The sequence below is a fragment of the Myotis nattereri genome (assembly GCF_964212035.1).
Source record: "Myotis nattereri genome assembly, chromosome: 3".
Lineage (NCBI taxonomy): Eukaryota > Metazoa > Chordata > Mammalia > Chiroptera > Vespertilionidae > Myotis > Myotis nattereri.
The window spans coordinates 185,447,748-185,518,016 of record NC_138077.1 but is presented as its reverse complement, the minus strand read 5'-3'; the positions used below and the strand labels follow the sequence as shown (position 1 = coordinate 185,518,016).

Sequence of the window (70,269 nt, the reverse complement as noted above, 5' to 3'; positions counted from 1 at the left end):
CTCCTGGTGAGAGGTTTCCCAATATTTCCTTTGGGGAACCACCTCTCCCTCATTTAATTTGGGTAACTTTGCCTGTTCCCCTATATGCGATTCAAAATAAAATAATAGTAAACTATAAAATTAATGTAAGAAATCCCCCAAAATCTTCAGTTTTCCATGTGTATTTTGAAATAGCCATGCTTTACTTCTTCCTCCTCTTCCTCTTCTTCTTCACCTCAAATTTTTCAAATTTTCAGCTAGTGTCCTAATTACCTGAGCTGCCTGCTAGGTAGGTTATTCAGGACTGACTTATAGTATCTTGCCTAATACTCTCAATGATCTGACTTAATATATTATTATTTCACATTATGTAGAGGCAAGGAAACCAAGGCTCACAGAAGTAAAGTGACTTGCCTACTACCACAGAGCTAGTAATTCACTGAGTTAAAATATTTAATGTACTTAGGATAGCACACATAGCAAGAGATATTTAAGTATTTGCTCAGCTGCTGTAACAAAGGGAACCAGAAAATGTAAAAAGTGGCTTAAAGAGCAAAAAGTATTTTTTTCTAGTCTCACCCAGACCCAGACTCCTTCCTTCTTGTTGCTCTGCCATTCATGACCCTGACCTCATGAGCCAACATCATGCTCAAAGTCTAAGTTGGCTTTTTAAACCGGCTTTCTATGGACTGAAAGTTGGGTCATGGACACCTACACATCCAGCTCTTAGGGAGAGGGGAATGAGGAAGTGAGCACACCCAGTATTTTTAGGACCAGATATGCACATTACTTCCATTCAGATTCTCTTGACAAGAATTTAATCACATGACCACACTTAGCTGCAAAGAGAGGCTGGGAAATATGGTTTCTACCTGGCAACCATGAATTCATCAACAACTCAGATACCATGGAAGATGGGAAGGCTGTGTTTGGTGGACAACCAGCAGTCTCTACCACAGTGAGTGGTCGTAATAAGTGGCTCACTTGAGATTAGAACTCAAGTCCCCTCTGCCTCTGGGCATTTGGTAGGGGTGGGGAAGATGTCAGAGGTCTGAGTCCTATATAGAGAACGGTTGTGACTTAGAAGAACTGGTATGAGTCATTCATCACTGTGAATGCGCACCTTGAGTAATTCACTTCCCTTTGAGTGTCAGTTTCTTTTTCTGTAAAATGGGGATAACAGTGGGACTTACCCATGGGCTGCTGCTGTGAAAGCATGCACCAAAGTTTGTGACACATACTAGGTACTCATATGATGGAATGGAGGGGGTAGAATTTGGACTTGAGCACACGAAAGAAGGAAATTACAGGGGAGGTGACAATGTGTGCAATGGCCAAGTGGCATGAATGAATAAGGCTTGACTGGGAAAGGCAACAAGTCCAGTGTGGTTAGCATGTAGGGTGGATGTTCAGAGGGGCAAAGGATATATTTGAATTAGGCAAGGATCAAAGATGATGACCCTTGAGTGGCAGGTTGAGGAGCTTGAACTTGATCCTGTTGGTAATGGAGAGCCATGGAGTAATGAGCAGGATGGGAAAAGAATTAGGTTTGTGTTTAGGAAAAATCACTCTGATTGCTGTGAGTAGAATGGATTTGAGACATTGGAGAAATGGAGAAGACTGTCACATTGATTCAGGTAGCAATGAGGGGCCTAGGATAAGTGGCGACAAGGTGAGGCAGATGGGAGAGATTATAAAAACAGAAGTAATATGTTGGTCATCTGGGGTTGATGTTCAGGTGGAGGCAAGCCAGGTAAATGGGCCAAGCACTCAATAGTGAGGTCTGGACTGAGAATAAACATGTTGTGGAGTTATTAGCATATCTATGGTTGCCATGGGAATGATGAAAGGGGGCAAGGACAGCACCTTGGGGGAGCAGACATTGAAGAGAAGGAGCATCTGGGAAGGCGGGAGGAGAACGGGCAAAGAAGATGCCGTGAAAGCCCCGGGAGGTGTTTCCTGAAGGAGGTGTGGTCAGCAGTGTGTAATGCTGCTGAAAAGTCAAATAAAATGAGGGCTGAAAAGAGGCTGTTCAATTTGGCCACCATGCAATGCAGAGCAGTTCTGGGGAGAACAGGGTGTGGGTCCAACTGCAGGGATCAGCAGGAGGTGGGAAAAGAGGAAGAAGGGCCATCAAATGTAAGTGGCTTGTTTAAGCCATCTTTGGGATCTCCATGTTTTTGTGGGTGGAGTGACCCATGTCTGGGACTTCTTTGAGCGGGATGTTACCCCTGGGTTTGGCCCAATTAGTGCCAGCCAGAGATGGGGTGCAACACCTCCCTTTGCTCAGGAGGTGGCAGCACCACACCAAGTGACACCTCCTGGACCAAGCTAATGCACATATATATATTTTCAGGGAAATGAAGCTTAGTTTCCCCAACATAAAAACTTCTTGTGGCCCTAGCTGGTTTGGCTCAATGGAGAGAGCATCGGTCTGCGGAGTGAAGGGTCCCAGGTTCGATTCTGGCCAAGGGCACATGCTGGGTTGCAGGCTCGATCCCCCAGTAGGGGGCGTGCAGGAGGCAGCCAATCAATGTTTCTCTCTCATCATTGATATTTCTATCTCTCTCTCCCTCTCCCTTCCTCTCTAAAATCAATAAATTTTTTTTTTAAAAAAAAGAGCTAATGCGCTATTTTGTGATCAGCCCTTCATTTGACACTTTGTTGGCTCTTAAAAAAAAAACTTTTTGTGGGGGAGTCACAATCTTGCATGAGAGCCTTGGGCAGAGGAAACGGAATGTAACTTTTGATTCAGATCTTGGCTCTGCTGCTACTGGCTGAGTGACCTTGAGCAAGTCCTGCTTCCTGGTTGGCAAACCGAGGATAACAAGCCCTAACCTACCTCTCAGGTCACTGGGATTCTCTAATCGAGTGTGGTTGTGTCTGGTGGTCTTGTGGGCATATTTAGGGCAGAGGTGAGTGGCAGGGACAGGCTTGGAAGCAGAGGGAGGGGGTCCAGACCCGAGGAGCCCAGGGGGCTGCCTGTGGTCTCACAAGGACTAGACAAAGCAGTGCTTGCTTTTCTTTTCCTTTTTTCTTTTTTCTTTTTATGGAGCAGTATTTTTTTTAATTTCTTTTTTTTCCCTGGGGGGAGGGAGGTGTTGGATGGAGCAGTGGTTTTGGAGTCAGGAAAGCTGGGTTCAGATTTTGCAGCTGAGGGAACTGAGGCCCACAGAGAGGGGACATGACTTTCCCAGGATCACACCCCTCAAACAGGCAAAGGCATCAAAACCAAAATTTTGAAAAGAATTTGATGCTTCATTTTGTGTGTGTGTGTGAAGTATTGAGATTGCATCATGGGAAAATCAGAACTCTGTGGGACTTCTTTGCCACTACAGTGTGGCTTTGTGTTGTCTGCACTTAGGACTTCTGAAGGTGTCCCTCTCCTCTGGCCCCTATTTCGCCCACACATTCTGAGAGTGCCCCCAAATTTTCTCCTTTCCCCCGGAGATCACAGAGGCAGGTTAAGGAGCTGAGAGGAGGAAGGTCACCCAAGGATAAGTCTAACGATCAAGAGACGTGGGCTCAGCTCTGGGCTCAGCCTGGCTTACTGGGCCTCAGTTTCCCCATCTGCAAAATGTGGCTGTTGGAGCAGCCAGACCCTGGGAGCCCAGCAGCTCAGACCATTATAGGAGCTTTTGCTTTTCCTTGAGCTTCCCTGATCCCACCCTCCAGTAAAGTTGCCTCCCAATGCTGTCACTATCCCACTTCCATTCTGTTTTCTTCACAGCACGTATCACTCTCTGAAATTATCTTGTTTTTTGTTTATTTTCTGTCTAGACAGTAATGCACTGTCTACTCCTTGTGAACAGGGACTTTGTGAGTTTGAGAGGCGGCTAGCCTGGCTCCAGGCTGGCCCACAACACCAAGCCAAGGTCTTTACTGACGCCTGGTGGCTGTGGGCTCACATAACAGGTGCCGGGAGGATTCCCAGGTGGGAGGTGAGATCCCAGGTGGCCCCGCTTTCCTCTGGTCCTGCCAACCAGCAGTTGTTAGTCACCTTTGTGCCCAGCCATGTGCAGAGGGTGGTGCTTCGTGCCCCCCAGGAGCTGAAGCGACACCTGGGTAGGGGACGTGGCAAGCCATTAAGGTCCAGGACAGGAACTGAGGAGGAGTCTGGTGAGAGTAAGGGTAAATGGAAAGGGCAGAGCCACCCAGGTTCTGAGCAGGCAGGGCAGCCTGGGGCTCAGGCCGCAGGGTCCTCCCCAAAGTAATTTTTGCTCCCTCCTAGTAATCGTTCACATCTCCCACCAACTTTAGAGGCTGTTAGGAAGTCGAAGGGGCTGGGGGAGGAGAAGAGTAGGTGTCTGGTGCCAGAGAAGCCATTTGGGACAAAAACAAAGATGTTTCAGGAAGGTATAAAGAATGTTCTGCTTTGTAATGTACAACCTCACTGCTTCCAGTAAAATCCACCTGACTAGCCGTGTGAGTCAGGTCTTGCTGTGACAATACTATGAAACAAGCAGGCCCCAAGTCTCAGTGGCCAAGAAAATGAAATACGATTGCACGCTGCTCAGTTTGTAAGTCAACTGCAGTCCAGCTGATGCTGGCTGGGCCCGGCTGGCCTCCTGACCTCCCGTCTGGCTCAGGTCTGCTGCACATGACGACACCCTGGACCCAGGATGAAGGAACGACAGCCAAGTCTTCTCATGTTGGAGGACGGAAGCACCGAGGGGTCTGGCAGAACCTGCCGTGCTCCTTGTGACCTTACCTTGGAATCAACACACTGCTTTTCTCCACACATTCCGCGGGCGAGGGCAAATCCCATGGCCAACCCCACAGTCAGTGGGGAATAGATGCTGTGGTTCTGAGAGGCCCCCTTCAGGGCCAGTGCACCCATTCCCCTCCCCACACGCAGGGAATCTCAGCTGCTGACTCACCAGTCTGGGAACGGAGCTTGGCCATAGGGAACCGCCAAAGTCAGGGTCATCCCGTGCCCAGTGATTAGCTGATGCATAGAAACAAAGACCCGCCTCCTTCCCTCACTTTGGTACAACTCTGCAGGGCTATCTGAGCTCCCGAGCTCCTGAAGACCAGCAGATACCTCAGTTGAAATCACATCACAGATCCCCCTCTCCCTCTGCCGGGCCTGCCTTCTGACAGCCTTACAGCATCCTGAGAGCACTCCCCAATGCACCTGCACGTGACGCTCTGTCTCAGAGTCTGTCTGTAGGAAGCCCATTGTGAGACAGGTAGGAAATTACACTCTGCCCAAAGGTAGCCATGGTAACGATGAGGAAGGAAGGCTTTCAGACAAATAATACAATCCAATACCATCATTAAAGAATGTATCGTGGAGACAGATCTGACTTATTTTGGCTGCAACGAAGTGCTAGGCACATGCTCAACATGGGTGCGGTGAGAGTGTAGTCCACCATTTTTTGGTTGGGATGATTTTTCTTATGTTGTAGCAAAGGTTGTGGGACTAGAAACAGGTTTCTAAACCACCTGGTTCCTTTATATCTAGACAGGTGTGTAGGTCTGTCCAGCTGAGATTGAGCAAGCCCCAGAAAGGCTTCTCAGCCCTGCGTGTTTACAGCAGAACAGTGGCCAGGATGGTGGGTCAAACTCCACTCCAGGTGTTACGGGCTGAACTGTGACTCCCAAAATTCATCTATTGAAGCCCTAACCCCCAGTACTTCAAAATGTGACAATTTAGAGAAATGGCCTTTAAAGAAGTGATTAAGTTAAAATGGGGTTCTTTTTTTTTTTTTTTTTTTGCTTAAAGTATTACAAAGGGTATTACATATGTGTCCATTTTATCCCCCAAAATGGGGTTCTTAGGGCTGTTACCTGACAGGCAGGGACTGGCCGGAGCGGGTCTACCTCAGGCCGGCCAGTGGTGTGTGGGTTCTTGACTTCAGGCAGGAAAGATTTCACAACAGGAGTCCAGGTGGTTTTGAGAGGATGTTTATTAAAGCTGGGGACAGCGAAACAAGGAAGGGCCTAGGATAGAAGAAGCAACAGGAGAGACCTGGGCAGGTGGCTTTGGCTCTTCATAAACATTATAGGAAAGACGTGAGCCAAGTGAGGGGAGGTGCCTACTGTCAGCTCCCTGGAGAGTCAGAGGAAAGAGGCAGGCTCAGGAGTTTTGCTGCCCACTGTTCCCCTGGTTGCAAGTCCCATGGGGGTTCCTAGAGATGATCCAGAATCCTTTGTTTGGGGGGAGGAGGGGTAACTTGTCTTCTGCAGGAGGGAATCCTGGGGAGGTCTCAGGAGAATATTCATCAGTTTTTTAGGTGAGTTTTTAAATATGCTGATGTACCAAAATGAGCTCATAGAGGGACTGGGTCATTTCCTGGTCAGTTTCACCTTCAAACAATGTCACCGAAGAGGGTCCGGGACCAGGCAGGTCTGTCTCAACACAGTCTAGAATGTATACACTATTTACTCCTAAGCGTCCTTGTTTAGGGAAGGTAAGTCCTTGGGTTTGTCACCTGGCTATAAATTGTTCACAGTTTGTTCATCTATCTGTCTTAGTTGCCCCATTCCACTTGCCAAGGAATTTTCCTAGCTTCTCTCTAACCTGCCTCAGGGCAAGCCCTGATCCAATAGGAGTGGTGTCCTTATGAGGAGAGATGATTAGGAGAGAGAACAGGCATGTTTACACGCAGAGAATCCATCGTGTCAAAACCTGGGAAGACGATGACCATCTATGAGCTAAGAAGAAAGGCCTCAGAACGAAACCAGCCCTGCTGACACCTTGGCCTTGGACTTCCAGCCTCCGGACTGTGAGGAAATCACGTGCTGCGGTTCCAGGCACCCGGCATGCAGCATTGGCTGTGAGGGCCCCAGCCAACGTATACACAGGGTGGCAGCCTTCACGATCCTGTTCACACAAGAAGTGGGGACGGTGTGCCACTCAGCCTCTCAGAGCGGAAACAAAGAAGTTGTCTGAGCAACGGCAACGTTCCAAAGTACATGAAACAAGTTAACCAAATTGGGAAATATGCGACATGGTTTTCTTTGATCTGTAAGAGTGTAAACATTGAAAGATTCAGAGCACCCCACCCCAAGGCAAGCTGAGCCCCTACAGCACTGAGCCGGGGCCTCCAGAGGCCATGCAGCTTCTGCTTTGCCCTCTTGTTGTGAGAAGCCGCCCAGTCTTTGGAGCATGAGAAGGCACATAGAGCAGGGATGAGCCATCCCACATGTGGACCAACCCGGGTGCTGACAGCCAGCACCAAACACCAGACGTGTGAGTGAGGCGATCTTAGACCATCCAACCCCAGTCAAGATGCCAGATGATTGCAACCTCATTAGTGGTCCCAGGTGAGACCGGCAGAAACTGCTCAGCTGAGTCCAGCCCAAACTGCTGACCTACAAAATCAAGAGTAAATAAAATGGTTGTTTTAAGCTATTAATTTTAGGGTGATTTGTTATATAGCAACAGATAAATGGTACACTAAGCTAAAATCATATCTGCTCTTGAGACCACTTTTGATGACAGTTTGGGGACTCCCATAGCCACCTGCAAACCCTCCTTGCTGAGCCAGACAAAATTGGAAGATATAGAGTGGTATGTGCATTGGTTAATTGTGCATCTGTTTTCCCCAGGGGCTGGATGACCTCAGGGCCGTACCTGGGTCTCCTGCCTTTGTTCCCATGTATCATGCTGAGTCAGTGTCTGATTTACAGCAGGTGCTCAGACATTTCCTCAATTAGTGAAATGCCATGGGACTTGGTTACCAACATCTCCTGCTTCCTAACTGGTCTCCCTGCACCCAGACTTGCTCCTTCAAATCCATCTTCTGTCGTAGGAAGAGAACTTTCTAAAATACAGATCTATCCTGGTTTGATCCCTGATCAAAATCTTTCACTGGTTTCCTACTACCCTCACAGTTAAGTCCTTTCTCTTTGGAGTGACTTACGACATCCAGCCAACCTTGACCCCTATTTGTCAAGTCCCATTTTGCACCACCCTCTTCCTTGCCATCTAGGCCCAGTCCCAGGGATTTCTTCCTGTTCCTTTCTTGTACCACACCCTCTGGTGCCTCTGGACCTTTCCACATGCTATGCCCTCTAGCTAGAACATCTACCCCCACCCCCACCCCAAACCCCAATCTCCACGTGTGGTTAAATCCTACTCATGCTTCAGTTGTCCATTTTGCCTAGATTGAGCAATGACAAGAAGTATGGATCTACCCTGGTTCCTGGGCAGTGGCTAATGGTTTGTTTGGACGGTCAGGGACTCAGAAAGCACAGAATTGGAGGATTTGCGATAAGGAAGACTTAGGGAGAGTTACTTAAATGGACTTTCAGAAATGGGCACAGAGAGTGAAGATATTTCTGACCCAAGTGAAGTCTCATCAAAGGGCATCATGGTAGGGGAGGCTCTGGATAATCAGGTAGCCAGATGGCACATCCCAGGGGCATCAGCCAGCCTCATCTGCAGTCCCTCCAGCGCTTGCTCAACACTCTTATTTTTTTTAAATATATTTGTATTGATTTCAGAGAGGAAAGGAGAGAGAAAGATAGAAACATCAGTGATGAGAGAGAGTTATTGATCAGCTGCCTCCTGCACACCCCCCACTGGAAATCAAGCCTGCAACCCAGGCATGTGCCCTTGACCGGAATCGAACCTGGGACCCTTCAGTCTACAGGCTGCCACTCTATCTTCTCAGCCAAACTGGCTAGGGCTCAACATACTCTTGAGCAACGTGGTGATGGTGGGAAGAATGGGCACTACTTATGGGTTCAACAATATGACTTGCCTCACCAAGGCCGATCTAGCTAATGCCATGACTGTATCCCCAACTTACCATCAACAGAGACAATGTTGAATACCCAAAATATCGCCATTCAGAAGGGTTCCTCTGACTACCTGGTGCCAGGTTGATTCCACTGGATCCTTTCCAACATGGGGAGAGCAGTGATTTGTCTTTATGAACACAGCCAGAATATAAGTTTCCAGGCATCAATGGGAGGGAGTGAGAGTGGTTTTCTCACTATTATTACACACGAAGCCCCACAGTATTAGTTTCCTGTGGGTACCGGGACAGATTACTATAAACTTGGTGACTTAACGCAACAGAATTTATCCTCTCACAGTTCTGGAGGCCAGAACTGCATCCGTTTCTCTGGGCCTGAATCAAGGTGTCAGCAGGGCTGCCCTCCCTAGACTCTGGGGGAGAATCTCTGCACCCTGACTCTCCCAGCTTCTGGTGGCTGCTGGCATCCCCTTGCTGTGGTCACATGGCTCCTGCCTCTGCTTCTGTCTTCATATTTCCTCCTCATCATCTGTGTATGAAATCTCCCTCTGTCTCTCCCTTAAGAGGACACTTGCAATTGGATTTCGGATTTACTGGTTAATCCAGGGTAATCTCCTCATGTCAGATCATTAACTTAATTGCATTCGCACAGATCTTTTTTCCTTATAAGGTAACATTTTACAAATTCCAGAGACTGGGCCCTGACATCTTTGGTGGCTACTATTCGGGCTACTGCACCCACTCACAAAACTTTTGCTTCTTGTCCCCACAATGTTGGGCTCTGCTAGTTTGGAGGTCTTAGTTCTCAAGGGAAGGGAAGCAGCACAGTTTTCATTGAATTGGAAGTTGAAACTTCTAACTGGCCATTTTGGGCTCCTCATGCCACTAAGCCAGCAGGTAAAGAATGAATTAAGATCTTCATTACCAAGAGGAAACTTGCTGCAGGAGGATAAGGGTGAGGAGGACGGGGTCTACAACCAGGGGGATCTCTACAGTCCCTCTTAGTGCTTCCATGTACAGTAATAGAAGTTAATGAGCCCTGGCCGGTTTGGCTCAGTGGATAGAGCGCCGGCCTGCAGACTGAAGGGTGCCGGGTTCGATTCCAGTCAAGGGCATGTATCTTGGTTGCAGGCACATCCCCAGTAGGGTGTGTGCAGGAGGCAGCTGATCGATGTGTCTCTCTCATCAATGTTTTTAACCCTCTATCCCTCTCCCTCCCTCTCTGTAAAAAATCAATTATATATATATATATATATATATATATATATATATATATATATATATATATTTAAAGAACCTAATGAAAGCTATGGCACCCCAAACCATGCAGGGCCATTGAGGATTCAGAACCTTCAAGAATGACTATTTGGGTCACTCTACCATGTAAAGAACCCTAAGCAGCTGAGGTCCTGTCTGAGGGCAAAGGGAACATTGAAAGGCAATAGAAGAAAAAAAGATATATATATATCAACAGTTATACGGTATAGATCAACTATGGCATTGTGATGAGTTACCAGAAGGCCTGCATGCATATTTTTCTTCCTTGCTTGGTGTGTGTGTGTGTATACGCGTGCATTATATATTAATTTATTTTCCCTCCCTTCTTCTTTTCCCCTATTTTATATAGATTGTGATGACTACCTTAACAGCTTATTGTTTAGTTGCAGGAGGGGAGAAATTAACATTACCCAAATGTGGATTCAACAACTAACTCCTAGAGATGGATGCATCTATTGGATGGTGGGACTTCCTGTTTTTCCATTTTTCGGGGAGAGAGAGTGTCTTCATTTGTATGTAAGATAGTTTCATCTTTTTAGGTGGAAGTTAGTGTTGCTATATGCAGATTCAAATATGTGTGGATTGATGTGTTTGGATACTGAATGTCCAAAGGGGTGGACTGTAGCAGTTATTAAGCTATTGTGTTTGAGTGCCAAATGCAGGATCTGTCATACATACTAGTCTGTCACACTAGGGCTGGGACCCTTCAAACCACTTTACTCCTTTTAGCTCCCTTTGACAATAAGGGACACTAGGGAAACACTGGAAGGCAGGAGTGGAGACCTCCTTCTTCCTTTGCTTACCAACCTTATCAGCAACAGCCTGGTAGCAATAGCTGATTGCAGCCTTCGGCATTTTTCTGCACTCCCAATCTTCAGTGCACCCTCTAAAAGGACTATCACCAACCAGATAGCAACCAACCCCTCTTCAGACCTCTGAGCCCAGCAGCACTTTAGGGCGCATCCCCTATCAAGCTCGTGGGTTCTGCTAACCCCAACCTCTTCCCTTGTGTAGCTGCTTTAGGAGCCGTAGCTGCTTTCTGCAGTGATTTTTCTCCAGGTTGTCTCAGGGTTCGCTTGTGTTGAAGAGTAATACAAGTGTAACCCATTCCTTATGGAACATTCTCTTTGTTGAAAAACCTAGTATAGTTTCTGTTTCCCTGACTGGGCCCTGGCTGATGTACACCATTAGGAAAGTGGCACCACTCTTCACTGAGGTACTGAGCCAAAAGGAAGTTAATCTGGAGGTGCGGGGGGTCATCCTGAGAGGTCAGCGTGCCGAGAGGAAGGCTGAGACCGAAGGCAGATTGCTGACGTGTTTTATTACCTGGATCCAACTATGCCTGGAGCCAAAGCCAGCCCTGGGACTTTTCATTATCTGGGCCATTAAGTTTCATTTTGCTTAAGCTAGAATGGATTGAGTTTTTGTTGTTACAATCCGGAGTCCTGACTAATCCAAAGCACCTCCTCCCACCCCCAGGCCAGGTGCCCCACCCCACAGCCACCAAACAGCCAAGGCCAACCACATCCTACAGAAAACTTTAATGAAACCAATAAGTTAATAAGTTAACAAAGTGAGGTACTTGCATATCTGAGAACCGGTTTGATGGGGAACCTTCATTGCGGAAGGAGCGAGGGCTTCTTCCCCAGTCTCCTTTAGTCAGAGGATAATCCCATTCTCCTGCCCCTCTCCGCAGCTCTGTCTCTGAGGGGCCCAGGGGTGGCTCTCTGGGGACAGTGCAGTGCAGGTGAGGTTAGCCGGCATAGGCGCCATCCAGGGCATGATGGTGACATGCAGAGGGCATGTTGGGCAGAGGCTGGGCACCATGGGGCTGAGCAAGATCCAACCCCAGCCCCGGCGCTGGCGCATGCAGGTCCCCAGTCATGAGATGCAGGTGGCTGGGCCTGAGCCCCTTGTTCACTGGTACCCCACAGAGGGTCCCCCTACACATCACTCTCCTGCCACCTGCAATAGCTTTGCAGAAGAGGGACAAAGAGTAGGGATACCAAAGAGGTGCTGGGGGCCAGGAGTGGGTGGGGGTTTATGCCAGTAGAGGGGCTGCCAATTAGAGTGAACAGTGGGGTATGGGAGAAGGGGAAACAGTGCATGTGAGTGCTGGATGCACAATTGTTGCCTGAGCAATGGTGGTTGCTAGGTGCATTATTTTTCTCTCTGGGAGTTACAGTGACCAGGAAGGCAGCAAGCCTAGATAGAAGCGGGCCTGATAACCATCTGGGGAGGGGCCTGGGGTCTTTCCAGTGCTGTCCAGGCCCCAGAGGCCTAGGCCTGAGTTGTGCTGTGGGGACGTCGAGGAGGGCCCTTGGGGGCAGGCAGAGGCAGCAGTTAGGGCTCCTGGACCAGTGAGGAGTAGATCTTCTTGAGAAAGGAGAGCTGGTAAAGCTCTGGGGTGGGGCCTGGAGAGACCTGGGGTCCCTGCAGTGCTCCCTCTCCTACCTGGATGGAGTGGGGGGCACCACTGAGTGGACATCATCCTGCAAGGACAGTCCACGGGCATCAGCTGCAGAGGCCCCGGGAAGGCTGTGGCTCTGTGCTAGTGTCTCCATGTGTGTAACGGTGTCAGTGTGAGTGTGAGGCTTTCTGCATGTCTGGGGAAACTAAAGAGGCATGTTCGTGTGACGTGGGAGCATTGTCTGTGGGAGATTTCGGGGAGAACACAGAAACGTGTGCTGTCGAATGTGAGTGGGGGGCCAGAGAGAGGAGTGGACACCTGGCAGGAAGAGGGTGCTCCTGGGAGGGACGCTGAAAAGGGAAGAGAGGCCCAGATGCTGCTCTTGGAGGAGGTAAGGGAGAAACAGGCCCCATGCTGGGTGGGGAGGGGTGATAAGCCAAAGAGTGGAAATGGAGACCATGGCCAAGCAGCCTGAGACCAGCTACTGCTGGGGGCCCATCTCCCAATGAGGGATGGGCAGAGGGACCCCATGGGGGTCCCCAAAGTTGCATATTTAACATAGTTTGCATATATGGTGCCCACCTGCTTAATGGCAGGATCCTGTGCTTGTGCGTACCTGTGAGGGCACCTTGGGCCCGCCCCCAAGGGGGCGGGGACTTGGCGGGAGGGCTTCCCTGCTCCGTCCGAAGGGCGGGCCGAGAGACCTCACCTTGCATAGCTGGAAGCTGGTTCAAGACCCACAGCGACCCGCTCCCACTCTCCGGGCAGTGCCCCCGCTGCGGGCGGGTTGGGCCTTGATGGGACGGGCAGGGCACGGGGGCGCCCAGGGGTCGCGGGGCAGCGCTGCTGCTGCCCCCTGTGCGGCCTGGCATCGCACGCTCCTGAGGTGGGGCCCGCAGCCCGCATCTCGCCTACCCAGGCAGCTCCATACCGCGCACGGCCTCTCTCCCCGCGAGGGGCGAGTTCAAGTAAGAGCAGAGTCCCCAGGCCTCCGGGGGCGGGTCCGAGCGCCAGGCCGAGGGGCTGGCCGAGTGCGTCCCGACGCTGAGAAGCCCCTCAGTCCATGTTGGTGCTGACCGAGCGGGAGATGCTGAGCGTCTGGGCGGAGACGGAGATGTCCTCGTGGTCCACGGGGCTGTGGTAGTCCGAGGTGATGTCGGGGTCTAGCAGCGGCGCTTGCACGGTGCCCAGGCTGGCAGAGGTGCCCGAGCGCAGGCACCTCGAGTAGAAGCCCAAAAGCAGGTCCAGCTTGTGCTCGATGGACTGCACCTGGGGGCGGGGCGGGGCGCGGGTGGAGGCGGGTCTGGGCCGGGCCGGGAGGCGGCACTTGGGGCCGGGACGCGGGAGGTGGGGCTTGGGCGGAGCGGAGCGCGGCTACGCGGAGGGCCGGGCCGGGACCCGAGGCCGGACACGCCGTGGAGGAGGGGCTTGTCCGGGGAGGGGCGCGCCTGGCAGGGCGGAGCTCCGAGGGCGGGACGAAGGTAGGAACGTGGGGCTTATTCCTCCGAACAAAATTAAATTGGAATAATCCGGGCGATCGAGAGACACGCAGGCGGGGTTAAATTAAGGAGGTGGGACTTGGGCGGGTTTGGCTGAGACTATAGCAACCCGGGGCGGGGCGGGGCTCGGCAGGGGGGCGGGGTTCTCGTGGGCGGGCTTACTGGGAGGCGGGGCTTATCTGTGGGCGGGGCTCTGCTGGGCCCCAGTCGCGAGAGTCCGGCCTGCGCCTCCCCGGCTGGTGAGTGGTCAGGGTGGCGGCTCTGAGAAGCGCAGCCTCCCCTCGCGCGTGACCCCGCGACTTTCCAGAGCGTCCGGGTGGATGACTAGGTCGGCCACACCAATGAGACGCCCTCTGCGCACTCACCTGCTTCTCCACCTTGACCACGCGGCCCATCATACTAATTTCATCCGCCGCCTCCGTGTCCGAGGGCCCCTTGTCGCCCTTCTCCCGGGCCTTTCGGTCCCCGGGGCACCTGCCCACAATCTGGTCCACCCTGTGGGGAAAGGGAGCCGTCAAAGGGCCCAGACACACGCCACCCCGCCTTCCCACAAAATCTCAAGGTTGCCTGCTGAAAAGGGAGACACAGCCTGCACTGGTGGGAGGGAGGCTCCCCGAGGGAGGGGGCCTGGCCAAACGGAGGGACTGCCCACTGCTTGGAGGGTGTTCCACTGAGCTGAGCAAAGGCATCACGCAGAAGCACGGCAAATAAAACATCACCTAGTGGGGGGACAGGTGTGAAATGGACGGGGAAAAGAGGAAGAGACACAGCGAGGCTGTGAGTTGTAAGGCAGACCAGGCTGGAGCTGGCCCCACCTTATTTTTCTGCTCTTCTTTACAGCAAAATTCCTGAAAGTGTTGTCTCTTCCCTCTATCTCCAATCTCTCTCCTTCCGTTCTAAAGCCTACTCCAGTCAGGCTTTCACTTCCACCACTTCATCAAATCTACTGTTGTCAAAACCCCAAATGACCTCCATGTTGCCAGATTCAATGATCATCTCCCAGTCCTCATTATACTTGCCCTATTAGCAGCGCTGGGCACATCTGAGCACCCCTTCTTCCAGTGCTTTCTTCATTTGGATTCCCAAACACCACCCTCTCCCAGTTCTCCTGCCTCACTGAGTCTCCTTCACTGGCTCCTTTACAACCTCTAAATATTGCAGGATCCAAGGTTCGCTCCTGGAACCTCTTCTATGCATTTACCCTCATTTGCCGTGATGTCTTCAGTTCCAGATGTTCATTCCACTATACACTGTCGACACCAAATCTATATCTCCTGCACCATACCTCTCCTCTGAACCCCACACCACACCCTTCTAACTGCCAGATCATCACTCCATTTAGATGTCTGATCGGCATCACAAACCCAACATGTCCCAATTTTACCAATCAAAACTTGCTCCCCTCATTGCCTTCCCCATGTCAACAGACAGAAACTTTTCCCTCTTGTTTAAGCCAAAAACCCTGGCTTCATCTTGGACACCTTTTCTCCCCCTCTTATACCCCATCAGAAAACCCTGTCAGCTCTATCTTCAAGATAGAAGCTGAACAGCGTTCCTGCCCTCATGGGGCCTTCCTTCTAGTGGAAGGAGAACAGATGGAATATGTCAGACATATTCTAAATCTAACCATGTCTACCCTTGGTCCAAGTTCCCATCATCACTTGCCTGGATGTCTGAAGTAGCATCCTCAATGGTCTCCCTGCTTCCATCCTAGCTCCCTTATAAGCCATTGGCAACACACCACCTAGGGTGATCCTTTTAAAATGTAGCTCCGATCTCATCAGTCCTTGCTCAGAGCCCGCCAATGCTTGCATCTCACTTTGGATGAACACCAACATCTTCGCAGTGGCCTACAGGGCTTCATATAGTCGAAGTGCCATTAGCCTTCTAACCTCGCCTGCTGCCTCTCTCTCCTCAGGCACAGCCGGCTCCTTGCTGGCCCTAGAACAGTGATGGCGAACCTCTCGAGCTCGGCGTGTCAGCATTTTGAAAAACTCTAACTTAACTCTGGTGCCGTGTCAACATATAGAAATGTTTTGATATTTGCAACCATAGTAAAACCAAGACTTATATTTTTGATATTTATTTTATATATTTAAATGCCATTTCACAAAGAAAAACCAACCAAAAAAATGAGTTCGCGTGTCACCTCTGACACACGTGTCATAGGTTCGCCATCACTGCCCTAGAACAACACTCCAGCCACATGCTCATCTCAAAGCCTTTGCACTTGCTGTTCCCTCTGGAAAACATTTAAACAGCCACGGGGCTGCTTGCCTCGCCTTCAATTTTTTTTCTCTCAAATATCACCTTCTCTCCTGTTTAAAATAGCAAACCCCAATACCCCAGCCCTTTTCTTTTCTTGGCATGTATTATTGTCTGACGTATTCCATCTGCTCTCCTTCCACGAGAAGGAAGGCCCCATGAGGGCAGGAACTCTGTTTTTGCTTTCTACCATATCCCCACTGCCTGGCAAGTAACAAATACCCAATGACTATTTCTTGAGAGAACAAATGAATGAACAGGCAGTGAGAATCCCGGCCGCGGAAGGGCAAAGTGTAGGTGATTTGGGGTCTTGGTATGAGAGTTTTTCCTGTATGCCGGGTGAGAGAAGTGACAGGGAATTCCAGAGGTAAGAGGTGGGCAGGATGCAGGACAATCCCCTTGGGAGGTGGGAGGTTATTCTTTTAATCCCATAATTTTATGTCCAGGAAGCAATCATCTAAAGGCGTCTCCTGGATTGTGCAGGCCAATAGGGTTCTCACAGAGGACCTGCGCTGGCTCGTTCTTCAGGTTCAAGACAGGCGAGGGGTCTGGCCTCAGCCGCGAGAAACGCCAGCCTCCCTGGCGGCCCCTAGGGGGCGCCCGGGCTTCGTTCTGGCTTTGGACTTGGGCCCTCGCGCGGAATCTGGGGCCAGGGCCTCCCTGCCCGGCTCCTGGGTGGGGAGCAGGCGCACCCACCGGGTCTGCAGGCTCTTGATCCGACCCAGCATGTCCAGGTGCCCTGCCGAGTACTGCTCTATGACGTCCTTCACGTCGTACGGTCGCAGCGTCTCCTTGAATTTCCTTTTGGCCACCAGGAACTTGAGGATCCTGGGGAGGGAGGGGGAGGGGGCGCGGAAGAGTGTCTCAGAGGGAATTCTTTTCCAGCCCCGTCACCGTCCCTCTGCTGCCTCCTTGTCCAGTACCAAGGCTCCTCCTGCTTGGACCGCAAACAGCCTCTGCTGCGTCTCCCAGCCTCCCTCCCTACCCACCATGCCCCGGGACCCAGAGTTTGGTATTCTTTAATGTGCCTATATGTGCAGTCGCATTTGCCTGGGAGGGCAGGGACTGGACCGGGTTGCTCCCTGCTAGATGTGACACTTTTACTAATGACAGCTTGGACAAAGACATTTAAAAAGAAATTATATATATATATGGATTTCAGAGAGGAAGGGAGAGACAGAGATAGAAACATCAATGATGAGAGAGAATCCTTGATCCGCCTGCCTCCTGCACGCCCCCTACTGGGGATCGAGCTCACAACTTTGGCATGTGCCCCTATCTGGAGTCAAACCTGGGACCCTTCTGTCCACTGAGCCAAACCGGCTAGGGCTGGGCAAAGACATTTTTTGCATTCCCTGAGCAAATGCTTGTTAGCACAGCTGTGCTGGACCTGGGCACCCAAAAGGGCGTCAGATCCAATTGCTGGCCTCAAGAGCCCTGGTCTGAGGGGGGTGTCAGAGGACATAAACAATTATGGGCTGACAGGGGCCATGTCAAGGAATAGAGAAAGAAGGCTGGGAACCATGACAAGGGAGGCATTGGCTGGTGCAGTCAGGGGACAAGTCTTGGGAGGGGGACGGAGGGAGGCTTTCTGGACAAAGGCAGGCAGGACCCTGTGTGAGTGAGTCGGGTCAAAGTAGCCGAAACAAGTTGGGAAGGAAAGGGAGGTGGGGTGGGCATATGAGAAGACGGGAAGGGATTGGCCTTGAGGTAGAGGCTGAGGAGGGGACTCTGCAGAGCCTTGAACCCCTGGCAGAGACTGGGCAATGGGAAGTTGGGTGGTGGGGAAGGGTCTGTTCTGCCAGCCTTGGAGGGAACCTGGGAGCCTGGGACTTATTCCCCCAAAAGAAATTTAGGCAGGAAGACCTGCTCCCAGGGATGGGCCTGAGCCGGACGCGGGCAGTGAGGTGAGATGCGGGACAGCAGTGAGCAATTCAGGACTGAGAGACCCCTAAGTCTGAGCTGATTTCACTAAGTTGACTCCCGTGTTGGGGCAATAGGGTGGATGGTGGTGCCACGGGCTGAAATGGAGGCCAGGAAGAGGGCCAGGTTTGGGGCGTGCTGGGGGTAAGGAGTCTGTGGGGTGGCCAAGGAGTGGTGACCTGGGCCAGGTGGCAGCTCAGGCGTTGTTTCCTGGAAGCTAGTCACTTGGAGGGGAGAGATGGGATGTGCAAAAGGAGGGTGAGAAGAGAACTCAGGTTCTCGGGGGGTTGGGGAGGAATCCAGCTGACTCTGGTTTTTAAAGGAACACGAAGGGAAGAGGCTTGTGGGCAGGTGCATCAGCCAGGGAAGAGGCAGTGAGTCTGGAAGGCCTGGGGGTGAAGGCACCTGTGGAACTCTGGCTGGAGACAGAGGCCACGCCAAGGAGCTGGGGGCCAGATCCATGCTGGGCCGGGACTCAAGAGCTCAGGAGACTCTGGTCACCCCTTAAGTGTGGAGGCAAGGAGACAGCCAGTAGAGTCAATAGGGCAGGGGTTTTCAAACTTTTTGACCAAGACCTACCATAAGAAATATATTTTACTTCAGAAGCCAGTCCACACATACACACAGGCACATAACTGAAAACACAAGTTTCATACACATCATTTACCCTCACTACTGGGATGCACACTGATATTTTCTTTTCTTTTTAAATTTTTTATGCGGACCATGGCCCACTAAATTGATTTCACTAAGTTGACTTCAAACTACGTGACCTGTGGTTTGAAAACCATTGCTCGGCCCTGAGGGAACAGACAGGGTGAAGTCAAGACACAAGGAGAGAGAGAGACGGTCTGAAACACAGATGGAGGGAAAGAGCGAATAAGACAGACACAGGGAGAGGCAGGCAGATGCTGATGCACGCCAGGGAGAGAGAAATAAAGGGAAAAGAGCCGGACGTAAAACGAGCAAGCAGCTGGGGAGAGAAGGGAAGAGGATGCTGTGGGCATGAGGAGAACGACCATGACGGGCAGCTGGGCCAGCCGCCCCACCCAGCCAGCCCTCCCATCATAAGAGTATGCGGAAACCCTGCTGGGAGCCATATGCCACCTCCGCACCCACCCACACAAGGGTGCCAGGCGGGCAGCAGCTGGTGTGCCCGGGATCTAGGCCAGGCCTGGCCATGAGGGCAGACCCCAGATGGGGAGCAGCAATGGGTGGCAGATGAATGGGGGGAGGACCCACCTGAGGCCTAAGTCTCACCTGACAGAGCGGATGACCGTCTTCACCGCAGGCATGACATCATCCACCGTGAGCTCGCACTGGTAGCTCTTCTCCTCTGCCACTTCCTCGGAGGGGCCCTCTGGAAAGTCAGGGGACCCAGGTGGTGGCAGCAGAAGGGGCCACTCCCACCTCTACCACCACATGCCCAATTATACTTAGAAGTATTGAGAGGGAGACCAAGGCCCAGAAAGGGCCCAGAACCTTCCTGGGAGCACAAGGCAGACCAGATTCCTGCCTCCCTCAATGCCCTACCCAGAGTGGAAATCCCCAATTCATTGCACGGCATCTCCCTGTGGCCAGACAGGGTGAACATTTACCTGGTAGCCAGGCGGAAGCACATCTGGTCTGGCCTGGGGGGAATGGCACAGAGCCCTGGAGGAAGCCCCACTAGTTCTACCACCCAGGACGGGGAGTCCCCAAGAAAAGGGGCTTGTGGCCTCTGCACACCATCAGGCACACAGTCTCATCCTTCAGCCAAGAGGGAACCAAGAGGGAAGGAAGTCAAGGGGCTGGCTCCCCTGCCCAGCTCTGCCACTGGGCAAGGCCCCTAAATCAAGTCATTCCCTTCTGGATGAGAGAAATGGCTTTTCCCAGGCTGGTGCCCTGACTGCACAGAGAGGTGATGCTGTCCTGGGCCCTCAGGGCACAAGGTGGTGGGAGGCCAGGTATGTCCTTGGGCATGGAAAGGAGGCCCCAGGCACCACCCTTGCCCAGTCTCTCATGGTTCGTGTGGGTCTATAACTCCAGGAAAGGCCTCTCCGAGTTGTCAGCCAGCCGCGCATTAGGGGCTGACCCAGCACAGACAGGGGCAGCATAGCTGAGTCCTCTCCCTCCAAGGTCAAAGGGGCTTCCTGTCCCCATCCTCCGTCCTTGTTCACCCGCCCCCTCCTTTTGGCACCCAGGGGCCTGACGCATATCAAAGCTAGGAGAACTCTTCCGGGGAACTCGGTCCAACCCTCTCATTTTCCAGAAGTGGACCTTGGGTCACAGAAAGGGGAAGTATCTTGCCTAAGTCACAGTGTAAGTCAGGAGCAGAGCTAGAACTCAGAAAAGTGACCTTTCTGGTTAAAAAGCAACCTGCACCAGGTTCACCGCCTGTGTCTGCTGGCTGGGCTGGGGAAGAGGGGCAGGGTGTGGAGCATGGGCTATGGAGCTGGGCAGGCCTGGCTGAGAGCTCAGCCTCCAGGTCTGTGAAATGGGGACGCAAACAGAACCTATTTCCCAGAGTGGTTGGGAGAAGTAAACCAGAGAATCCACTGTGGGGCTATACACAGTCCCGGCTCAGCAAGTATGGGCTCCTGCTCCCTCCAAAGCACATTGCACTGCAGTTCGCTTTCGATGAGCACTTACTACATTCCCAGCATCCTTCTGTTCACCTCCCACGGACAATCTCCTTTAATCCTCACAATAACCTTAGGGAGTAGATACTATTATCAGCCCCACTTTAGAGATGACAAGAATGAGTCCCAGAGAGTCATCCGAAGACTTTACTCAAGACAAATGGCAAAGCCAGGATTCAAACTCAGGGATCCTGGCTCCAAAGCCTGTGCCTTTAACCACTACCAGATGCCACCTCTGCATTCTCATCTGATTCTCAGTCTGGAGCCCTGCGAAGCAGGTATCATGACGCCCATTTTACAGACCAGAAGGTGCCCAAAGATAGTCAATCAGGTGCAGAGCCAGGACTGGAACCAAGTCTTTCCACCCCCAGCTCAGACTCTGTCCCCACGCTGTCACCCTCAGCAGGTCCGGGGCCCCAGGCCCCCAGCACTTACCCTCAGCAGAAGAGCGGGGTTTGAGTCTCAGAGAGGCCCGGAAGCGGGTGCGGTCATTGAAGCTCCAGCTCTTCTGGACCTTGGTGGGGCTGGTGGCCTCACCCACCTGCTCGCTGCTTGGGGAGGTGGCCATTGACGGCGGTGCCAGGTGCTGCTTGGAGGGGCCTGTCCGCCGCTGGGAGCTGCCTATGCGGATGCGGTCTTTGATGCCCATTCGGCTACTGGCAGGGCAAGTTGGGTGGGGGAGAGAGCCAAGTTAGCTGGAGCTGGGGTGGGCATGAGTAGAGACAGAGCTGACTTAGGACTCGGGGGTGGCTGTTGGGTATGGTTCTCCACCAAGTGGAGACGTCCTGGGATGGGACAGGGTGTGGTGAGGGGGGCCCTGACTCCTACTAGAAGCTAATCCAGGGTCAGTCTTAGCAGATCCTCCCCCTCCCTCACCTCCCACCCCTCAGTGCCCAGACAGATAAGGGGTGCACAGGAGACAGATGTCAGAGTGGAGGGAGTGATAGAACCCAAGAAGGAAGTCAGAGACGGACAGGAGGACAGGGGAGCTGGCCTGGCCCAGATGGGTGGGTGGGTGGAGGTGGTGACCAGCCTGGGCAGACAGGCTGTTAAAGGATGGAGAAGCTCGCCTGGCTGTGCTCACCAAGGTGAACCTCCAGCTCCTCACTGTACCCAGGGGCAGGCTATGTGGAGTTGAGGGTGGTGTATGTGTGTGTGTTGGCATGCATGCATGTGACAGTAGGTACACATGTATCCGTGTGTGTACATATGTTGGGGTGTGTGTACATGTCTCAGTTTATATTTCCTTCCTCCTTTCCCCACTCCTGGAACTATCTGATCCCATACTGGTCAAGGCAGGGCATTGGGACCTGTCCAGCCGCACAGGCAGTGCGCTGCAAAATTCCCGAGGTCTCCACCACACGGACTTCAGTGTAAGTGGTGCTGGAGGCCTGCAGTGGACTGGCTGCTGAGCGGCCTTGGTCTGTTTAGCTGCTGGGCCCACATGTATGCCCAGGACACATAGGGTGTCTGCCCTCCCGGGGAAGGTCTGTAGCCTGTTCTTCTGAGGTCTCCCCTGCTCGAACTCTGCCCACCTGGGCTGATAATCTGCCCATGTGATCGTGGATCCCCCCTCCACAGCTCTACTTGCCTGTTCACTAAGCCCCCAGAGACTAGCACCTACACACGTCTGTGCTCATGTGAGCACACACACGCATGTCTGCATGTGCTCAAACTTCCCTTCCCACATCTCAGTTCCCCACCACACCCCCAAGCCATGGAGGAAGGCAGGTTGGGGGGCTCAGGTTCCCCAGAACAGGTCCTGGATAACCATTACCTGGTAGAGTAACTCTGTGTCCAAGAGGTTCAAGGACCATGTCATCGCTGTTGGAGCAGGACCTATGCAAACGTCCCCCATCTCATGCCCTGTGGCTGCCTCCCTGCTGTGGCTTGCCACTTGGAGGGCCCCTAGCAGATAGATTTGGGGGCCCTTCTGCCCCAAATGTCTAGGGCCCTGGCTCAGAGAGCATCAGCCAGTCTCAGAGGAGCCTGAGGTGGGGCAGGAGCTGGGGGACAAGACTGTGTCACCTACTTTCCAATCAAGGGGATGGCAGAGGATAGATTCTGGTTTCAGGGTTGGGTGGAAGCCAGGGTCCCCCATGCCCAGGGCATGGGGTCCAGGTTACAGAGTCAAGGTGCTGCGGTAAGGGAGATCTTGAAACCAGAGACAACTTCGGAAAGGCAGCCAGGATACAGAGCCATCCTTAAAGGTAGGGCCTCTGCCCAGAGGGGAGAGGTGATAGGTCAAGGGTTTGGGCCCTGAAATCAGAAGGGAAGGACAGGGGTGGCCCCCGCAATCTAGCATGCTGTTTTCTGGCCCAGTATCCCCTCAACACATCCCAAAAATTCCAACCAAAGTTTGAGGTTGGCTCTCCCAAACTTTCCTCTGCAGAGCCATTCCTTCGAGCTCTCCTCATGCTGGCAAGCACCCCCACACCCGCCCGGCCCGTGCAACCCCTCCTCCTGTCCTCCACTCCTCCAGGCGGGAGAGGAAGAGAGGGAGCTGGAGAAGACCCTGACACTCAGCCAAGGGCCTGGAACTCCAGATCTCTGCACCCAACACATCACTCCAGTGGTATTCTGGGGGAACGGGGCGACCTCCCTGTCATGACAAGTGTGCAAGCAAGACAGCTTGCACTCAGCCGGACTCATCCAGGGAAGGTCTGGGGGCTTGTACTAGAGGCCTTGGAAGGTCCCTTTCCAGCTCTGATTCTGTGACAGTTGGCGGGTTGTGGGTTCTGTAACTTTCCAGCCAGCCAGAGGCCATGGGCTCTGCTTTGATGGAAGAAGGCTGTTTCCCCAGGGGGCGGGGCTAGATTCCAGCTCCTTGGACAGGGCCCAGAAAATGGCTCCTGTGAGCCTCTCTGGAGCCTAAAAGCTCAAAGAAAATGGAAAGAAACCTGGCACACGGTGGACATGGAAAGGGCGCCTTCCTTTCCCAGGCTCCTTCGAACACGCAAGGTCCTGTCTCACTGCCTCAGCCCTCCGGCTCTCAGCCACTTCGTGTGGTGGGTCCGTATTTTCCATCCCTGTTTTACAGATGCAGAGGCAGGTGAAATGACTTGCCCAAGGTGGCAGAGCTCCTGTGCATGGAGCAAGGACTGGAACCCTGTCTTCTCTGGCTGTACACGCTGTGTTCCTTCTCTGGGACAAGCAGTCACCCACACTGGGGAAACTGCTCGCTAGGGGACACTTGGCAATGTCTGAGACATTTCTGGTTGTCACACTGGGGTGTGCTCCTGGCACCACTGAGTAGAGGACAGGGGTGCTGCTAAAAATCCAACAATGCATGTGGCAGCTCCTGATAACAAAGAAGTATTGGACCCAAAATGCCAATGTTGCCAAAATCAAGAAACTCTGATCTAGGTGATCTGTTGGTGCCTGGGAGATGGACGGGGTGGGCTTGACTAGGGCTGTCCTATTGGGGGAGGGAGGGGGCAAGCTCTGAGCACAGGCTGCCCTCTGACTGACCTAGGCCCAACCCCTGTACTTGCTTCCACAAGGGATTTCTTTAAGGGCTCACCATTTGCCTGCCCAAGGCCAAGGTCATGGGGAAAGAGAGGCAGCCTGCTCTTTCTGGTGCTGCAAACAGCACCTCTTTTCAGGACTGTGGAAACAGCCTCACCACTGGCCCATCTGCCCTGGCCTTGCCCTTCCTGACTCTCATGCCCACACGGCCAAAGTCATCTTGAAAAGGGGCAGACCTGGAGACTCTCAGCTTAACCCTTCCGTGTGTACCCACTTCCTACAGCCATGGTTTCCAAACTCCTTTTTAAAATAAGTAAAGTCTTGACTGCTCAACAAGCCAAAGCAAATGAGACCAACATCCATACGGCACTTCCTACGAGTCAGGAAGCAGATCCTATTCTCACCCACATTTTACACCTGAGGAAACTGAGGCACAGGGGGCTTATGTCCAAGGTCCCCGAGTGAGTGAGTGGCAGCCAGGTTTAGACCCAGAACCCACGTTTCTAAGAAACACTGCCTCTAGCCCTGGCACTCACCTCCTACTCATGGGCCCCCAGCCCACAAAGCCAGAGGCACTCTTGGGAAACCCAGGACTCCATGAGCCCAAGCTGCCAGGCAGTGCCAAGAGGACGAGGCCCACACTGGGCTTTTGGATTCTTCGTGACCCCGCTCTGCCCCCAACCTCAGTTCCTGACCTCCTGCTCTCAGATCTGGCCACGCTGGGCTGCCTGGTCCTTTGCCATGGCTGTGCTCTCTCTCACCTCCTCACCTCCTTGGCCTGTGATGCCCTCCCTCACACCCACTGTGTTTTGGACCTCCTGGGGGTGAAGTGCCTGACCCAAGCCCCCTGCTTCCTCCTCTGCTACACTTATCACACCGAATAGCGATTACTCTGCAACTCTCCAGGCACCATGTTTTCTTCATCACAGTGTCCCTAGTGCGGGCCTCGCATGGGGCAGCTACCAAGGAATGTGGTGATGATGTGGCTAAAAGAGCTGGGCTCTGGAGTTAGCAAGGGAGGTACCAATCCCACTCCTTCAGGCACCTGCTAGGTCCCTAGGTGGGCAGTGGGGAAGCTAAACCCAAGGCCCAGCAAAAGTCAGAGTGGGAGGGACCCTCATAGAGCCTCTAGTTCAATCTGCCCATTTCACAGATGGGAAACCGAGGTCCAGAGAAGAAAAGCAATTTGGCCAAGATCACACAAGGGGTCAGCAGCAGAGCCAGAACTCATCCCAAGCCTCCTGTAAGTGTCCGTCCTGGCAGACTGGGCACCAGGCCCATGCCCCAGACTTGGCAGAGGCATCCCCAGGAAGGCGAGGGGCTCATCGGGGCCCCAAGACAGATGGCAGGCGGCAGGCACATGCACCTTGTTCTTGGCCCATCCTGTCCCCCTCTTCAGCCCCCAAACTGGGTGGGGCAAGGAGGAGTAGGGACAGGAGGAGCAGGTAAGGGGTACCTCGGTCTCCAGCTGGCGTGGATCCGAAAGAAACTCCGTTTATTACTAAACATCTGGCTGGAAAGTTGAGAACAAGACACAAACAGAGGTTAGTGGGACGGAGACAGGTGGGCAGAGCATGGGGAGCTGCCAGGATGGGGCCAGCCTCCTGTTGCTGGTGGGAGAAGGCCCCCCACCCAGACGTCCTTTGGCCCACATTCCCAGACGTTCTCAAGCTTTGCATGAGGATCTCCTGGGGAGCAGGTTAAATATGCAGAATCGGTGTCTGTTCTCCAGAGGTTCTCCTCCTGGGGACCTGGGCAGAGATCCAGCTGTCTGCATTTTCAACAGATACCCCACCGGATGCTGATGCAAGAGGTCAGCGGACCGGGCTTTGAGAAACACTGCTTTAGCACCTCATCACACAACCCCAAAGAGAGGGGGCTCTGGCCCTAACAATGGATGCCCCAGGAAGTCCCGCCCCTGTAGTCCTGGGAGTGTGCTTGACCTAGTGCTGTGGTCGGCAAACTCATTAGTCAACAGAGCCAAATATCAACAGTACAAAGATTGAAATTTCTTTTGAGAGCCAAATTTTTTAAACTTAAACTATATAGGTAGGTACATTGTTATTAACTTAATTAGGGTGCTCCTAAGGCTTAGGAAGAGCCACACTCAAGGGGCCAAAGAGCCGCATGTGGCTCGCGAGCCGCGGTTTGCCGACCACGGGCCTAGTCCATCCACAAGCACCATGTGGAGGGTGTGAGCATTCAGGTGTGTGTATGTGTGTGTGTGGTCCCATCTGCGGCATCCCCCTTCCCCCCCATGGGTCCCAGACAGCCAAGATTAAGGATATGGCCATTTAGCCGGAGGCTGGTGCCTGACTGCCTAGAAGCCACAGCTCAGCTCAGTGGGGTCGCTTAGTTGAAGGAACACCCCACCACCAGCACCACGAGTCCCAGCCAAGCAGACACTCCAGGGCAGACAGACGTAAGGCTTGGAGTTAGTGACAGCCAAGCACTTACTAATAATCTGTTCCTAGGCCTTGGGGGGCCTAGAGACCCAGAACAGCTGTGAAGGGTGGCACAGGTGCTGGTCACAAGCTAATCTCCATCCCCAGAACCTTCCTATTTAGATAAGGTGAGGCCAGCGTGAACTGGAAGCTACAGAGCACTCTGGCTCAGCTGAGCAGGGTTGCACCAATGCCAAAAACTTTTGAGTTTCTGCCTGGAGGCCGGGGCTGGTTCGGGATGGGAAAAACAATGACCGCCTTGAGGCCATGACAGAGAAACTGAATGTGACGCTCTTCCAGGGAGCTGCCAGCCTGGCCCGGCCCCTCCCTCCAGCCCCAGACTTGGAGGGCTGGCTCTGCCTCTCTCTCTGTTAAGCGCCTCCACCCCCCAAGTGTCCTTACTCAGAACGGAAGAAATGCTGCTCCTAGAGTCCCCTGCACCAAAACCCCCTCCTCCCGGCTCCCCAAGCTTTTCTGCCCAGAAACCAAGAGAACCAAGAGCTCCATATCAGCTAAAACATCACTGATTTTCTGCCCAGGACCCAGAGGCTCAGAGTGACTTGATGGCTTTCTCAAGGACACACAGCATCAGGTGGCATAGGTGAGCTTGCACCGCACTTCCTCCTCCTGACCACAGAGTGGGTCCCCTCTTCTCCCCTCCCCTCTGGGCCGCAGGCTCAGCATCACACCTGAGGCTCAAGGCCCAGATGCCCGGCTGGCTGATGCAGGGCAGATGTGTGAAGATGAGACAAAACGAAGAGATGGGCAGAGGACAGGTGAGAAATGAGGGGGGCTGAATCCTTAACCTCAAAGCTCTACTTCCACGGGAGCAGCCACTTTCCCATACTGTGAGTTAGGGGCTTCCCTTATCCAAATAGGCTTGAAAATCCACTATTAGGAACATTTATGTGTGTGTGTGTGGGGGTGGGGGGGCGCGCGGGGGGCAGGGGGCAAACATTATTTCTGTGTTCTTTCTAGATGCAAAAGCTCCAGGCAAGTCAGGTCAAGGGGTAGAAGACTGCTGGGAGCAGCAAACTGTCCCTCAGAAAAGAAGAAAGGCATTGTGGGAGAATCCCAGGAGCATCCTCTGGGATTAGCAAAGCTGTGGACAAGGGTTACACAAGACAAGAGCATTAGTCATTGGTTGAGTTTACGTAGGTCCTACAGCGGTTCTTAGTCACAGAGCTCTCTTTCCAGCTGGCGTCTTGCTCCCGAGAGGCGAGTTCAGTGTCAAACCCTTTCTAGAGGAACATGCTGGGGGAGGGGTCCCTGCCCTCACACCCCAGGATGGTGCCCACGATTACCTGAGCCGTAAGCACCTGTGGCCAGCGGCCTCCTCCTCTCTCCAGCTTCCCAGGAGGGATGGGGTGCAGGGATGGAAGAGTGAGGGGGATGGCGTGGAAACAGAAAGAAAGAGGACAACGAAATGAATGGAGGAGGTGATAGGAAAGGATGGTGGGGACAGATCCCCACTCTCCCAGGTGACACAAAAGGTGAGTCCAGCCTGACCCCTCCAGAGAGGCTCTCCGTCTGTGTCTGTCAGGCTGCTCGACAACTGCCCAGGCCTCATGACAAGGCCTGGGAGTCCCCAGAACAGGCCCAGACAGCCATGTAGCGGCTGGACACAAGTCTGAGAGAGCATGAGACAGAGAATGGAAGAGGACAAGAAGCAAGAGGAGGCGGTGGCCCCAGAGGGCCCCTACCTTTCCCCAGGGCAGAAGGAGGTGCTGCCCGGCCGGTGGCAGGTGGCAACGGGCGGGTAACGGGAGGGCGCTCCGTCGGGTACTGGCGCCCGCCGCACCTCCAGGGGCCGTAGGCCCCCATTGCGGGCCCGTTGCACGTGCTCAAACAAGAGGGCCAGTTCTCTGCAGGAGAGGGTGCCATCAGCGGCAGGCAGGGCCCTGGCACCACCCCCCCACTCAGTGGGCACTGAGCTCCTGAGCTCACATCCAGCCGGGCCCTGCCCCTCTCCAGGGACTCAGCACACACGCCAGGCCGGAGCAGGCAGCGTACGGTGTGGGAGAGACTAGCCTCCCTCCCTCTCTTTCTACACTCAGTTCCTGGGAAGTCCTCAGGGATGCCAAGTATGGTTGTGCAGGCTGGGCACACTCCAGAGCACCCTCACGAGGGGCAAGTGGGCGCTCAAACGCAGCTCACTCTGCTCACCAAGCTGTGCACAGGGATCTGGAGCTGTGCCTACCCGGCGGCCAGCGGCAGCCCTGAAATCCTCAGCCTCCAGAGTTGACTCCGAATTTTAGGGTGGAAACTGAGGCTGAAGAGGGAGACGTGATGGGGTGGCTAGCCAGCTCCTTCCCCTGAAGCTCTGGGTTATTGGAGACCAGATCTGGGGCTCAGCTTCTTCATAATTCTCCAGGCATTTCCTGTTTCCATAACCCAAGGAAGACAGCTCCCCTTTCTGCCTTTCTGTTGTATAGATGAAGAAACTGTGGTCCAAGGAGCAGGAGACCTAGTCAACCCAGAATCTCCAAACCAAGCTCTGTCCCTCTTACCAGAGGACCCAAGACCACCCCAACCCCAAATCCTCCCCGCTCCTCCACGCACATCATATTTCTAACAAACCAGCCCCTGCGCCATTCCCCAAGGCCGGCCTTGAGTCCTTAGGGCTCCTCCTGGAAAGGGCAGCTTCTCCTAAACTAACTACCCTCCTGGTCTCCACCAGCTGCCAGGTGGAGAGATGGGGAAACCAGTGTGATTCTGGGCGCTCCCCTTCCCAGCCCCTTTCCTCCTGCTCCTCCCCTGGGAACCCCCTGGCGCTGGGAGGGATTAGGGAGGGAGGCGGCCAGGTGTAGGGATGAGTGGGATCATGCAACAGCTGCTCTTGGAGAACTAATGAGGCCAAAAAAAAAAAAAAAAAAAAAGGCGCCAGCAGAAGCGCTGAGCACAGCAGCCTGGCCAGCCTGGCCTGCCTGCCCGCGGGACCAAGCTGTGCTCCATGGTCTTCATTCCTACCTAAGGGCTTGGCCAGGCACCTGGCCACACAAACTTTGATGATGCAAACCTGCATGGAGCCACCCTGTGCAATCTTACCCCGACCTGGGTCAGTGGGCGAACTCACTTCTGTGCCCTAAAGCTGCTGCCTAGTACAGTAAAAGTAGGTACATATTCACACACAGAGGTACTATGTGGGCCCTTGCACCCAACTCCGGCATGCCCATTCAGGCCCATCCCATACTTTCTTGATCCATTGCAATACGCCAAGCTGGCAAGGCTAACAGTGCCCCCAACTCAGATGGAGGGGAGATGAGCTGGCTGTGCCACTACCCTGGGTGGCATTGACTCTGGGGAAGCATGCAGACTGCCAGCACTCCAGGGCTCGGGGTTCATCCAGAGGGGCAGGCAGGGCTCTCTACCCCACGCCCTGTGCTCAGTGTCCACAGTCTTCCCAGGGCACAGAGAGAGGGAGAGAAGACCCTCCAGGCTCTGAGGTAGGTAGGATCTGCAGAGCCAGCCCCAGATGCTCCCTTGGGAGCCATCATCCCTTTCCCACCCTCCAGGGCTGAATCCCAGCCATTTGTCCTCAGGGGCGTTACTGGCAGCCCCTATCCCGCCTTCCCCCTGCACCAGGGCCTACCTGAAGGATGGGAGGATACTGTCATAGTAGTACCAGGTGGCCGTCAGGTAAGCCCGGTTCCTGTCGGTGGAGTATAGGCGCCATGCAGCCTGGTGGTATGAGGGAAGGGAAACGGGAGACAGGCATCAGTGCGGCCTCTCAGCCCCCCACCAGCCCTCTGCCCCCGAGACAACCCAGGCCTGGGCCAGCTGACGGGTACGCAGAACCATAAGCCAGTTTCAATTCCATAGCCACCAGCAGGGCCAGACAAAGAAATGGTGGCCTAGAGGGAAATGACTTTCCCAAGGTGACGAGCAGATCAGCCTCAAAGCCAGGGGCCTTGGAGTACAGCAGCTAAGAGCTGGGGTTCTGTCATCAGGTAGATGGGTTTTCAATCCTAGCTGTGCCCCTTATGGGCAAGTTAAGTAAAGCTGCAGAGCCTCAGTTACCTCGTCTGTAAAACGGGTGTAATACTACTTACCTAGCTGGGTGTTGAGAGGATTAAATAGGTGAGTGTATGTGATATGCCAAGTGTAGTACCTGGCATATAGTTGGCAGTTAATGCCAAGTTCCCCTGTTAAACCCTCCTGTTAGCTCCCTTACTATACCACTGATAGCTATCTATTCAGTGTGTATTTGATTAATGTCTTTCCTCCTCCAGTGGTTCTCAACCTTCTGGCCCTTAAAATACAGTTCCTCATGTTGTGACCCAACCATAAAATTATTTTCGTTGCGACTTCATAACTGTAATGTTGCTACTGTTATGAATCGTAATGTAAATATCTGATATGCAGGATGGTCTTAGGCGACCCCTGTGAAAGGGTCGTTTGATCGCCAAAGGGGTCGCGACCCACAGGTTGAGAACCGCTGCTAGACTGTAAGCTGTGTTTTGATCACCACTGCATCCTCTGGCACATGGTGAGTATTCTGCAAATGTTCAAGGAATGAATGCTGACTGAGTGAATCATTATCACTAACAACAACCCCACACCCTCTTTCCCAGCTGCCTGTCACTGCCCAAGGGTTGAGGAGGGGAAGACAGCATCACCTCCCTCAGCATTCATGGACTTGCAGGGTTTCCTCCTAGCAGGAGGAATGAGGGTCAGACAAGAGGAAAGTCTGTTTCCTTCCCTCCAGGTAAGGAGAAGAGCCAGGGAGGGACTGTGAGTGGGGCGATCAGCGAGGGCAGGGAGGCATGGAAGCTGTTAGGGTGAAGTAGAACTGGCCCTGGGTGCCCCCCCTTTTTGGGTGCCTGTTGTCCTTAAGGGACTGCCCACTGATGAACTCACTAGCCGGGCACCCTCCCAGGACAGGAATATTTTTACTTCCTGCTTGCCGAGGCCCCTGGCGTAGGCTGGGGAGCAGCTGCCAGACTGTCTCATTAATTATGGGCACCACAATACCAGCTGTCTCTCGGCATGGAAGTGCCAGCTGCCTGCCCCTACAATGCCCCTCCAAAGGCCAGCTCCCAGGGGACAGTGGCCATCGTGCCCCAGGGGACACTGAAAAGGAAAGGCTAGGCTGGTGGCTGGAGATAGCGGGGATGGGGAGCGGAATTCCACCCTGGGGAGGAGAGATAAGGAGGGGCTGAGTCAGACTTGGGTTGGGGGTCAGAGGGTGGCATGCTGGACAGCACGCCGATGTGGCTGTGCCCACATTCCCTGAACTGTCTCCCGCAGGGGTGCCCTTGCCCACACACTTGACCAGGGAGAAGCCAAGGCTGAGTCACAGAGTCACCCAAATCTGAGCCCTGGTCTCAGCCCGTGCCCCATCGGAATGCCTCAGCACAGCGGGGAACTGAGGCCACACACTGCGAGTTTTTACCCCACTCTTCTGGCTGCTGCTTCTCTCTCCTTGGCTGGCTCAGCTTGTCTGCCCAGCCACGAAATGTTGAGGCTCCAAAAAGCCCAGGTCTGGCCCATCTTCTCTGCTCCCTCTTCACCCACGAGGTGAGCTCATCCAGGCCCAGGGCTTTGTTACGTCTACATGCAACATGCAACATGCAACAGCTGTCCGTTTCTGCCCCACCCATTTCTCTCCTCTCAGAGGCACAGCTGGCATCCAGCTGCCTGCTCAACATCGCCACCCAGGGGCTCAGAAGACCCTCAGACGCCACATGCTCCAGGCAAACTCACATTCTTCCGGCTCCACATCTGGGCCCACTCCAGAGAGCAGGGCCATCAACCATCCAGTTGAGCAAACCTGGAGGTGTCGCCCCACCTGGAAGTCATCCTGCCTTCTCCCTCACCCTCACTCCTGATGTCACTTATTTCACCTCCTCAATATGCAGAATCTGCCCATTTCTTTCCATTTCACATCACCCAGCAACCTGCCTCGCCCAGACTGTTGCCAGAGTCTCTCTTCCGGTCTCCCACACTTACCTGAGTCACCGTCCAATCCATTCACCACTTTTCAAAACACAAATCTGATCATGTCACCCACTCTCCTCCTTCAGACCTGTCCACATTGCTCTTAGGAAAAAGTGACACTCCTCCCCGTGGCCCCCCGTCTGGGCCTGGCCCACCTACCCACTATCCACTCTTCCTTCAGCTTCCTGTTCTGGCCCTGCTAGCTTTCTTCAAGTTCGTCAAACACACCAGGACCTTTGCACACGCTGTTCTCTTACCCTGAGTCTCCCCACTTCACCTCTTCACCACTTAACACCTACCCATCATCCAGCTCTCAGTTCAAGTATCATTTTCCCAGGGTAGTCTTCCCTGAATCTCCCTTCAAGGTCCCCTGTTAAAAGCTCTTCAGAGAACCATTTCGTTCTTTCAAGACATCGATCTCAGTTTGCAGTTACAACATTCATTCGTGTGGGTGCTTGTGGAATGAATTAATGAGTTAAGGTGTTTGGAGTGGAACAAGCGCACTGCTGGCTGCACAGCGGATGGGTGTCTCTACCAAGCACCTCGGGCAGTGGTTCTCAACCTTCTGGCCCTTTAAATACAGTTCCTCATGTTGTGACCCAACCATAAAATTATTTTCGTTGCTACTTCATAACTGTAATGTTGCTACTGTTATGAATCGTAATGTAAATATCTGATACACAGGGATGGTCTTAGGCAACCCCTGAGAAAGGGTTGTTCGACCGCCAGAGGGGTCGCGACCCACAGGTTGAGAACCGCTGACCTAGGGCCTCTCGGCCAGCTGTCTTCCACTTCAGGCCACGTCGCACTGGGACCGGAGTCGGCCAGTGGGGCAGCTCTGACTAATCCTAAACTGGGCACTTGGTACAGAGGGACATTTTCGACAATCTGAGTCAGCATCCCAGCTCCGTTCCTGACTTGGCATATGACCCAGAAAAGTCACATTTCCTCTCTGAGCTTCAAAGTGGAGTCACAGTTGTGAAGCTGGGACAGAGTCAGCATACACTGTTGCCACGCCAGTTTAGTTCAGGGGCTTCCTAGGCACCGGTACCTGAATGAGGTTGGCTGCTGGCATCCTCCGCTTCTCAAAGTGCTTCTGCCGATGCTGCTCCTGCACCTTCAGGGCGAAGCCAGAGCCGAGGATGCCCTGGGGGAATAGGCATGGTTCGGGGAATGTGGTCGGGCATAAAAGGCAAACTCTGCCCATCTGAGATGCTCTCCATGTGGGACAGGCACTTAGCAGGCTCTGCCCCCAGGACCCCTTCCCCTGGCCGGGCAATCCTAGGCAGAGAGGGACTCACGGCAGGCAAGGCAAAGAAGGAGATGCCTAGTAAGGCGAAGCCGGCAGCCAGGACCCTGCCCAGCCACGTGTGCGGCGTCTTGTCACCATAGCCGATGGTTGTCAGGGTAATCTGGGAACACAAATAGGTTACCCACAGGGCTGGTCACAGTGGCCACCCACATGAACTTGTTGGGGGCGCACAGAGATGAAGGCCTGATCATGAGGGAAGGGCCCCCCATGGTTGCCCACCGGGGGCTGGTCACAAGGACTTGTCATGGGGATTGGCTAGGGCAGTGGTCGGCAAACTCATTAGTCAACAGAGCCAAATATCAACAGTACAACCATTGAAATTTCTTTTGAGAGCCAAATTTTTTAAACTTAAACTATATAGGTAGGTACACTGTTATTACCTTAACTAGGGTACTCCTAAGCTGGCGTTTGCTAAAAACGTCCTCAATCTGTTTGAGGTACGTTCGCTGAGGTCGACCCCTTCCAACTCTCCCATCCACACTCGTCTTGTATACTTGTTTCGTCTATCTCCTTTCCGAAAACCGACTTCTGCGCATGGACCACAAAGTTTCAATCGCACTGTAGGTGCGCGCACGAGGTATTTTGTGGAAGAGTCACACTAAAGGGGTCAAAGAGCTGCATGTGGCTCGCGAGCCGTGGTTTGCCGACCACTGTGGTAGGGGCACAGACAAATCCCGCCCCTCCCCACCCCCCAGCCCCATGCTGGATACAGGCCACAGGGCTTGGCATCTGGGATTAGATGGGGGCACAAGCAGGTCCAGGGGGCAAATTGGGGAGCTAGCATACAGACTGGTCATAGGGGCCCCAGCCGTAGCAGAGAGAACAGGGACAGGCCTGCCCAACCCTGAGTCGGAGGCTGAATCGGAGGCCACAAGGGTCAGAGATGGTCCTAAGGGGAAGGGAGACCCTCGCGTACCGTTCCCCACCAAAGCGAGTCAGCGTAGGAGGAGAAGTCGGAGTTGGCGTCCTTCTCGGCCAGATAGACCAGGAAGGAGGCGAAGATGAGCACCAGGAACCCGATGTACCAGGCGGTGATCAGCTCCTGCGGGGGCACAGGTGAGACCACAGGTGGGACCGAGGCGGGAAGGCGGGAGGAAGTGGGGGACGCTGAGCCCACCTTGGGAAGGGAATTAAAAAGTACCCCACCCTTTGTCGTTCCCAGGCGCCTGTCTCTACTCCTCCCATCAGGGACACCCGGCCCCTCGTTCCCGCAATGGCCAGGCCTTAAAACCGCAGGGCACGCCCCGCCCCCGCCCTTGACCTTCCAGGTTCCACGCTCAGACCTGCGCCCCTAGACCCATCTTGCCCCGCCCCCAAACCCCACTTTAAGGTTTCGATCTGGCCCCACATCTAGCCTCGCCCCCATCCCACCCTCAGACTCGTCCCAGCTCCCCACTTTGCTGTGAACGGAGACGCGGCAACCAGAAGCCTCTAAATGAGACCCTCAAGCCCTTCCCCTCCGCCCCGCCTCCCAGCCGGGTCCAGCCTCCTCGACGCATCCCTGGCCCAGCCACGTCCCCACCTTGTCCCGCCCATTGGCGGTGGGGCCGGACCTCCAGGCGCCCACCCCGCCACGCCCGGCTCCCGGGCTCCGCCCGACCGGCCGCGCCCCGCCGCGCCGCGCCGCGCCCTCACCTTGCTGTGCGCCATGACCACGGAGCCCAGCAGCTTCCAGGTGCCGCCGCGGCGGTCCATGCGCACCATGCGCAGGATCTGCAGGAAGCGCATGCTGCGCAGCGCAGACGTGGCGAAGATGTTGCCCTGCGTGCCCGCGGCGATGACGGCCACCGAGGCCACGAACACGATGAAGTCTGCAGGGGCGGGGATGGTGCGGTCACGGCCGCCGCCAACAACCCAGCCCACCCCGCGTCAGAAACCCGAGGTTGGGGATTCCTGAAATAGTGGGGCCATGGGGGGGGGGGGGGTAAAGGAGGTGGGGGGAGAGGGCCCCTTGAGTCTGTGCCAGCAGCCAGGGTCCGGGTCAGATATGGGGTCAGGGTGTCAACCCTGGGACTTGGGGGTCACGGGTCAGGTAAAGGGTAGAGGGGTTCAGGCCTTATTACCTATGACACAGAAGGGTTTTCTGGCAAAGCGGAAGCGGCCCTGCCATCCTCGGTAGCGGCAGCAGCATCCGGCGGACCAGACACGGATGATGTACTCCAGGCCAAACACCACGATCATCACAAATTCCTGTGGGGCCAGGGCCTGAGCTCTCCCCAGTCTCCAGCCCTGACGCAGCCTGGAGTCCCTGGGGTAGAGGTACTAGGGTCTCCTCAGCCCACTTCTCCTGGAGGTGCTTACACCTGGGTGAACCGAGGGGCATTCTCGAAGGCAGGTGGCCCCTTCCAAAGAGACTGAAAATCCAAGTCTGTCCTGTCTGTCCCCGTGAGCTGTCGGGGTTTCTCTCCTCACCCCACCCTCCCACTCCTAGTCACCCCGGACTCTAAAGCAGACTAAGTGGCATAAAGGGTGGCTGTCTGTCAGCTGTCCCCTCCGAGAAGTTTCTGTTTGGGGGTGGCGTTAGCAGTTTGGGTCCTGAGAAGGAGTGGGACCTACTCACCTCCTCTCGGCCCATCATAAGCCCTGGCATAGAGGCAGGAGGTCCCCAACACCTGCTATAAAGCAGGAGATGAAACCCAGAGATGGGCAGCCACCAGCTCAGGGAACACAGCACAGGAGGCCACGCTCTGAGCCATGGTATAAAAAGGCCTCCCTCAGACAGGGACTCCAGCACTCACCAAGATGAGGAGACACTCATTGGCAAGTTCCTGGTGCTCCTGGATAGTGGACAGCACGGACAACACCAGGCAGGTGAACACCAGCAAAAATCTGCAATAGCGGCATGAAGGAAGGGTTAGACTGCTGGGTGGGCAGGACAGCCAAGAAGCCTCACTCAGCAGGGGGCTGTGGAGTCAGAGGAGGAGGGAAGCATTGTTTGAGAAGAGGTATCTGCAGAGCAGATAGAAGGTTCGGAATCAGAGTTCCCTGGAATCGTGGCTTGTGCTGAACACCAAAGGGAGCAGCCCCCAGTCTCCAGGCTACTGAGTCACAGGCCCCTTGATGTAGCTTCAAGAGGCAGGTTGATCTGGACTGGCCCAGGGGCCCACAGTCAGGAACACCTCCAGGCTCAGCCATTCACAACCTCAGCCCCTGGCTCTGAGGTTGTCTTGAGAGAAGTGCTCCAGAGATTGAGGGAGGGGAAAGGGCAGGTCAGCAGCTGAAGGAGGGAAGGGACCCCCATTCCCTATGACACCTGAGGTGGCAGAAGCATGGTTTCATCTGCAGAATGGGGTCAATTGTCTTACTTTTGTGGGCACTTAAGAAATTAAATAATCTGATAGCTATGGAAGGAAAGGGAACTAGGGAGAACAGGTAGAGAGAGAAGAATAAAGAGTGCAGAGGGGGAGAGGGTGTGAAGAAGGGAATCAGGCATCAAGGAGCCATGAGGTGGAGGCCTGGAATGCCCCTGAAGGAAGCAGGAAGCGACTGAGTGGCCCAGAACCAGATGTTTAGACAAGGAAGGAACTTTAGAACCCACCTCTCCCACCACTCCCTCAGCCCCAATTTCACACATAAGGGGATGGAGGCCCAGGGAACAAAAGGCATCGCCAAAGGTCGCTCAGTGTGTCCAGGGTGAGGTTAGAACCAGGTTCTTAACATTTCGGTGGATGGGCAGAAGGGAAAGGACATGAGGACAGAAGCTGGTGGCCCCCAGAGGATGTGAGTGTGTGACGGAGGCAGGATGAGGGGAAGATGCAGCAACAGGGAATGCTGGACTCCTGGAAGCTCTCCTTTTTGGGATGGGGGGGGGGGGTAGTGAGGGAGTGGGGAGTGGTTACAGGACATGTGCCCTGGAAGAGACACCTGAGGGAATGGACTTCTCTGGAAACACATCCCTTGTGGATTGACCCACACAGCCTCCCCCAAATGTTCCCAGAGTCTCCCCACCTGGGTCTGCTGATGCTGCATTCTGCCTAAAATACCTCACCATGGTAGCCTGCTGAGACTGCTCCCTTTCCCCACACAACTCTCCCTGCTCAAGGAGCCCTCTGGATGCCCCCTCCCAATGCTGGTCTCCCTGTATGTGGCCTGAATCACTTTCAACATAGCTTTGAGTTCATGTTTCATGGTGACAGGGGCATGGGCTGGGAATCAGAGAGACCTGGGTTCGAATTCCAGTCCTGCCATGTGTGTGGCCCTGGGAAAGTCACCCACCTTCCCAAGACAGTCTCCTCATCTACAAAGCAGGGACTGACAGGACAAAACCATGGAAAGGGTATGGCTACACCCTGACCCACTTACACCTCCATGGACAGGGGCTCCCGGCCTGCTCGGAGGGCAGGTGTAGGGCTGCGTCCCAGCACATGCCCCTGGGTGGAGGAGGTAGGTGGCAGATGTCAGTAAAGAGTTTTGAATGAATGAGGGAGGAGGAGGCCTCCTTGGCCAGTTCCAGACAAGAGCTAAGTCAGCGAAGACATAAGGCACTGTGCTCTCCCGCACCAGCTCCTCCTGTTCAATAATTAACCACAGAAAACGCAGTGGCCACATCCACTGGGAAGAGAGACTGTCTCTGACACAGGGCTCAAGGGCGGAGGGTCCTCCCTGAGGTCTTCTCATCCAGCCCCCTCCTCTGGGAAGGGCTGCAGCCAAATCTTGATGGGCCTGTACCCCAATGCTGGACAGTAATCCTTCAGTCCCATTGCTCAGCAACACTAGAGGCTGTCTACTGAGTGTTCCAAAAGAATTTTTTTCTCAACATTTTTCTTTCGATGCCAATAGATACACATCTATGAATGTCCGCTTCATAATAGGTTAATTTTAAAAAGTAGCTTGTAGAACCTTAAGGGCAGTGTGATCAAAATTTTTAACACGCAGATGTCTTTTATATACTGTACTAGAGGCCCAGTGCATGAATTCGTGCACAGATGGGATCTGGCTGGCCCACCCCGATTGGGGCCGATTGGGGCCAGGCTGGCATGGGGCAGTGGGGGGGCCGTGGGAGGTCGGCCAGCCGGCCTTGCCCCTGCATTAGGTTGGGGGGGGGGGCAATCAGAGGCAGAGCTGGCCATGGGGAGAGGTTGCCGCAGGCAGTTGGCTGACCGGCCCTGTCCCGGATTGGGGGGCGGGGGCTCAACCACGGCCGCAGTGCGTGTCAAAGCAACCAGTTGTTCTGGTCGTTCTGGTCATTCCGTCATTCGGTCGCTTGGCTTTTATATACGGAGATACCAAGAGTCAGCGGGAGTCACCTCTGGGTGGAAAAGTGAAGAGTGACTTGGTTTTTGTTTTGCTTTTTGCTTCTCTGCACTTCCTAACATTTTTTAGAATAAACATGGGTATTCTCTTGCCTCTATAACTTGTCTCCTGTGCCCATTTCTTCTACAACTCACTTCTACCTCTATGACTTTCTAAATAAACTTTCTCTTATGGTTTGAGTCTTGGCTCTGAATTATTTCTTAGCCGGAACTCAAGTACTGAGGTCCAGTCTAACTCCATCAGTTTAACACCTGGTGCCATTTCACCACCAACACATGCACATGGGGAATTCATATAAGCATGAAGATTCCAAACACATAAAACAAAATGAGGTATAACTGTCATTCCGTGCTAAGGGCGAGGGGGAGGGAGAGAAGTGATCCACAGGAAGACGAAAAGAGCTACTGTTTAATACATTGAGCCATCTTGAAACAATAGGTCACAAAAAGGACTTTGACCAAAGGGTCTTGCTGGGTTCTTCCCTGTCAATTACACCTAATATTTTAGATATTAAAATACAGTCGTTCATCTATGATGATGGCTCCCCTCCTGGAGCAAGTCTGTTGTCTAAATTCCTTTTAGGCAATAAGGTCAAAAGGTTCTTCCTGAGCCTTCTGGGCTTTTAATGTTTTTAGCTCGAAAGAACCTGCATGCTAGTGTAGCACATCTTGGGGTGACTCATCTGTACCCCTACACTTATAATGTAAACAACTTTATCGAGTTTTGAATTAATGTCAATTCAAAAACTGACACAGTGTTCTAGCCGTTAAATATTAAAATTGTGGTGGACCCAGAGAAGAAACATTCATTTGATGTGAACCCTGAGAAGGAATTTATCTGCTGAGATGACTTCCCACGGTCAATGGAGGGCCAAAATTTTATAAATAAGAGCCTAGCAGGGATTTGCTGACAGGGGTTCCTCACATACAAGAAAGAAAGGAAGAAAGGAAGAAAGGAAGAAAGGAAGAAAGGAAGAAAGGAAGAAAGGAAGAAAGAAAGAAAGAAAGAAAGAAAGAAAGAAAGAAAGAAAGAAAGGAGAGAGAGAGAGAGAGAGAGAGAGAGAGAGAGAGAGAGAGAGAGGAAGGAAGGAAGGAAGGAAGGAAGGAAGGAAGGAAGGAAGGAAGGAAGGAAGGAAGAAGGGTAATCACAATCTAATATAAAATTTAAAACGCATTTCCTTAAAAATACAAATGGGGGAAGACCCACTGTGAATCCTGCCCCCAGCCCCTTACACAATCGCCTTTGCCATCAAGCAGGTGTGAGGGGTGGCAGTCTCTCCCCAGAGTCCAGCTCACATATCCAACTGCCTATGCAATGTCTCTCTGTGGATGTCTAATGGCCTCTCAAACCAAATGTGCCCAAAAACACACTCTCAATTTGCCCTCAAATCTTGCTCCTCTCCAGTCTCCCCATTTCAATAAAGGCACCACCCAGGGGCTCGGGCTGCAGATCTAAGTTAAGCCTTGATTCTCCTTTTTCTCACCCTCCACATCCTGTCCTTTAGAAACTTCTGTGGGCTCTACCTTCAGAATATATTCCTGTAGAGGCCACGGCTCACCACTAGCCACCACCTCCTGGCCCCTGACTGGTCTCCCTGCCTCCACGCTGGCCCTATTGTCACCACTCTCTCCCAAGCAGCCAGAGTGATCCTCCTGGGATACAAAGCCAGAAGCCATCATTCTCCTCAAAACTCTCCACTGACCTCCCATGGCACTTCAAGGGCGAAGTCCAGCCCCTCAGCATGCCCAGCAAGGCCCTCTGAGATCCGGCCTGCACCTCCACCTCTTCAATTTGATCTCCCCTTTCAGCCCTAGATCACTGGGCTCCAGCATTCTGCCGTCCTTGCCCTTCCGGGAACACACCGAACGTATTTCCACCTCCAGGCTTTGCACTTACTTAGCTGTTTTCTCTGCTATTTATTGCTCCCTTACTCATCCAGCTCTCTGTTCAAACATCACTTCCTTGGAGTCCCCAGCCACCCCCTCTCCAAAATAGCAATCCATCTGTACTCTCTCTCCCTTTGCCCTGCTTTATTTATTTTTCATAGCAGTGTTGAAAGACGGAGTAAACGAATAGCAGAATTGCACATTAAACAAACACCAAGACACCACATCACCAAAGCCCACAGTTTGTACCCACTGAAGAGGTACCCAAAGCTGTTAGTACATCCATCTTTGACCTGTCAGTCTCCCCAGCATCTTCATGAGAAGGGATGAGAAGGCAGGCCTCTGACCCTGACCAGTTCCACTTGATAGATGCTGTTTCAAAAGCCCCTGCTGGCTGGTTTGTCTCAGTGGATAGAGCCTGTGGACTGAAGGGTCCTGGGTTCGATTCCAATCAGTGGCACCTGCCTGGGTTGCGGGCTCAGTCCCCAGTAGGGGCATGCAGAAGGCAGCCGATCAATGATTCTCTCTTATCATTGATGTTCCTATCTCTCTCTCCCTCTCTCTTCCTCTCTGAAATAAATAAAAATATTAAAAATAAATAAAATAAAAATCCTATGTAATAAAAGCCTAATATGCAAATTGTCCCCTTAACTGGGAGTTCGACCAGGAGTTCAACCAGGGGCGGGGACAGCAGCAGCAGGTGGTGGGGGAAGGGAGGTGCCCCCTGCCAGCAGCTGCTAGGGACCCTACCCATGCACGAATTTCATGCACTGGGCCTCTAGTAAATAAATAAATAAAAAGCCCCTGAACTTCACCTCCCTCTGCCTTTATGCACTGGGTAGGATTTTCCTCAACCTAGATGCTCAGTACAGCCAAGCAGATGCATTTGGCCTGAGAGAGAACATCCTGTGTACCAGGCACCTGCGTAACTGTTCCTATATTCCAGAAGCAGAAATGGGGTCCAGGAAGGGACCCTCTTGCTCAAGATCACACAGTGAATTAGTGACCAAGCTGGGGCTAGAAGCCCAGCTCAGGTTGACCTCCAAGCTGCCTTGGCCTTCTTGGGGGGGCGGTGCTCACACAGATACCCACTCTTTGGACAGCAGAAGAGAGATCAATGTCTGGAGCTTAGGGAGGGAGAGACGAGGGAAGGAGTCCTGAGCTGGGGTGCGACTGTGTCTGCCAGAACCAGAGTGTGACTTCATTCGTGCAACAAATAAGGTCTGTAAGGATTGTCTCTGGCCCCGCTTGGGGCCTCAGCTTCTCCATCTATCCAAGTGTAGATGGCACACAGGAGCTGGCTGGCATGGGCCTCTATAACCGCCCCAGCAGAGAGGCCAGACTGGCAGCCACTTTCTGGAGCCTCTCTGCTCATCATGTCTGGCAATGTGGAGCCCTTGCCAAGCCCAGGAGGCAGAGCTGGGACAGGTGGGCACTGCAGGGCTGGCTCTCCCTGGCTGGGGCTTATAGTGCGACTAATCGCAGCCCTTCCTCCCTACCCCAAACCCCCCATTCTGTGACTATCCCAGTCCTTCAGGATGGCAGCAAGGAACAGGCGAATGGTTTGCTTAGAACTGTTGTTCTCAAACTGTAGCAGGCGTCAGAATCACCTGGAGGGCTTGTTAAAAGGCTGATGTGTGGGCCCCACTCCTAGAGTGCCTGCTTCAGTAAGTGTGAAGTGGGGCCTGAGAATCTGCTTTGCTACAAAGTTCCCTGGTGATGCTAATGTTGCTCCTCTGGGAACCACACTTTGAAAATCACTGACTTGGCTAATGGGAGTGGTTATGGCTGACCAGTTATTAGCTACCTCAAGGCTTTTTAAACAATTGTATTCATTGCCTTATCCTCCCCTCTTCCCCCAACACGCCCAGCCTAGCTCAAATCATTGCCCAGAAGCAGCCACAGAGCAGGGGAGCGAGGAAAGCCGTTCTGGGGAGGCGGGTATCATGCCAACATTGGCTTTTCCCCTGATTCCTCTGTGAGCCTGTAACTGCTCCTGCTGGCCCAGGGTTCCTGTTGGCCAGGCGCTGTGCCAGGCCTTCTGCATGCATATTCTTCATCACTCCTCGCGACTCCATGAGAGCGGTCCTGTAACCACCCAAGGTGGACCCACGAGGACCTGAGGGCTCAGAATGGTGTGCTATGATGGTTGCACAACTCTATGAATATACTAAAGCCATTGAATTATACACTTTAAAAGGGGGGTTATGGAAGGTTATTTCAAAGGAAAAAAGCAGGAAGAAAGTTAAATTCGGTTGTCCAAAGTCATCAGGCTGGGACCTGAACCGCAGTCCACCAGGACCACCAGCCATACTATCTCTCTGGGCCTCAGTTCCCTGTCTGCAACATGCGATGGGGGTCGTCAGCCTTATGACTCTCTAGCAATGGGGTAGAGGGAGAAGGTCAATCCTGAGCTCAGTTCCAGATTCTCTGAGATGTTCCCTGGAGAAACAGATGCCTGGAGGCTAGACACTTGGGGATATGGTGTGTGTGTGTGTGTGTGGTGTGTGTGTGTGTGGTGTGTGTGGTGTGTGTGTGTGTGTGTGGTGTGTGTGTGTGTGGTGTGTGTGTGTGGTGTGTGTGTGTGGTGTGTGTGTGTGTGGTGTGTGTGTGTGGTGTGTGTGTGGTGTGTGTGTGGTATGTGTGTGTGGTATGTGTGTGTGTGGTGTGTGTGTGGGGGGGAGTGGTGTTTACACAGCAGAAAAGAGGTTATCGCCTAGCCCAGTGGTTGGCAAACTCATTAGTCAACAGAGCCAAATATCAACAGTACAACGATTGAAATTTCTTTTGAGAGCCAAATTTTTTAAACTTAAACTATATAGGTAGGTACATTGTTATTAATTTAATTAGGGTACTCCTAAGGCTTAGGAAGAGCCACACTCAAGGGGCCAAAGAGCCGCATGTGGCTCGTGAGCCGCAGTTTGCCGACCACGGGCTTAGCCTCTCAGAGCCACATTCACTCAAGAAACTTTAATTATTATCTATGCACAGCCAGGTTTATTGTGAAGCTAGAAATGAATAATCCAGGCCCCTCAAAATTTAACCAAGTCTCACACAGCAGTGACATGATGGGCAAGGTGATGACAGTGTGCCCAGGGGGTGGGGGAACCCAAGGCAGCTTTAGCAAAGACAAAGTGGGGGGATCAGGGAAGACTTGTTGGAGGAGGTGACGAGTTCAGGAGTGAGGGTGCCCCAAGCGGAGAAAGCAGTGCAAGCCCAGGGCAGCCAGCAGCCAGCAGTTCTGGATGGTGATGGCCCCAAATAAAGGGTCTCTGGGGAAATCAGACAGGGCCAGACCCAGGGGCCTTGAGTGGTCCCCTTAGGCATTATGAACATTATCCGGAAGGCAATGGGGAGCCATTGAAGAGTTTTAAGAGAGAGAATGACAAGGCCTGACTTGTGTTTCAGGACCACCGCTCAGGGGCAGTATGGAGTGTGGATTAGAGGAAAGGCAAGTAGAAGGCTCTACAATAATTCCGATTATCCAGAGATGATGGTGGGAGCACTAGCGAGAAGTGGATGGTCTGGAGAAAGTTTGAGGAAGTAGGACTTTTTGGTGATTACTTGGGAGAAGGACTCATATTTGAGTGGGCACCAGGATGGTGAGGACACCATGTGCGAACTATGATGGGAGACCCCCGTAGAGGAGGGGCGTGGGGGCGGCGAGTTCCACTGTGGACGTGCTGAGATGGAGAGGACCGTGGGACACCGGGCAAACACTCAGGAGGTGTGAAGAGAGAGACCTGAGCCGGAAATGCAGACTTGGGGGACATCGGGGTGGTAACTGAGGCCATGGGAGCCGCTGAGACAGTCCAGAGAGCATGTGGCGAATTTAGAGGAGGACCCCGTGGAACTCCAGATGGGAGGAGAGACCCTCCACCCAGACTGGGAAGGCACAGCCAGCAAGATGGGAGGGAAGCAGAAGAGAGAGGAGCAGGCCAAGAGAAGAAAGGGTTTCACGGAGGAGGGAATGGACGACAGTGTCAAATGCTGCCGAGAGGTCAAGCGAGATAAGCCTGAAAAATGTTCCCTGAAGTTGGTCGCTGGGTACCTGGGCAAGGGCAGCCTCGGAGGAGGAAAGGCCCGGAGCAGGCCCAGCCGGGGTGGGAAAGGGAGAGGGCAGCGAGGACGTGGAGACAGAGTGTAGGTATAACTATTTTAAGAAGTTTGACGCAGAGAGTAGTGGATGAGATCGGTAAGCTGGAGAAGGATACAGAGCACAGGGATTTTTTTGTTTTTTTTAACACAAGAGAGGCAGGTGCAAGGAGAGAGGGAGAAGTTGAGAGGTGGGAGAGAGAGGGAATGCCAGTGGATGTTGTCCCCAGGGCAGCAGAGGACGAAGGGCTAGTGCTGAGCAGAAAGGACCTAGCCAGCTTCCCTGGGGCAGGCGGGAAGGGGGAGGGACTGGGTGGGAGAGGAGGGTGGGGGACAGGGGATGCTCAGAGAGCTCACACGGGCTCGACTTTCTCTGTGAAGAGGAGGTCAGGTCTACTTGTCAGCGGTGCAGAGCAGGGCGGGTGGGCGGGTCTGAAGAGGTTCGAGTCAGCCTGTGTCTAGGATGGAGGGAAACTGACCAGGCCCTGGAGAGGGGTCCCTTGGGAACACAGGGCCAACAGCGAAGAGGGAGGAAAGATGCAGAATATCGTAGGTGCTCCTCACATGCATTTTTGGTTTTGTTTGGTTAGAGGATTTGGGGGTTTGTTTTTGTTTTTAAGCCTTGATGACCCTGAGGGAGAAGCAGACTGTGTAGGATGAGGGGACCCCCACCCCAAAACCAGGCTACAGTGAATGCAGAACCTGACCTTGCTCCTTCCTTCCTCCCTGGCTTCCTTCCTTCCTCCCCTCTCTCCAGTGTCCCTCCTCCCAGACAGCCCTGCCCATGCCTGCCACCTGCTTGGCCACCAGCTGGCACCCTCATCTGGCCTTGGGAGTAGGTGGCCCCTTCCTCAGCCCCCAGACCAGGAGCCCAAAGGCAAGGTGCTGTCTTCCCTCCTGGGGACAGATGGGTCCAATTCGTCCAGTTCAGCCAAGGTCCCTGGAGGGCAGAGGCCACGCCCTCACCACCCTCGGGTGGAAAGGGCTTCCTAACCCCCAACCAGAGCTGATATGACCGAAGGGACCTCAGCTAGATGTGAGGGGCACCTCCTGATGGGGTGCAGGGGGCCTGGAGGGCCCGGGCTCCTCTGGGAAGAACAGGCTTTACTTTCTCTCGCAGGGGGGCCAAGGGGAGGGGCAGTCAGCCAGGCCTCAGAGCAAGGCTCTTTCCAAGAATCCTCAGGGGCTGGGACCAGAAGTTTCCCCTGATCCAGCGATTCTAAATATGGCCAAGGGAGCAAAAGCATGTGACCCAGGGCCCCACACCAGGGCTGCTGCGCGGCCGTGGCTCCTCTGGGCCAGGGGCTGGCGTGGGGGCTCGGGGTCAGGGATGAGGTCTCCATGGAGCCTCAGTTTCCCTGGCTGAAACATGAAGGTGAGGGACAACTCAATGAGGGATGAAGTCCCTTCAGCCTTATGACCCTCCCGCTGTGGGGTGGAGGGGAGAGGACTGTCCCTCAGGTCAGTTCCAGATTCTTTGAGGATGTCCCTGGAGGGACAGCAGCCGCCAGCACATCGTACAAACTATGAAAAAAATGCCCCTCTTGGAGGACCAACAAAATAAAGGCATTCTCTTTCGCCTGAAAAATTATACAAAGTTGACTCCTTTAGATGGCCCCATTAGAAACAGGCGGCCCTTCCTCTGGGCTGACCCAGCCCTGGGCACAGTCTCCATTTCAGCACCACCGGCATCCTCTCGGCCAGGCCCCTTGGCGGGTCCAGGATGCCCGAGGAGCAGCCCTGACAGCCACCACAGCCCTGGAAAGGCCAACTTCATGTGGTTCCACGTGGCTCCACGCCCCTCTCCTGCTGCCACGGGCTCATCTAGAACTGGACACTGACCCAAGAAAGGTGCCTCCTCAGCCGGGCTCAGCGAATGATGTCGCCTTTTCGAGAACCACAGAGGAAAGCTGGCGGGGGTGCAGAGAAGTGGAGCGGAGACGGATGCTCCAGAACCATCAGCCCTCCTCCACTCCCTGAAGCCCACATGCGCTCCTGCCATGACGCCCCGAAGCCTGCCCCTTCCTTGCAGCAGGCAGCCTCGCCCCCAGGCCGACTTTCCTTGAGTATGGATGGCCTCGGTCCCACTATGGTGCGGAAGGCAGTGTCTTCTGGAGCAGGTGTTTAATGAGTCAGAGCCTGGTCCCTGCTCACCTGGACCTGCTCCAGCCCCTCCTACCTGTTCTCACTGCTTCCCTCTGCCATGCCAGCTAGACTGCCTGGTGTCTCAGGTAAGTGGGCTGAGCAACACATCAACAGGAGCCACGGGGGGGAGCAAGGGGGAGCAGGGGCCATCCATCCGCTCAGGGCTGGTCAGACAGTGCTGGCTCCTCAAATGAACGGAGCGTGGGAAACCCAAGAAGGAGGCCAGCAAAGCAAGAGTGAACTAAGGGGCGGAATACGGGCAGCCTGGGTTTTAGAAACTTAAACACGATGATGGCCAATGGAAACTGCCCCCCAGTTCCACCTGACCAGCTTCAGATGGATTTGGGTGACTCAGTTTTACATGCTGAGCTGGGCATGAGATTTCATTTGGACTAAGAGCTTAGCTGCCTTTTTTTTTTTTTTTTTTTTAAGGGTGAAATCCACTGAATTGTAGGCTCAGGCTCAAGCTCCTCAGCATGCCATCTCACCCTCTACCACTCGGGGCCCAACCTGGCACTTGGGACTCTGTTGTCACAGCTCTGTTCCCTTTCCCCACCTTTGCTCACGCTCCCCCTCCTCCAGCCTGGCTGAGTTAGGTGGGTGGGCGCCCCCACCCCAGGCTCCCTAATCTCCCATCCCCATCTCCATGCTCACCTCCATCATGGCATTTACCTCAGTGCAGGAAAAGCTCTGAGTACCTGCCTCCTCCTGCAGACCGAGAGCTGATTGAGGTCCTGTCCATTTCACCTTGAATGCCCTGTGCCCAACTCAGAATGGTGCTGGGCACCACCCACCTCCCCAGTGGGCATCGCCCTGCTGGCCACTTCAGACTCCACATCTCAGCCTTCCCTGTGGCAGGTGGGATTATGAGGGAACCCAGGTGGGTAGCAACTCCAGGAACCACACAGCCCAGAGCCACAGAGCATTCACTCACTCACTTACTCATTCATTCATTCTGTAAGTATTGAATGACTGACTGACTGAGAGCTCGCCATGGGCTAGGCACAAAGACAGACACTGACCCTGCCTTCGTGAAACTTAACATCCCATGGGGGAAGAGAGCTAATCCACAAATAAAGGGTGAAAATGTGAACAAAAGGGGGCTATGCAATAAACCTCACAAGCTCAGGGGAGTGGGGCCACTTAACAGGCCCAACAAGCTCAGTGACCAAAAGTAGCCACACAGGATCTTCTGATGATAAATTCCTAACGGGGCAGGTCACAGCAGGTGTTCATTTCCCAGGCCTGTAGTTGCCTTTGCAAAGGTCAATCTTTACCTTAAGTCAGCGGTTCTCAACCTGTGGGTCGCGACCCTTTCACAGGGTTCACCTAAGACCATCGGAAAACACATATATAATTACATATTGTTCTTGTGATTAATCATTATGCTTTAATTATGTTCAATTTGTGACAATGAAATTGGGGGTCACCACAACATGAGGAACTGTATTAAAGGGTCGCGGCTTTAGGAAGGTTGAGAACCACTGCCTTAAGTGAGCTTTGCCTGTTGTTCTTATGCATCTAGGATAACATACCTTTGAAAGGTCAGGGTAATTTTCTTTTCCTCAAAGGCACAAGAGATTTCCCCATTTGCTTTCTCCCACCTCCTTCATTTCCCACCAATGGATTTCATGCACTTTCCTTGAGTCTTCTCCTTTGATTCTAATGTAAAAAATTAGCTGAGACCTTGCTCCCTGGCACATGCCATCAGTTTGGATCAAATAAACTAGTAAAATTCTCTATAGGTTTGGACGTTTCTTACATCAACAAAAATGTCAGATGATGATGGAGAACAATTAAGTGGGAAGAAGGGATGAGGAACATCGGGAGTCAAGGGAGGTCACTGTATAGAGAGTGGTCCGGGCAAACAGGTTTGAGAAGGTGACATTTGAGCAGAGATCTGAAGGAAATGAGGGTGTGAGCCATGTGGGTATCTGGGAGAAGAGGGATCAGCAAGTATCAGAGACCTGAGCCAGAGGGTGCCTGGTGTGTTCCAGAACCACAGTGCTCCGGAGAGAGTACGCCAGGGGCGAATGGGAGGCTGTGAGGGCAGAGCGGCGGTGGAGGTGTGAAGCAGACCATCTACCGGCTGTTGTGAGGATTTGGGCTTTTACTCCAAGTGACATGGGGAGTTCTGTGCAGGGGGAAACATGATCTCCTTATGTTTGCAAAAGATCACACAGGCTGTTGAGTGGAGGGGCAATGGTATGTGTCAGGAAGCTAATAGTATAAATCAAGTAAGAGATGATGGTGACTTGTACAAGGGGGAAGTGGAGGTGGCAAGAGGTGATCAAATACTGACTATACTTTGGCACTGAAAGATCCCTTAGAGCCAATCAACCACCTTGTTTACTATATAGATGGGACATTGAGTCCCAAAGAGGGACATGACCTACCAGTGACCATACAGTAGATCAGAGACAGAGCTGGGCCTGGGCCAGGATTTCCCAATTCATATGGTCATTTCTCTTGATTTTTTTCCTCTTTCCCTAGAAGGACCCAGGCACCTGCCCCTCACCCCCACCTCAAAAATTCCCTCCTCTTGCTGCCCTCCCTGCTGCATGTGACAGGGTGGCACTGGGTTCGAGGATTGACCAGGCCTCCAGCTACTTGAGCCTGGCAGGGGTCAGGGTCACCTCTAAGGAGCCTTCTATGCTCTGAATCAGCAGAACCTGTGCAAAGCGGGGGAGGGAGGAGAGGGGGAAGAGTCCAAAACGGGGAAAGAGCTTAGTCCCCACCTTGGTTCTTAGCACTCCAGGAGCAGAGAGGACACACTGGGAGCTGACAAGGTGGAACAGGATCTGCAGGAAGGGCTGGGCCCCCAGGAGAGTGCAGGCTCTAAGACAGCTCAGCCTGGGAGTCCTGCAGACTCAGCCACTGAGGATCCCCCCAGTGGGAGGTTTAGGGGGCATGATGGGAAACGGGCATTTCAATGCCTTTGCTACTAATAAGCAAAGCAGCATGCAAATTCATAAGCCACACCTGGGGCGGTTGGTTAGAGTTGCCCTGAGAGCCTTGCTTCTCATTGGAACCCCAAGTCCAGGACCAGCCAGACTGAATCCAGCAAGACTGACTCCAATGTACTCTTTCAGCTGGGAAAGGCTTGCTGTGTGACCTTGGGCCAGGAGAGCAACTTCTCTGGGCCTGTTTCACAGCCAAGGTGGAAGGGTGGTTAAGAGGGTCTGATGCTGGAAGCTGGAAGCACATCCACAGACCCTCTCCATTTCTTTGGCCTGTAAGGGGAGAGGCTGCCCAGCCTGAGGCTCCCGCTGATTCAGAGTCCTCTAAAAGGCAGCAGCCTGTTCGGTGGCTCTGGAAGAGGTGTCAGAGTTGGCGACAGCAGAAGGGGAGGCACAGGATGTGGGCAGAGCCAGGACTCTGCATCAATGGGCTCTCTAGCCTGACTCTGTCACCACTCAGCTGAGGAGCTGGGAAACTACAGTTTATTCCTCAGCCTAAGGAAGGGATGAGAAAGGAGGGCCCTATTTTTCGCGGATCCCCCTGGGACTGGTGACTTCAGCTTCCCAAATGGGAAGATGCCCTGGGCAGCTCCTGAAGCTGCTAGTCTGGGGGACTTCTAGAGTCTCCAGCGGAGGGTCTTTTACGTTTCATTTGCATGGTGCTCCTTGTGTGCCCGCAAAGTCTAGAGAGCCCTTCTACCTCCAAAACTCCCCTATAATTGAATATATAAATGATAGCGAGGAGGAGTCGGGGTAGACCAAAGCAGAACTTCCAATAGCTCATTAACCACAGAAAGGGTGCTGGGGGTCAGGGGAAGCGGGCCGATTGCACCTCTGGTCCTGATGCCCCCACCTCTTCTGAGAAAGACAGACCCCTACATGTTTCAGAGCCAAAAGAACTGGCTTGAATTCAGCTCTAACCCTGACCCCTGCCAGGCTCAAGAACTCAGCCTAGGCTGTGAACTGTCCCTCCGTGAGACTCAGTTTCTCTGTCTGTCCAGGGTGCCGATGATGCCTGGTGCGGCAGTCTGCAGGCAGGCGCCTGGCCCGGAAGAACTCCCGCGCGGAGGGGCTGGGGAAAGCTTGGGTTCACTTGGGGACGCAGAGGAGGCTGACACCAGGCGGGGCTCCTCGGGAGAGGGAGGGGATCCTGGAGGGGAGGGCTCCTGGGGACTCCTCCCCCCGCGGGGCCCGCGGCCTCCTTCCCCGCAGGGACCCCTTCCCTCCCGCAGAGCCGCCGCGGTCTGCGCCCGGGTCCGCGCCCCCGGGTCCGCCAGGCTAGCCCCAGGTTTCGGCGCGGGGAGGGGCAACCTGGAAGGGGCGGGGCACGCCGGGGGCGGGACACCGTGGTGGGCGGGGCTCCGGGCCCGGGAAGGGCGGGGATTCGGCGACACCGGGCACCGCACGCTGGAGGGGCGGGCGGCGCTGCGGCTCCGGTTACCTCTCCGCGGCCTCCCCAGCCCGACGGCTTCTTTTTCCGTTTCCAAATTAACAATTGAAAACGCGGCGGCCTGAAAGGCGAGCAGCGGGCCAAGCGGAAAGTGTGAAGGTGCCGCCGCGTCCCCGAGGACGGGGGCGGGGAAGGGGGCGCAACGCCCTTCTGCCCAGGGCTCGTCCACCCACCCACCCACCCACCCACGCCGGGTGCAGGACGGAGTGCCCCCGGGCTCAGGGGCGCCAAGGCTCTAAGTCGGGTCCTGGCTCGATCCGGCCCCTGGTTCTGCCCTGGCCAGTGTCGCAGCACCCAGTGCCCAGGCTCAGGGCGGTGCCAGCCGCCAAAGGCGGTCCGGGAGGCACTGAGGCTGGATTACCACTCTGGAGGCTGAATGCCCAGGAGGGGCCGGTGCCAGGCAGCACCCTCACAGCCCCGTCCTTAAGGGCTCCCAGAGTCGGGTAGGTTCGCGTGTCATTTCACCTTACCGAGCCAGCCATCGCACCCCAAGCCAGTCATTTTACCTCACTGAGACTCAATTTCCTCGTCTGGAAAGCGGGGAGGGAAGGTAGCTGGCCACAATGAGCTGCTTGTGAGGAATAAATTAAATGAGCAGATGCATGCGGCTGACCCACAGTGGACACAATAGGCAGCTGCTATTATTATCTTATGCTGATAATGACGCTGCTGCCGTGTCCCTGGCATCTCCACGCACAATCAGAGGAGCTGTCCACCAGAGCAATAGTGGAGCTGCCTGCCTTTCCCTCCCTCACTTCCTTAGGGCTCCCCAAAGCCGAGCTTGGCAGAGAAACTGAGGCCAGGAAGGTAAGTAAGGGGCTCCACGTCACATGTGAGTGAAAAGAACTAGGACCTGAGCCCAGGCCGCTTCTTATGGAGACAGGTGGTCCCTGGGGTTGAGACCCTGGGCCTTAGACCCCTGTCCTTAGTTAGTGCCCTGAGAGATGGGCCTAATGCCAGGGCAGCTGGAACAAATGCATGAGTAACAGAGGGAGTCTCCACCCTCAGGCATCCGGGGGCATGGACCAGAAAGCCAGAGGGCGGGTACTGCCCGGCCTGGGTCCCCCAGAATGTAAGTTCCTTGAAGCAGCCACTTCATCTCTCCTGTTCACCACCATCCCTCCCACACCTGGAACAGGGCTTGGTGCACTGTAGGTTCTCAGTAAATATTTGTTGAGTGAATGAATGAATAAGTGAATGAGCAGATTCCCTTTTATACAGCTATGGTCTCTGACTCCACCATCTATGTGATATGGACTGCTTTGTTGGGGTGGGGTGCCCCTTTCCCCAGCCTGGAGACCCAGGCAATGGAATGATGACAGGAGACAAGAACCAAGACAGAGTAAGGGAGGAAGAGGTAGAAGGTGTTCTAGAAGGCAGAGTTGAGATCACCTCTTTCTTCCTAGACCAGTGATGGCGAACCTTTTGAGCTCGGCGTGTCAGCATTTTGAAAAACCCTAACTTAACTCTGGTGCTGTGTCACATATAGACATTTTTTGATATTTGCAACCATAGTAAAACAAAGACTTATATTTTTGATATTTATTTTATATATTTAAATGCCATTTAACAAAGAAAAATCAACCAAAAAAATGAGTTCGCGTGTCAGAGGTGTCATAGGTTCGCCATCACTGTCCTAGACCCTTACTTCCCACTCCTTTCCAGCCATGGACTTACTCCATTCACCCTTCCTCCAGCCACCTCTTCACTGACCACCAGATTCCAGAGCCACCCTTATCCCCACCCCCAGTCCATTTACTTTGCAGTCAGAGTGCCCCTCTCCTCGTTACAATCCTCAAGTGGCTCCTTGCTGTTTACCCAAGATCCTCAGCTCAGCATGAGATATACCCACACTAAGCCTCAGCTACACTCCACCCCTCCATACCTTGTGTATTTCCACCTGGTGACCATCATGTTCTCTCCTCTCTTTGGGCAGCACCCCCTCCTGCCTGGCCCCTGCCCCAATCTCTGACCTGCTTTGGAGAGAAGTGTGCTCTCAGTCTGGTTGAGATTCCTGGCCCTCTCTGGGCACCCCAGGCCCTCCTTATGCTGAGGCTGTTTCTAATTCTGTCTACCACCCACCACCATCTCATTAGGATCCATCCACCAAGGGCAAGGCCAACTCTGAACCCCTCCCATCCCCCAGGCTGGCCTGGTAGATATTCAGACAGTATCTGGGAGGGAACAGAAAGACCCAGGTTGCAAGGGCCTTGAGCATTAGTGAGTTGGGTTTTTCCCACTGTCCTGTGAACCCCAGGAGTTCTGAGAAAGGGCGTCTTGCTTAGGATTGCTACAGAGGTGGGTGGGTAGGTGAATGGAGGGCTGATGTGAGCCCACCTCAAACACTGGCAGAGCTGGGAAAGAATACAAATGGAGACCCATCCTATATAATAAAGATGTAGTATGCAAATTGACTGTCACACCCTCACACAAGATGGCTGCTCCCATGTGGTCACAAGATGGCCACCCCAAGATGGCCGGCAGGGGAGGGCAGTTGTGGGCAACCAGGCCAGCAGAGGAGGGCAGTTGTAGGTGATCCTGCCAGCAGAGGAGGGCAGTTGTGGGCAACCAGGCCTGCAGAGGAGGGCAGTTGGGGGCAACCAGTCAGGCAGGAAAGGGCAGTTGGGGGCGATCAGGCCAGCAGGGGAGCAGTTAGGCGTTGATCAGGCTGGCAGGGGAGTAGTTAGGGGGTGATGAGGCTGGCAGGCAGAAGAGGTTAGGGGCAATCAGACAGGCAGGCAGGCGAGCGGTTGGGAGCCAGCAGTTCCGGATTATGCGAGGGATGTCCCAGATTGGAGAGTGTGCAGGCTAGGCTGAGGGACACCCTCCCACCTCCAGTGCACGAATTTCATGCACCAGGCCTCTAGTATACTATAAGTCTACATATTCAAAAGTTTAAATCAAGCTAACGAGCTGTTAAATAAAATGTGTCCTATCCTTCCTGACACATACACCTTCGTAGAATCTGGAAGGCCAAGTTTGAATTTAAAACCTTGGATACCCTGGAGTCCCATGCTGGAAGCTGATGGTCAGCCACATGGTGTGCCCTCTTCTGTTCCCACACTGGGCTCATCCTCCAGGAGGGGCCTTGGTACACTCTGTGGCTGTCAGCCTGCTCTTCCAGGCTTTATCTCCACTGGCTGCAAACAGCTGCCCTTGAGCCTGTGAGTGCCTGCGCACGACAGTGACCTTTGGGGTGATGAGGCAGGGAAGAGGCCTGTGAAAGCCCTGGAAGCCGGCATGGGAATTTAGCCAGGGAACTCCAGGGTTACCTGGAATGTGTTCTAGAATAAGAAGGGTCATATACAGGCTTCAGGTTGGTGGTATACAGGGCCACACAGGCTGAGTGGGCAGATTTCTGGGCCCTCACCCTCAACTCCACCCAAAACAGCCCTGCTTTGGTTTGTTTTGTTTGTTAATCCTCACCCAAGGATATTTTTTCCATTGATTTTTAGAGAAAGTGGAAGGGAGAGAGAGAAACGTCAATGTGAGAAAGACACATGGATCAGTTGCCTCCTGCACGCACCCTGACTAGGGCGGGGATCAAACCTGAAAAACCAGGTATGCGCCCTTGACCAGAAATTAAATCTGTGACCCTTTGGTGCATGGGCCGCGACTCTCACCACTGAGCAACACCAGCCGGTGTTTTGGTCTGTCTTATACACTGTGCTCCTGTGTCACTTTTCATTTAAAGAACCAGGTCTACTGCTTAAAACAGTTTGCAAAGCACTCGTCTAGACCTTTCCCTCCTACTGACACAGGGGTGCCAAGAACCACAGTCATGTAGCAGATGACAGCATCACCAGGGCTCAAGCCTCAGACTCCTGCCTGCTGCCCAGGCCTTGGCCTCCATGAGCACATTCCTGATTGTAGGACCCAGGGCCTCCAATGGACAGGCCATGGGGAGGTAGTGAGCGCCCAGTCCAGAGCAGGCCTGCTGTGGAGGCCTCCAGCCTTGACAGGGCTGCGTCCTCAACTCAGGTTGCCCAGCTGAGGAGTGGACTGAGAGGCCCAGAGACCAGGCCCAGAAGGAGAGGGAGTCCTGGTATAAATAACTGTGGGGGGCCGGGATGTTTGGGCTGTCTCCTGGGAGACGGCTGTGTGTTTACTGCCCAGCGAAGGGGGGCATGGCCCACACATTTGCCTCCCTGACTTGTAGCCAAATTTCTCCCAGAAGGGGTGGCCCAGGATAAGCCCCAAACACTCCAGCTCTGCACCCCGACCAGGTCTTCTCCCTAACTCTGCTCCAGCAATGGGCTCTAAACCTGCCTGGCATTGCCCTCATTTCTCAGCCCAAATGCTGCACAGCATTGCATTTCATCAGATCCAAATGGCCCAGTGTTGCCCCCAGAAGTCCCAATTCTGCTCACATCGTGGGAGGGTGAGGAGCGTGAGCAGGGCAGGAGAAGGCCCCAAGTTAGAGGATCTGGGTGTGTGCCAGGGATCTGAGCTGGGGCTGCTGGGCATGGGGGCAGGAACAAACCTCTCCCACGGCCCTGGCCAAGACAGAGGAGGGCTGCAGCCCCCGGATTAGGAGAGTGCAAATCCCTCTCCCAGCCTGGTGCCCACCCCATGCCTGTCATGTGCAAGGTATTAGATGGCCAGACCCCATCCCTGGTCACACCACAGCCAGCTCCTCTCCCAGCCAGCCAAGCGAAGAGAAAAAACCCTCAAAGCAGGAGGGAAAGTGGAAAGATCCCCTTCCCCTGGGGCAGCAGCTGCAGCCTCGGCAGCACTGAGGCACAGGGGTTGATGTGCGCTGAGTTCCAGCCTGCAGGCCAGGTTGCTCACACCCACGCGCACACAAACATCCTCTGTCCAGCCAGCTGATGGGTCTTGCTTGGGACATCAGCTGATTTTCACTGAGAGCAGAGGCTTATATTTGGGGCTGTGTTGGTCAAGGGTCTTAGGTGAATAGACACCTGGGCTCCAGCCCCATATCAGTCATTTTTCAGCTGAATGACCTTGGGCAAGTCATTTCTCTTTTCTGATCCTCAATGTAAAATAGTGTCATACTATCTTCCTCTAGGGTAGTTATGAGAATTCAGTGAGATTCACGGAGCAAACAATTAAGCCCCATCCTGGGCCAGGCATACCTTAAAGTGCTTTGCGAACCCTCAGGTGGGAGAGGGGACATCCTTCCCAGGAGGAGGTAGCATTTTGGATCCAGAGGCTGATGCTCAGAGTTGTGAAGAGACTGCCTAAAGCCACCCAGAGGGGACCAGAGCGGCCGGCTCCGTGGCAGGGTTTTCACTGTTGTTTACTGCTGTTGGGTACAACTGAGATTCTTGGGCTGAGCCTGGGTTCCAGTCTGGGCTCTGTCACCGGACCTGAGTCCATGCCCTGTTCTGGGCCTCAGTTTCTCCATCAGTAGAATGAGGGGGCTGGGTGAGACCAGTGATTTCTATACCCTGTTGAGCTGTGAGAAAGGGAGGGAGAGGGGAACTGAAGTAGACTGAGCCACCTGGCCGCTGCCCAGGGCACCCCACCATTAGCTGAGCCAAATCCCTGGGTGTCCTCATGGGGCAGTTCTAAGGCCACTATTCTGGCGATCCCCATAGACCCCAGGCCTAGATCCCCTAGAGTCCCTTGGCAGGCAGCTTCTGTGCCTGTACCCACCCCCTCTGCCTCCAAGGCCCCCTCAGCTCAGCGACACACACCTTCCCCAGGCCAGGCTTTGCATAAGCAGCTGCACTTTCCCTGTAGGCAAAGTCCTAGGGTTCCAGGCCAGGTCCAGCCAGGCCTGGCAGGGTTAGTGGGCAGCTCCAGAGGAGCCGCTCAGAGGGCTGGGCCAGGAGGGGAAGGCAGAGGGAAGAAGAGGCTAAGTAGATGGCATTCCCAGAGCTCCCTGCCAGAGTCCCCTCCCCTACCTCCTTGCCAGACCCAGAGAGCTGTTTCTAAAACACTAAAATGCCCACGGCACTCCCATCGTCAGTTCCTTTTCCTGAACTCGGGGTCTTCCAGGAAGTCACTGCTCCTCAGCCTGGCCTTCTCAGCCTGGCCTTGCTCATGTCCCAGCCTCTTCTCGGCACACCTCTTGCCCCTCTTGGCTCCCAATCTCCCGACTTCTTGAAAATCTTTGCAAATGCCACATTCAGCTTCACTCTGGGCTTGCCCATGCTGGTCCCTCTTTCTGGAATGCTGTTCCCTGCTCTTTTTGCAGGGTTGACTCCTACTCCTTCTTATTTTTCAGGTTTCAATTTAAACCACCTTCTCAGGGAAACCTTTGCAGCCATGACCATTTGGGGGCTGGAGCTGGCTCCTCTGTGCTGGGCTCCTACAGGACTCCATGGTGCCCTGACACTGCCACCCCCCCCCCCCCCCCCCCGGTCCATCTCCACCAGGGAGCAGGGGAGCGTCGGATTCACTGCTCTGTCCCCAGCATCTGGAATAGAACATGGACTGGAGCGACTGTCAGTGAAGGCTTCCCAAATGAGAGAGCGCAAGAAGGAAAAGAAATGGCCTGGCTGGCGTGGCTCAGTGGTTGAGTGTTGACCTACGAACCAGGAGGTCACGGTTCAATTCCTGGTCAGGGCACATGCCCGAGTTGCTGCTGCTTGGGGGCTGGATCTCCAGTGCAGGAAGCAGCCAATCAATGATTCTCTTTCATCATTGATGTTTCTATCTCTCTCTCCCTCTCCCTTCCTCTCTGAAATCAATAAAAATATTTTTTTAAAAGAAGGAAAAAAATGAGGAAAATTGGTGTGGGGGTCAGGACCTTGAACTTTAAGCCTCAACTGGTCCTCATATCAGCCGCCCAGGAGTCAGGCCCATCAGGGCAAGTTAGGTGCAGTGTGGTGCAGGAGGGCAGGTAAACCATAGCCCCTAGAGCTGGACTTCTGGAGTCCAAACCTGGCCGCACTATCTAAACCCAGACAAGTTACTCAACCTCTCTTTGCCTCGGTCTCCTCAACTGACAAATGGGCATAACACTAGTACCCACCTCACTGGGTTGATGAGAGGAAAAGGTGAGGGAAGGCATGGCACGCTCTCAGAGCAGTGTCTGGCACACTGTAAGGGCTTAATAAGCATTCGTCATTATCTTTGCTATTACTGAGAGTCACAGCAAGAGAGGGGGAGGGGGAAGGGGAGGTAACACTGGAAGCCACCCAGCAAGAAGGTGTCTTTTGCTTTCCCACCCCACCCAACCCCCCACATAAACTATGGGTGCCCTCAGCTACCCCGCCTACTGCAGCCCTGCAAATCCGCTCCCACCATCTTGCACCACAGACTCCTTTGCACACTCAGGCCTTCTCACACCACAGATTCCTTGCACACTCAGGCCTTCTCACACCACAGATTCCTTGCACACTCAGGCCTTCTCACACCACAGATTCCTTGCACACTCAGGCCTTCTCACACCACAGATTCCTTGCACACTCAGGCCTTCTCACACCACAGATTCCTTGCACACTCAGGCCCTCTCACACCACAGATTCCTTGCACACTCAGGCCCTCTCACGCCACAGACTCCCTGCACATTCAGGCCCTCTCACACCACAGACTTCTTGCACACTCAGGCTTTCACACCACAAACACCTTGCACACTCAGGCCCCTCACACCACAGACTCCCTGCACACTCGGCTTATTCACCACCTCCTGGCTGTGTGGCAGCACACAGGCTGAACCTTTAGGCTTCAGTGTCCCCTTCTGTACAATGGAGTAATGACAGTGCCTACCTCCTAGGGCTCTTGAAGAAGTACATGAAGTGGCATGTGGAGAACACCTGGCACAATACCTGGTATAGACTGGACCATGAATCTCACCCCTGCGCGAGAGCTGTTAGAACAGAGCCTGGCTCCTGGCAGGAGCACTGTGTTGCCTGGGAGGGCCCAGGGCCTCCAGCCTGTCTGGGACTCCCGAGGAAAGGATGGCCAGTCTGCTCCATGTGCTCTTACAGGGCCTTGTGCCCCACCCACGCCCACAAAGTCCCTTCCTCGGGGCTCAAACCAGTGCAGGCCAGGACCCAAGAGAAGAGGAAGATACGAACAGCAAAAGCACAATAAGCCCTCTGTTCTTCACAGCACCTTGCAGTTAAGGAAGCACTTGATGCAGGAGGCAGCCTGGTGAGGAGGGCAGGCAGAGATGATAATCATCATTCTACATAGACAGAAGCTGGAGCCGCAGAGAGGTTCAGTCACCTGCCTGGGGTCACACAGCTTTTAGGAAGCAGAGGCAGCAACCAAACCCCAGCCTTCTGACTCCCCGTCCAGTGCTCCTTGAACTGAGCGGTGAGCACTGATTCTGGCTCACCCTACCCCCTTGACAAGAGTCCTGCCTCGGCTGGTCCTCAGTGCCCTCCGGGGCAGCAGGCCCCAAGGCTCAGGAGTATCCAGTGGAGACTGAGGCTCCAGGCCTTTAATCCTTCCATTCCCAGCCAGACTCCTCCCACTCTGGCCCCAGCGCTCTGGAGGGAGGAGGCAGGAAGGCGCCCAAACCCAGGGATTTCACGCACCGGTAAAATTCTCAGAAACACTTTGGGAACTGCGTAAGGTTGTCAACTTTTTATTTTGCCAAGTAAGGACATTTTAAAAAAAAAATCCCAGCCCCATCATTTCATAAAAGAAAGGACATAATCTCAGACGAAAAGACAGTCCTTTAAATGGAATAAATTTAGCTTTATGAGAGTCATCCTGTTGTCCTTATTTCCCTCGGTTTCGCCTAAGGCCACGGGTCTGCTGACGCCTCTGAGAACCACTTGGACCTTGGCCGGGGAGGCTCACGGACATGGATTGCATTCCCGGCTCCACCTTGGACAAGCTGTCATTTGGTACACATTCTTTCTCCTCCGAGCCTCAGTTTCCCTATCTGCGAAACGGGAACAATAACAGTGCCTGCCACACAGAGGTAGCGGGAGAACTAAATGGCCTGGTGTTTGTAGAGCATGGGCTCATGGGAAGAGATCCGTCAAGCTCTGCTTCCCAGCCAGTGGCACTTCCCTGTTCTGACTCTGCAGATCCTGAGGCGAAGAGGGCCGGGGAGGAGAGTCCCACCCCAAGCTTTTGTTCTAGCTGCTGCCTCCCCCTGGAGTGCACTCAGGACAAAAACCATGAGAGCTGCCAGCAGAGTGCCTGCACACGGAGGACCTAAGGGTCCTTTATCCGATTTCTCTCAAGTTGGCAAAACCCTTCTCATCCTAACAACCCAGCTTCAATGCCACCTTTATTTCCTGGCTCAGCAAAGATTCACTAATTACCAGCCATGTGCCAAGCACTGTGCTCAACCCCCACCACGCAGACCTCATCATCTGGTGCGAGAGAGCGCAGAGGAGTCACAGGGGTGGCTGAGCAGAGCTCTGGGGACTCCAAAGGCTCCCAGTCCTGCCTAGAGTGGGCGTGGGCAGGGAGTGAATCCACGAAGAGGTGATGCTCAAACTGGGATTTGAAGGATAAATAGGAGTTTGCTAGATTTGCTAGATGATGGGGCGGGCGAGAGGGGCAGGAGTTGAAGGCAGAAGGAAAAGTACCTGGAGCCTTAAATAGCACATCTGGGGACACCACAGGTTGTTTCTTAGGTAAAGAGCAAAGGGTACTTGGAGGGCATTCCTGACTTGGGCACTGGGGGTGGGGGAGTCACTGGGCGGGGGGTGTAGGTTTGGAAGAAGATGCTGACTTTGAGGAAGTGGGGCGAGGAGGTGAGGTGTCCACAGGCAGCTACAGGGTAAAGCTCAGGGAGGAAACTGCAGAGAGGAGGCTGTCATCACAGAGGTGACCCCGGATGTCACAGGAGTGTACGAGAACCCCCTCCATGGGAACTTCAGAGAGAGGAGGACCCAGGGCAGAGGCCCGAGGAGCCCCAGCATTCATGGGGCAGGAAGGGCAGGCAGAGTTGCTGACAGAACTGAATGGAAAGAGCCAAAGAGAGAAGATGACCAGAGCCAAGGGAAGAGCGTGTCCGAGAATGGGGAGCCCAGGGGATTCTGGGTTTGAATCCCTTCTCTACAGCTTATTCCTATGTTAACCACGGGCCCTAATTTGTCTATCTGTAAATTAGGGCTAATATTTTTTAACAAAAAAGGAGGCTGAAGGGCGTGGGGGAGGGGCTGACACCCTCCGTGGGCCATGAGGGCATCCCCAGGCTGAGCCTCCCTCTCCTCCCTCATCTCCTGTCTCTCCTGGCAGACTGCCCCCAATCCCAGAGGAGAGAACTGGATGAGTGAATGAAGTCAGGGGCTCTCCTTCCCTCGGAGATCAGGGCGGAAGTGGGAGGCAGCTTTCCCGGGTTCTCGGCTACTCCAGCGTGAGCAGGGGAGGTGGAGAAGCCCCATGTGTGCTGTGTCCTTTCTCCTGGCCTCAGTTTCCCCATCTGTGAAATGAAGCCGTGGCTCTGCTTCGGCTCGGAGGCCCCTCTGGCTCTGTGCTCTGCAGCAGTACGAATGGAAAAGGGGTGAGGGGAGAGAGGCCTACTCCTGACCTGCTGGTCCTGCCTGAAGGAAGGAGGTCCCCCAGGGGTGTGGGTCCCCATTGTGCCCAGGGAATGGTCCCTCCTGAAGAGGGTGGCAGCCAGGCCAAGGAGGGCAAGAGCAGAGGCGCCGGGGATTGTGCTGACAAAGCTGTTCCTTCTCCCCTCCTTTTCTCCCTACCCCCTCCCCTCCCTGGGGACGGCCGAGCCCAGCAAAAAATAAACCCAAAGACGATGACCTGGACGGGCTGAGGCTCCCAGGGAGGAGGACAGGGAAGGAAGGGTGGAGGGGAGGCAGCCTGCCCCGCCCCCCAAAGCCAAGTGCTTGATCTGACCCGTTCCTCTCCCTCTCCCAGAGAGGCTCTATCTGCTCTCCATCCTTCATAGTGTAAGGGAAGGGTGCCACTTGCTTCATGGGGACAATGATCAGAGTAGCTCTTGTCCAGTCCAGCTGGACATGAGTCCCCAAGTTTTGGAAAGGGTACCCCAGGGAATCTCACTCTACCTCCTGGTTATTGGGCAGTCCTTCCTGCTGTCTGACCTCCATCCCTTTTGCTTCAGTGGGAACTTTGGACCATTTATTTCCAGCCAGCTTTCCCCCTGTCCTACCAGCCTGCCCTAGATGTCCAAGGAGTCTCAGAATAAATTGCCCCAGATTTTCCTGCAGGGATTGGGGTTGACCCCACTCCACCCACTGCCACCCAAATCTCCAGAAGGGAGGGAAGAGAGAAGGAATCGCTGAGCTCCCTGCTCCCTTTGCCTCCTTCCCTCCCTCAGGCGCTGCCCACGGATTCCCAGCCCAATTAGTCTGCTGCCTGGGGCTGCCCCTCCTTCCTCACCTCCCAGGTGCCAACCCCCAGGGCACACAGATCCTGCCCTGGGGACAGAGTTGCCCAGAAAGCCTGGAGTCCTGGGGGGTGGAGGCCTTTCTGGGGGCCTCAGAGGTCTGACCTGCATCCTCTCCCCAAAACCTCAGAGCTGGGGGTGGGGGGCAGACAGCCCTCTGGGTGCCTTTCTTAGTATTGCCCGGTCTCTGAGGAAGCCAGGAGGAAGGTGCTGAAAGAACTCCCTACCCCCAATCCTACAAGAGGGGGGCAGCATCTGCTCCCATTCATCCAGAGTCCCTCTGTGCCCGCAGCCCTGAGCGTCCACTCCCCTGTTTATCCCCTTGACCGAGGGGATAGTGAGGCTGGGGGTTGGGGTAGAGGGGGCACCTTTTCAGTAAGTGTTGGGACTGAGATCCCTAAATCTCCTTCAGGGTTCCCTGGCCCCATTCCCCAGGATGCTCTGCTCAGGAGAGAGTGGGGGTTGCCCTCTTCTCCCAGGGGTCCCTGGCTGTCCCCGAGCATCAAGGCTCCACTTCCACCTCCCTGGGGCCACGCTAGCTGCACAATCTGACAGTGAGGCCCACACCTTGGCCTCACAGTGACTCTCACATACACGCTCCTCCCCGTACACACAGACATGCTCACGCCCACGCCGGGACCTCTCTGCAAGTGCCTGGGAGAGAAGGCAGGAGTGGCTCAGCAGCCTCCTCGCTGCGCCCCTCCCCCTCCCAGGCAGGGCCCACGCACGGTCTACCTCCCTCTGCCTCCCCAGGCCTGGTACACAGCGAATGCTCTTTAACTATATTTGTCACATAGAGGAAGGAGCGAACGAATAAAGTCCTAAGGTCCCAGGTTGGAGTCCTGGGGCCGCCGTTCACCAGCTGTGTGACCTTGGGCAGGCGGGCGAGGACCACTCACCAGCCTCGCTCTCCTCAAGTGTGGAATTAGGGCAATAATCATGCCCGCCTGGTATCGAGCGTGGCACATTCTAGATGCTCCTCAGAAGTCCCACAAAGCCGCATCCCCAGGCTTCCCACGGGCAGCTGCTCGCCCGGCACACAGCTCCTACTCTCTCCCGCACACCCAGACACTCGCCTCATTGTGTGGAGCCAAGGACACGGGCAGGCCTCTGCCCAGGAAGGGAACAACAATCGTAACCATGATAACAATGGAGATGACGATGGTGGCGAACATTTGTGTCAGGCGCTTTAACTCATTGAGCTCTGACAATCCTAGAAGCAGCTATTATCATTCCCATTTTTCAGATGAGAGCACGGAGGCTCAGAGAGGTTAAGTAACGTGCCCAAGGGCACATAACTACTAAGGGTAGAACCAGAAATGAACCCAAATCTGTCAGACTCGGACCCCATGCTCTTAACCCCCTGCAGAGCAGCCTCTGGAGAAACGGTAAGTCCCTCCTCTTCCTCCACTCCAGCCCCTCAAATCCCACAGCAGGGGCATAATGAGGGGCTGCCCCCAGGTCAGACACACAGAATTCCCTGCTGGGCCCCCTAGCCCACAGAGGGCCAAGCACCCACCCATGTGGGTGCAGGGGAGGAAGGGAGCGAGAAAACTTCCAGCCAGGGACATTCCCGGCTTGGCCTCCCTCTGGGGGTGGGGACAGGGGCAGGGCCTTAGGGACCTGCAAGCCTTGCTCTCTCCCTGATCCCTGCGTTTTCTGCTCCCTTGACTGGTTCAGAGAACCTTCAATTAATCACCCACTGAAGGTGCTGCCAACAGCCCAAGAATAATCACCTCTTGAAAGGCTCTTGGCTCCAACCTTCTGAGAACAGAGGCTTCTGCAGCAGGAGGGACTGAAGTCAGACATTCAGCAGGGCTTCCCCAATGGAAAGGATGAATGTACTACGGAGCTAGGGTGGGGTGACCCACAATGAGAGGTCTAACCTGCTCCACGGATCCCCAAAGTAGAACTCACGAAGCTGGGAGCAAAGGGGTGTAAGAGAGAGGGAAAGGGCTAGAAGGCTGGCAGGACGGTCTCTTCACTCGCCCTTTCTTACAAAGACCAAACAAAAGGTCAGGGACTGAGAAACAGCAGCACGAAACTGGAGTTTGGGTCACACTCTGAGACCTTCCCCATCGCGAGGCCCAGTTCTTGGAGCATCAGTCTTCTCCATAGATTGGGGTGAGAAAACTTATTATCAAAAGCCCTGATCTGGGAGGCAGAAGGCCTGGGTTCCTCGCGCAGTTCTACCCTGACCACCAAGTGTGACCTCAGCTAAGTGTCTGCCCCTTTCTGTGCCTTGGCACCGCCACCAGTCCACCCAGGGCCGGACAGAGGCTCTCAGAGGGCCCTTGGGGAGGAGCACAGACCAGCAGAATTCTAGGAAGCCAGCCACGCTGCTCCCGCACGGTCCGAATCGGATGCATACACAGCCCCGCAAGGTGAGGATAACCGCACCCACCCCGCCCTGGTGGAGGACGCATGAAGCGGCTGATAGAGAGCGCTGAGCACGGTGCCCAGCACAGAGCTGGCGCTCCACACTCCGTCAGAGATTGCAGTCCAGACGTCAAGAGCCAACCCAGGTGGCGGCAGGGCAGCCCTGCCGTGTGGACAGGGGAAGGCAACACACCCAAGGAAGGGGCCGACTCTGTTCTGTCCTAAAAGTCCAGGCGAGGGCCACGGACCCACGTACGTGTGTGACGTCCGTGAAAAAGTGGGGGCAGCTGTGCGTTCGATTGCTGGGCCTTCGGGATCTTCACGGATACGCCTGTCCAGGGTGCAGTGCATGAGACAGACAGACGGGTGTGTCGGAGGGATAGGTGTGTGCGCAAAGCCTGTGCGGCAAAAGTGTGATTGCCCTGGCCGCGGCTGGGCGGTTTCCACTCAATTCCACAAAATCCTGCCGCGACCTGCCTCCTGTGGACTGGGTGCTGGGGACAGAAGGACGAATGACACGGGAGTGCTGCTCCTGAGGAGCCCGGAGGTGGGGTGCTGCTGAAGCTGAGGTGCAGGAGAAAGACAGCTCCCAGTCAGACCCGGTCCTGTGCTGGCCTCCTCCAAGCGCACGGGGAGACTTCTCCTGAGCCTCAGTCTCCTCGCTGAAAACGAGGAGCATAACCGCCCCGCCACAGCCCTGCTGCGGACACAAGACGTCAAGAGCCAACCCAGGTGCGGCAGGGAGCAGGGCAGGCCCTGGACAGGGAGTCGGAGCTTGCGGGGCCGGTCCTGCATCTGCCACCGACTTACTGTGTGACTGTGATCTCCAGAGTCTCAGTTTTCTCATAAGCGTGTGAGGACCCACCTGGCAGGGATGCCTGAGGGCTGTGGGTACTTGGCTGGGATTATTTCCAACCCAGGTGACGTGCCTCTACAGATGGCCAGGGGAGCTTTTGTGGGCCGGGATTAGGAGTCTGAGGGCCCAGGAGCAGCCACCACCTCCTCTCCTCCCCATTCCCACAGCTTTTGACCCCAGGGACAAGGCTGACGGAGGATGGGAGGATGTTTACAGAGCGTAAACCTTCACATAGAGAAAGTCTGCTGGGCCGCTGGGGGCTGGGAGCAGCAGTCTCACAGGGGCTCGGGGAAGATGGGGCACATGGGGCTGTGCTCCATCCCGGCCCCTTTCAGCCTCTGACTTCCAAAGGGAAGCCGGGGTGGCCCTTGACAGGGTGCGGCAAGGTGAGCGTTCCTCCGACGGCGTGGAAAGCATCATGGGCAGCGATGTGCTATTGCTCCAAATTCAGAGAGAAGGAGGGCCTGGGAAGGGTTGAGGGCTTAAATCAGGGGCCGGGGTACAGGGAGGAGGCAGGGGCTTGGTGACAGGACTAAGGGCCTACCGAGAGGAGGAAGAGCTCGGAGAGGGGCCAGCAATCCCTCATTCTAGACCTCACTACAGAGAAGACAGGAGTCAGCGGTTCCCACTTCCCGAGCCGCAGCTGCTGGGAGCAAGGTGGACTCGGGACTTGCCCTCTGGGCAATCTCCCACACCTCGGTGCCAGAAAAGCTGCAGGTCTGTGGGGCCCAGTGGGACCTGGCTAGCAGGTGTGAGGGAGGTGTCTCCTGGGGTGAATGGACCCAGCTCATCCCAATTCCCTCCTTCCTCTGCCCTTCTCTTCCAGGCTTTTCTGGTGGGCCCCTCCTACAGGGCCAGAGGCTCTGGAAGGGGGCCAGCTAGCTGTGACCACCAGACTCCTCTCACTCGGGCTGCCTCTGAGGGTCACCGGGGAAGGGGGAAGGATTTGACCAAAAGTACCCCCGTAGGGCTAAACGTCCGGCAGCAGGAAGCACTTCCTGGCTCACCCAAGACCCAGCCATGAGTGACTGAGAAACCCCCCTCTGAAGCTCTTGAAGAACACCCATCCCTCAGGCTCCAACAGGCTCTTTCCCACCCATTACCTCATCCAAGAGGGAGGCCACAAGGCTGGGGTTGCCACCTGCTTTGATGGCCTAGAGTTCTAAAGCTCAGAGAGGCCCAGTGATCAACCCAAGATCACACAGCACGCAAGAGGTGGGGCTCCTGACCCCCCAACTCCTTTGATCTCTAAAGCAGGTGACCAATTTCCTGAGATCTCAGCGCATTCCCTCCCCCAGAACTCCTAAGAGATGCCTCAGCTCTGGGCTCCTGGAGACAAGTGGTCAGAACAAGCATGCCCCTGGCCAGGGCATTCCTGGCATCCAGTAAGGCAGGATGTGGGGCAAAGGTACCAGCGGATTTAGCTCCTAGAGAGGAAGGAGAAGCCCTTCCAGAGGAGGTGAAGACGGTGGCTGGCTGGGGGACATGAGGCGCTTCCTTCGCCTTCAGTGCCCTTGTGAGGGCTGAGAGACAAGGCCTGGAGATGAAGGACCCCGCCTCAGTCCCTATTGGCTTCCCCACGCCCAGCCATGGCTTGGAAAATGTCATCTCCCAAGAGGAGCCCACGGAGGGTGCACTCTCTGTGGAGTATCTCACCTTTCTTGGGCATCCCAGGCTGCAGTGTGGGCAAGGGCACCAGAAGGCAGCCACTCTTACCAGCAGTCCCTGCCCCTCACCCCCAACCCCACCATCTCTCGGATCCCAGCACAGAACCTCCCTCACTCCAACAGCTCTCTCGGCAGCAAAGATATTCATCCGAGGCCTCCCAGTGGGCACTGGGGGTCAGGCTACTCCTGACCGTGACCCTGACCCCGAGTCTAACCTCAGGTCCTCCGCAATCTTCACTCTCTGCCCCCGGCCTAGCCTAGCAGGGTCGCTGCACGAAGCCAAGGCTGCCACCCCCAGAGCTTATTGGCTGAGGGTCAGCTTCCTCTCCCCTCCCTGCGGACAGAGGATCCGTTGCCAGCACTTCTCCCCTCCACCTTTGAAATTCTGTGAGCCCAGTTAGGACTGGGCAGAGGCAGGCAAGCAGGGACAGGAAAAAAGACAGACCAAAAGACGATGGAAACAGACAAGTAGAAGAATGAGATAATCAGGTGGACAGGCAGATGGACAGGTGGGCAGACAGGCACACAGATAACTGGACAGGTCAACAGAGGGATGGAGACAGACGAGGAGAAGGACTGCCCCACAATTAGGTGGAGAGATGCATGGACAGGCCGGTTCGCACACAGGTGGAAACTCAGGCCGGCAGAGGGACAGCCCGGCAGGCAGAACTGTCAGAAGTCAGAACAGGCAAGGAGACCACTCAGGAAAGTCCAAGACCAAAGGGTGCTCCCTGGGGCAGTAAGAAGGGATTAACAGCTGCACATTTTCCAGGAACCGGAGGTCTCTCTCCGGCACCTCCCAGCGTCCCAGAGCCAGGCCTGGCCCTTCAACTGATATCGGTGGGGCCTCTCATGTTCCCGGCCAGCCAGGCCGTCCCCCAAGACTGAGCTCTGAGCTGCCAAAATTCACTCTTTACATCCAAGAGGGGTCAGTGTTTTTGAAAGTTGTAGGAGCTGGTGAAGGGGGAGGAGGGAGGCACAGCGTCAGTGTTTCCAAACCTACCCCTCTCCTCTTTCTTTTTCCCCTGGGGTGCCCAGAGCCAGGCCTGGTGCAGCGGCCAGTGAGCTGGGCAGGCTGGCCAGCCAGGCCGCAGGCAGACAGGGCAGCCTGCTGCTGCTGCTGCTGCTGCTGCTGCTGGGAAGTTGAGGGTGGTGGGGAGACTGAGTGAAGACTCTGATAAGTCAGACAGCACACATGAATGTCAGGGCTAGGGTGCTCACCGGGACCCCCAAAACACCTATAATCGGGAGCCTGCCCTGGGATAGGATGGACACCTTCTCTGGAGAGGGGTATCTCCAAGGGGAGCCCAGGTGGGAGTCCACTGTAGTGACAGAGCTGGGGAGAAGGTGACAAGTGTGTGGGGGCCAAAGGGCCCTCTTTGTGTCTGGGACGCGGAGACAGAGGTGAGGGCGAGGAAAGGGGAGCCCCACGGTAGCGGCTCCAGATTGCAGAGAGGATGACGGATAAGAAACTGCATGTGGGAGCAGCGGGGACAGAAGAGCAGGGGTGGAGGTCATGGAAAGAAGGAGTTGCGGTGGGAGAGGTCAGAAGAGAGTGAAGTCGGGACCAAGGCTTGGAGATTGGGGGTTAGGGTTGGGCTGGGGGGATCAGTCATGGAGCTCAGGCCTGGGGGACGGGGTGAAAATGAGGGTCGGCCGTGGGGGTGGGGGACAGAAGGCGGAGCCAGGGTCCGGCGGTGGACCCAGGGGAGTCCAGGCTCCCGCAGGCGCCGGGCGGAGCAAGAGCGCGGGGTAAGGCCAGGGGCGCGGGTCGGCAAACTCACATGAAGACGTGGTAGACGAAGGCCCAGCCGCGGGGTCGCTCCAGCACGTTGTAGACCCAGTTCTGCAGGCGGCGGTAGCGCTTCTGAGAGGCCGAGGAGCGCTGGCCGCAGGCGGAGCCCGAGCCGGAGCCCGGCCCCGGGAGGGGCGCCCCCGGAGGCAGGGGGCTGCCCAGGAGGCCCAGGCGGCGCGGGGAGCCGCCCCCGCCCGCCTCGCCCTGCTCGCTCTGCACGGCTGTGAGAGCTACCAGCTCGGCGCGGGGGGCGTCCCCGGGCGGGGGGGCCAGGCCGAGGCGGCGCGGGGGGGCCTCGGCCATGGGAGGCGCCTGACGGAGGGCCGGGGCCGGTCTGGGCGGGGGCGCGCGCGGGGCGCTTAGCGGCACATGGCTCGGACCCGAGGCCGGCGGGGCGGCCCGGGCAGGGCGCAGGCAGCGGGGGCTAGGGTCCGGGCAGGGGCCTCTCCGGGGCCAGGGGCGGGCGCTCGGAGCCTGGGGGCCGCCGGAGCCCGCACTGACCGCCCGCTTCCCCGGCGACTGGGGCGGCTCTTTCCGACTCCAACTCTCTTATTACGCGCTCCATGCCGCTCGCCTTTCCACCTGCCCAGGCGCGCTGCTCACATGTCACCCTCCCCGCCCCGCCCCTCCCCCGCCCGCCCCCGCCCGCCCCGCGGCCGCCTTCCCAAATCGGGAGGGAGCGAGC

General features: G+C 54.7%; 1 protein-coding gene across 6 annotated transcripts; it reads right to left on the bottom strand.

Annotated features, from left to right (window-relative positions):
• Positions 1-11,275: 11,275 nt before the first annotated feature.
• Positions 11,276-69,887, bottom strand: KCNQ4 (potassium voltage-gated channel subfamily Q member 4; the record flags this gene model as incomplete). 6 transcript variants are annotated; one of them, XM_081085688.1, is made up of 15 exons in its annotated part: positions 11,276-13,647; positions 14,243-14,372; positions 16,839-16,970; positions 19,326-19,425; positions 21,122-21,342; positions 27,903-27,947; positions 28,302-28,463; positions 30,191-30,279; positions 33,590-33,685; positions 33,840-33,950; positions 34,767-34,892; positions 35,486-35,661; positions 35,914-36,040; positions 36,589-36,679; positions 69,574-69,887. In XM_081085688.1, the coding sequence occupies 15 exons, from the start codon at positions 69,885-69,887 to the stop codon at positions 13,435-13,437; spliced, it is 2,133 nt and encodes a 710-aa protein (XP_080941814.1). In that variant the 3' UTR covers positions 11,276-13,434. The 6 variants fall into 6 exon arrangements, with proteins under 6 accessions (XP_080941814.1, XP_080941815.1, XP_080941816.1 ...); XM_081085689.1 differs by lacking the exon at positions 27,903-27,947; XM_081085690.1 differs by lacking the exons at positions 27,903-27,947; positions 28,302-28,463 and adding an exon at positions 25,611-25,667.
• Positions 69,888-70,269: the final 382 nt, after the last annotated feature.